Consider the following 69,969-nt stretch of genomic DNA (forward strand, 5'->3'; position numbering starts at 1 on the left):
AGGCAGGCTGTCATCACGTCTAGCAGTCAGACCATGTTTGATTCAGTCTAGCGCTCTTAAATTAGCAGCCTTTCTGCATTAACTTGGCTGTGACTTGCATTGGGGGGGAATCTGCATAGAATTATATATTACAGCACTGTGCTGGACCCTAATCCTGCATGAAGCCCTAGCTTCTCTTACACAAACACAGATTGCTTCGTAACAGGAATTTACTGAGATGGAGCTCTATATATGCCAGGTTCAATGATCTTATTTTGAAAGAAGTTCAACTTCCATAAGCCCCTGTGCCTAGGGTAAGGGTATGTACACATCCCTCCCTAGGCAAAATTTATCAAATCCTACCTACTTTCCACTGGGGTGAGATTTCCTAGTCTTCAATGAACAAATGTTGGCACTGGTGCAAGCAAGGTTCATACTGTAGTGGGGGAGGTAGACATGCCAGCCTGAAAAACATTTAGTGTTTGTTTTAAATCCCAGGAGAAACATATGAATGTGATGTATGTGAGATTTAGAAAAAAAACAGCAGCGTATTAGCAACCACACAGAAACAGCTACACGTCAGGGATCAGTTGCTCTTTAAAAGTATAAAAGATGCAGCAGATCTCTCTGATGATTTCTTGTTCCTTCTGTTTCTTCAACAGCGTGTAACACATTGTAAGTCTGTTCTGCGCTTTCCCTGTTTGTTAGGAGTGGCCCAAGCAAATAAAAAACCTAACTGAGATTGCTAATCATGCCAAAGCTTCAACATGGTCTAATACAGCTTGTAAGCTTAGTATCTTATTACTTACTGTCACAAATGTAAGCATGTGCTTGTTTGTAGCCGACAAATCTAAAAAGCAGATCCAGCATGTACTGAGGTTAGCAGGAACATTTCCTCAAACATTAACGTCCTTTGGATCAGATCTGCAGGACTGGATAGATTCTGGTCTCAGTGGAACCTGTGACAAAATTTATTACATTAGCAACAGCAGGATGCCTGACCCCAGCTCAGTTCCTGACTCTTAAAGCAACCCAAAGGGATCCCAGCAGCACTGAAAGCAGTCACTTTCATCTAATCTAAGCCACTCATGGAAAGACTTTTCTGTCCCTTTCATCATTATGGGAAGTTGCTCCCCTCCAAAAAACCCTCAGACAGGTGTCTTTTCCAGTGTACTTGGCAGGTCACCAAGTTCAGGCTATTTTGAACCAAATGGAATGAAAGATTTTGCAAGAGAGCAGCCTGCCAAGCCCCGCTCTTTCACAGAGAGGGAATTTGGACAGATAGCACATCCTGCCGATCACAGCTGTGGCAGCACAGCTTGGGGAGCAAGAAGGATCCTCACGGATGACTCATAACCAACAAGTTAAGCTTCATCCCAAGACAACGGGCTGTCCTTCGGATCCCATGATCCACTCCTGTTATTCAGTCTCAATGAAATGCCCTCGCTTGCTAAGTTGTCTTTCTCTGAGTAAGCCATGCTGTCAGCATGTGTGCAAATACTTAGCCAAACAGTGCTTAAAATCGTTCTTTTTTTTTTTCAATCCAGGATTCAGAACTGGAGTTGTTTAGAATCATCATTACAATGTTACTGATATTATAATTTTTGAGTTCCAGAGATATATTTCTCAGTATAGATAAAGATATATACACATGTATAAAACATTAGGCAAGGACTTCTGAAGCAGGCGTTGGCACAATACAAACTTTAACCACTATGAAAGAAACAAAACACCATATTCCTATCACAAGAAAGCTGAATAAATAAATAGCACTATCATGCTGATTTGTGTACTCTCTCGTGCCTTCTCTCACCTTCCCCCCGGCCCTCTTTTTTTCCAAACAACAAAATTTTAATCCAAATCCATCTGGAAGAAGAACTGCCAGATACTCAGCTTGATTCGTTTCCTAATGCGGTTCTGGGGACAGAGCAGCTCCTCTAGCTCTTGTTCTCCCTCCCTGTGTTTGGATGGCAGGTTAATTCTGCAGACTTCTGCTCTGGGTTTCCAGACGGGAGGAGACTGGCCGTGGCTTTGCTGCACCACAGGTTTTTTTTTTTGGCTTTTTCCTTTCTCAACTGCCACTAGAATTTTTGGAGCCCAAAGATCTTCCTGTGTTAAAGGGCCAGTAAGTGACACGTGTCCCTTGCTTTTTTTCCCTGTTAACTGAAGGCAGACCGTACTGTGTCCTGCACCACCCGCAGCTGTGGTTCAGGAAAAAAAAAAAAAACAGTGTTCTCCCCAAAAATGCTTAAACAGGCATTTAAGTAGGTTGTTTGGACTTAGTGAATCAAAGTTATATATGCTTTTTTGAGTCAGGGCGCTTGTACGCCGAGAGCTGGCTGAGATATACTCCCATCCAGTCAAACATCGTGGTACTAAGCGGCTCACACGCCAGCTTTACACATTGTATGCATTAGCGTCCAGCCTCACGCATCAGCATCCGCGCTGGTTCTTATCCGCAGTACCGGCGCACGCGTTCAACGCGCCCAGCGCGATCCTTCCCGTGCGGGAAAGCCGTGCGGGGGCCGGAGGGGGCCCCGATCCCGCGGAGGGCCGCGCGCCCTGTGACACGAGTGAGCGTCGGGGGCGTACGGCCCCTCGGCCTGGGCGAGCAGAGGGTGGGCCGCCAGGGCTGCTCACGCCATCCCTTCCTTCTCCGCGGAGCCCAGCGGCTCCCTCGGTTTTCGGCCGCCCCGCCGGGGCCCCCTGCGCGCCGCGCAGGCCTCGGCCGCCAGCGCCCTTCGAAGCCGGCTCCCCACAGGACCGCCACCGTGCTGCAGCTGCAGCTTGCAGGCCTCTTCCTTGGCGGAGGGAGGGCAGGGCACGTCCTTCCCTCTCTGCAGCCTCTGCAGTTCAACCCTAGAGAAGAAAAAGGCGAGCGCAGGGGCGGGAAAGGGGGAAAGGGCGAAGCAAAGGAGGCGCCGGCCCCTTTAAGGCGCTGCCCCCCCCCGTTGATGCTTTTTGACTCTTCGGCCTTGCCGTAGCGCTCCCGGGAGAGAGCGGCATTGTGCAGCCTTTGGCCCGGACCGCGCATGCGCCATCCCACATTCCCCCGCCTGGCGGCTCCGGAGCTGCCGCTGCCGCCGCGTCCCCCCCGCCCCTCCCGCGGCCGCGCTGCCCCCCGCCGCGGAGGAGGCGGCGGCGCCGCCGTCCCCCCGCCCCTTCCCCCTCCCCCGGTAAGTCACGGAGAGGCGGCGGCAGCGGCGGGAGGCCCGAGCGGGGCTTCTTCCCCCCACCCCGCAACCACACACCCTCCCGCGCGCGCGGCGGCGCCGCCGCCTCCCCTCAGGCAGCGCGCGGCGCCCCCTCCCCCCCCCCCCCCGGCTTTCCCGCCCCTCGCGGGGGCGGCGGGAGCGGCGCGCGCGGCCGCGGCGAGGCACCGCCGCGCCCCCCCCCCCCCCCCCTTCCCTCCCCTCCGCGGCTCGCGGCGCCGCCGCCAAAGTTTGAGCGGCCCCGGCGCGGGCGGGGACGGGCGTTTGCCGGCGGCCGCGGCGCGGGCGGCCCGTGGGTGTGTCGGCGCCGCGTGCCCGGCGGCGGCTCGCGGGGCGGGGCGGGGCGGGAGGGGGGGGTTGACGTGGCCTCCGCGGCGGCGGGCGCCGGGGTGCACGGGGAGATGCCGTTGGCCCCCCCCCCCCCCCCCCCCCCTCCGCGCAGCCTTGGCAGGGTGTGCGCGCTCGCTGGAGTCGGCAGATCAGCTCCCGATGAAATGGAGCTCGTCTGGGTTGGAAAAGTTTTAATTTCCTGCTGTCTCTAGCAGCGGTTTATCCGCGCTGCGCAGAGTGCTCGCAAAAACAGGGCGGGCGAGTGGCAGCGCTTTGCTCCGCGCTCTCTCGGGGACGAGAGCCTCAACGTGCCGCTAGTTGCTGCAAGAGCAAACGTCGTTGCTCCCAAATCTGCTGTGACTGGCATAAAAGAATGGCAGCGGTAGCAGGACAGTGCAAACATACTTTGAGACAAATCCTTACAGCGTGAGCTGGAGGTGATTCTGTTACTAAGCTGAAATCTAGCTGAGCTGCAGTGGAGATGGTTCCCGCTGCAGTATCAGCCCTGATTGCAGAATACTGGCACAGCACTTCATCGGGTTTTGTTGCAAAAAGCAAGTCTGTTGAGACTTATACAAGGCTAGCTGTTAGTCAGGTGAAAGACTCGGGAAAAGAGGAGCATGATTTGATGCCCTGACTGTTTAAGGGGAAGCATGGGACTAGAATGTTTGAATTACAAGATGAAAGGAACCTAGTAGGATTTTAAGCTTTAAATATGCCTGTTCCTTTCTTGTCTGTATTACAAAATTGTATTTTGTGTCTTGATGCATCTGAAGAAAAGGCCTTGGACTGGTCCTTCTGCCTTCTGTGCAAACCATTGCATTGACTATGCTGTTAAAGTACTTCTTATGGGCATGCTGGGGGGAATATTGTAGGAAAGAGTCTGCCACACCTAAAAGCTATTCTTCTTTATTTCTAATGATTTCTAGTTATAATGAGGCAGTGTAAAAAAGCTTTTCAAGAAGTAGTAAAAGGCCATGGATTGGGTTCTTGATCTTGCACATTAATAGATCTGACGGCGTGAAATAAATGTTGCTGTGTGGATGATGTTTTCTTAAATCTGTTTGCAGGATTCAGTTCTCTGGATAAAAGATCTAGAGTGCTTTTTATTCCCCCTTTTCTTCTCTCTCTCTCTCTCTCTCTCTCTCTCTCTCTCTCTCTCTCTCTCTCTCTCTCTCTCTCTCTCTCTCTAACACTGGTTTCTGGGGACACACAGTTATGCTAATCTTATTCTTCTAGTTGCTCACAATCTTCCTTTGACACCTAATGATATTTTGTTTTTGTTCCAGGTTTTCATTTCCAGTGCGATTTCTCCTCTCTGTGGCAAGGGCTGTCTTTTGAAGCAGCACATTCATTCTCCCCTTCAAGCACCATAAGTCTCATTTGCCAGCTTCAGAACCATGGCAACAGAAGAAAAGAAGCCAGATGCAGAATCCACCAAAACACAATCTACTCCTTCCTCCTCAACCAATCAGAGCAAGGTGTGTGTGGGCCTCTGAACAATATCTTTGGAAATACACATGGAAACTATCTGCATATTCAAAAGGCAAACTAGAATTAGGGATTTTTAAGAAATTGAATTATATGAATTAAGAACTTCTCAGGATTTCTACTTCTGCTGTTGTCTAGAACTGAAAATGTGCTAAAGGTTTCATGGGAAAAGCAAATGAAGTACGGCATCTTTTGTGCTAGGATATTTTTGTTTTTTGAAGTTCATGCAAAAGAAATACTTTTTGTTACTTTTAGCATTAGAAATTTATGGTGTTTGTAACCTTGAAAGGCCTAGAGGTGACTGGAGGTTTGGTTAATTTACGATTTTAGTTGCAAGGTGGAGAAGCAGTTGTTCAGATTCTTTCAAGACTGTGGATGTTGAAAGGAGTTGTCACTTTAGCCATGAAAACTTTGCAAATGGTGAAAAGGGGGACAGTTTAGGATTTTGGAGATGTAGAAGAGTTGGTCTGTGATTTGATTCACAGTAAGTTAAAAAGCTACAAACATTTAATAGTACTATGCAGATCAGTACTAAGTGTTACTTTAATCTGTCAAGGATTCTTTGATTGGACTGTTGGATTACTCTCACCTATTTATTAGTGGTTTGGATGAATTCATACCAAAGATGAAGGTTTTTTTGTAGTGCATGTAGGCATCAAGGTTTTCTTCTGAATTTAGAGAAGGGGGGAAATGTAAACAGTAGAATCTATTATGGTGAATATTCATGCAGTCCAATGCTGTATAGTGACCTGGTCTAATACACAATTTGTCATTGAGATACTAAATTTGGTATTTATACAACTCATTCATATATACTTTTCTTACAGCCTGCTCCAGTAAAACCCAACTATGCTTTAAAGTTCACGTTAGCAGGACATACAAAAGCAGTCTCATCAGTAAAATTCAGTCCTAACGGAGAGTGGCTAGCCAGCTCTTGTAAGTATTACTCTCTTAATACTTGTCCAAAATGTGCACATGTGGTCCCTAAAGACCTGTCTGTCTTTAATATTAACCTTAATCAGATGGAGGATAGATGTAGGATTATATGGCTTTTCTTGAAAGGACTGTCAAAGCTGTCAATCTACTTCTCAAATTTTTAAATTCTGTTACTCTGAACCTCAAGTCTTCTGTGGATTGCTAAGTCAGAGTCCTAACCTGTTCAACTTCCTTTACTGAGCCAATGGGCAAAAGATTCACTTCCAGGGCAAAAGAAACTCCTTGTGCTTTTCTGTCTCTCTAGAAATCTAACTTAAGCTTTTAAATTAAACTTTGTTTGCAGGACCTGCAGGCAAAAACATAGCTCTGGGAAAAGATGAATGCAGAGTACTAAATGAAATTGTTGAAGACAGTTCTGCAGTATGAATTGTTGAAGATAGCTTTGTGCCACTAGAGTGGGTTGTAGAATGTGGTATGGAGCACTGGCCCTTGTTTCTGTCTGCTATACCTGTAGTGTTCTGTGAGTTAGAGCCTTTGATAAGATTTCTGAAATGTGTAGAAGGTTATTGCAGTAGCGTTTTTCTGCTTATTCTCTTAGGTGGTAGACCAAGTTCTCTTCCTTCTGTTTTGGTATTTGGTACTTTGGTAATTTTTTCTGTTGTAAACATTGCTTGACAGCTTTCCTTTCAAAATCTATTTGTGACCATCAGTGATCCAGAAAGAATCCATATGAAAGGAAAGGGCAGTTAAAAGAAGTTGTTGAATGTGATGGTGAGGGCCATTAGAACATCTCTCAGACTTGGCAATGACTTAGATCTTTGGCTTTACCACTTTGCCTTAATAAGGCTGCTGTACCATATATAAATAGCATTTTTGTTCAAGTATACTTGTGAAAGCCTCTTCTCCTTTCCTCCTCCTCCTGTTCTTCCTTTACCCCCTAAAAAAAGTTTCCAACATCTACATCTGGCAAATATCAGCCATTTTTCTCTGTCGTTTGCAAGTTAACACAATAATAGATAAAGTGTTTGGGGTTTTGTAGGCATTAGTTCAACTCAGGTTGTAGTGTAATTTTTGTTTTTCTTGGAAAAAAGGTGTTTCAGCATTCTTCATGAAATGGTATTACTTTTACCAATGGCGGTCTAAAATAAAAGTAGGAACCCGAGCTGTCTTCAGAGAAATTAAAACAACTGGAGACTCTTTACATTCCAGGCAGTTTGTGTAATCTCAGCTGCCTCAGTTTGCTATGCACAAAACTGTTCTTTACCATTTACATATTGCCTTATGCACACAGATCTGTTTGGGGAGGAAGAGCTACCCAGTATTCGCAGGGAAGTAGTTAATGTATTTCTTTCTTTCTAAGGAAGACAACTGTATCTGTCAGTGCTGTTAGTTTGTTAACTGGCACTTTCTTTTCCAGCTGCTGACAAACTCATTAAAATTTGGGGAGCATATGATGGCAAGTTTGAAAAAACAATATCTGGTCATAAACTGGTAAGTATGAAGAGATTACTATATGTTTGAATACAAATTTATTACTTTTTTCTTCATCCAGAGATCTCTGTTCATGATTAGTTTGACTTCTGCAGAAAGCTTGTTCTTTACTCTTAATTTTGAGCTTTTTTTGTTTATACAGTCTTGTGTGATAACCTGGGACTGGAATTACAGAGCTAATTGCAGACCAGGCTGGAAATAAGAAAGAAGTGCAGACTGATAAGGAAGTACCTGCATGCATACTGCCTAGCCATTTTCTTCAGTCATTGCCTTTCAGGAACACCAACATCATACATTAGGCAATGTATTCTTGAGTGAGAATCCCGGTAAATAGTAATACTCTGTCCTGTTTTGTTTCTCTTTTGTATCTTGAGCAGAATGAGTTGCCTTTTAAGGTGATTGAATTTTTCTTGTGGCTTTGCCTATGTAAACACAACACTTACTCATTCTTCAAAGTTCTAAAGACAACGCAAACTCCCAAACCTTTTAGTTTCATTTTCCAGAGTTTCTTAGATGCTGAAGTTACATAAGCAAAGATGAAGCTTCACAAACCCCCCCAAGTGGAATCTGGTTCATCACCAGCCCTTACAGACTCGGACCATAAAGAGCAAGCCGTTTGTCATGAAGAGAAACTACTTATTCAGATTAGTTTATATAGTGTACTGTTTATGAATTCCAAGAAAGGGTGTTGGTGGCCACAATAAAAGAGTAACTATGTGAACAAGCCACTGATGTTTTTGGAGTGTGTATGTGTGATTAAGCCGAAGAAGTGTGAAAGGGTCGGTAATCTAATCAAATAATTCCCGACTCCTAATGCTGAATTTTTTTTCTAGCTTCAGATGTGAGTATAATATGTAGTTTGTTTTCCATTTTCCTACATTGGTGAGGAAACAGAGCTGAGGAGTGGTTTCTTTTCCTTTGTTTTAGGGTATCTCTGATGTTGCTTGGTCATCAGATTCCAACCTTCTTGTCTCTGCCTCCGATGATAAAACTCTCAAAATATGGGATGTAAGCTCGGTAAGTGCGGGACCTGTTTATCTACCTTCTCCCCTGTTTTGGCATCTTAAAATCAAGTTATTCTGAGAGAGTGATTTGAAGTACTGTGGTGGGAGAAGGTAGAATTTTAAGCACTGGCTATTGTTTAGTAGCTATGCTCTTTCCTGGTAATGATGAGTACCTGGTTCAATAAGTGAGTTATGCTGTGTGCTTTTTGGAGACGAGTATTGCTATGTGTGCCATGGGAATTCAGGTTATCTTCTGAGAGCACTTAAGCCTTATGGTGGCAATACAACCCCTGGCTTCATTTCTGAAAGCAAGCTCTCAGACGAAACTTTTTGTAACTTCTTATCAATGGTTCACTTGTATTACTTCTCTCCACCTTCCTCTTTGGTGGTTCAATAACAACAGGATAACTTTGTTTAATTTTGCTTAGGTATTTTGAATTGCTTCATTCTTGCAAGTTGCCCAAAGGGTTTGAAACTTGTCCTAGGTTGTTAAAAAAAAATGTTCTCTCTCTTTTTTTTTCTTTCCTTTCCTGTTATTTTCCTGTAACTGATCCCCTGCCCATCTAAATCTGAGGTTAGAGATGGTTTCTTTATTTGCTGCATGGTGATTAACCGTAATGCAGCTTAACTGAATGCGTGTTTGGCTGTGGAAGGATGCTGTGTATTTAACTCTATTAAATCTTGTTTCAGGGTAAGTGCTTAAAGACATTGAAAGGGCACAGTAACTATGTTTTCTGCTGCAACTTCAACCCTCAGTCAAACCTCATCGTTTCTGGATCAGTAAGTAATTTTTGTTTCTTTCTGCAAAATAAGTGCTGTGCACCCTTTATATCTCAATTCTCTTGTCATCTCTCACATGCATAACATGTAATCAAATGAACTGTGTGATGTCACTGCTATCTCTGCTTGTGAACATAGTCAAGCCTTTAACTCGTCCTCAGAAGGTGCAAGTTTCCTGTGTGGGGAGGAGGAGCTAAGGGAACTATATTCTCCATCTGTTTGTGCTACCCAGCACACTGTTTCTGTCCTAGGTCTCTGGTGCAGCTGCAATGTGGATGGAGGAATCCACATAGCCCCTGCATCTAGTCTTGCATCAGACTTAAATGCCACAAATAGGTGCATCATTAAATCATCTTGTGCATTTCTTCAATCTTCAGTTTGACGAAAGCGTGAGGATATGGGATGTGAAAACAGGAAAGTGCCTCAAGACGTTGCCTGCTCATTCTGATCCCGTTTCAGCTGTAAGTCCCTTCAGATAAATGAACATACTATACTTTTTTATTTATTTTTTTAATCAGAGCTTCTCTTCCACCTCTGTAGAAGAGTGCGGTCATGCTCAGATTCTTACTAACAAGCCTTTACACAGTGTAGTGGATGGGCTGTGGTTGGTTTGCCAGTATGTTGCTCAATGAAAATGAAATGAGTAGTGTTGACTGTAAGGAAGCCAGCATGCATTTCTATCTTGAGTATTAACATGGGGAGCTGTGAATAGCAGTGTACCAGTCACGCTCAAGTCCAGCAGTCTGACGCTGGGGTGCAGGCTAGTGGTTAGCTGAGGATCAGAGTAGCCTGGAACTGCTGTACATCTGTTGCTTTTTGTTGTTTCATGCTATTACTAAAATTCAGAGTAGGGTAATTGTATAGTATGCTCCATTTTAAATCTCTTTCATTTAGTGGATAAAAGTAACTTGGAATACAACAGTATCTGTTCAAATGAAGAAAACTAGAAGGTGTGCAGCTCTTAATATTTTTGAAATGAAGGAAACACTAAAAGAATTTTAAGCCTCAGGCACATTAAGCTATGGCTATGGTTACATGTGATTGTTTTGCTTAGTCTAGAACATATTTCACACTTAAAAATGCACATTAGGAGAAATTACTCTTTTAAAATAGCAGTATTTTGACATGTAGTTGAAAGGAGAAACTCAAAGCATGTATGTGGCTATGGATGAGGTTAAATTCTGTGCCCTTAAAATTAAAGATGCTATCCCTGGTTTACTGTTATTAGAGCAGATAATACTTTGAACGGAGTATCTTCATGCATTGGTGCTAAGGTGCTCTTATTAGCTTCTGAGGAAATACGCACATTGCAGTTCCTGATGCTTGAATAAACAACAAAAAATAGTTAAATTCCATGCCTTTTTATAGTCAGGCTGGGAAACTGAGGAGAGAGTCTTGTTTTGATAATGTTACTCATCTAAACGTGTGGCTATCATTTGGATGTCATGTTGACTTTCTACTTCCATACATATGAGTTGCGATGTCAGAGTTGGGAGATAAATACTTCAATGGGGCTCAAAGATTTAGTCATTATAAACATCCATAAAATTATTTTTTTCCCCTTCTGTGACATTACAGGTGCATTTTAATCGTGATGGGTCCCTGATAGTGTCAAGTAGCTATGATGGACTCTGGTAAGTGGTTATTTCTTGTCTGCCGCAAGGTTCGAGCGTGATGAATTTTTAGAAAAGACTTTTTCCTTTAAAAATGTAGCTTTGTGACATTGAATTTATAACAAAGGCTTTAAAACCAATAGTAATGAGTCTCATGTGTGTTTTTAATAGTCGAATCTGGGATACAGCATCAGGCCAGTGCTTGAAAACATTGATTGGTAAGTAGGAAGACTTCTTGTCTGTGCTATGTTCTGTGGTGTTTAGCTTTAACTTGCGCATTCTGCATCTGGCTTCCTTAAGCTCAATTTTTCTGTCTTCCTGCTGTTCTGCTGGTAGACTGTTGTCCTGTTATCTATTACGAAAAGAGGAACTATTATCTTGCATGTCTAGAATCTTGTTTAAGCTTGGAATGCTGTGTAGCATACTTACAGGATAAATGAGTCTTGCAAATTTTTCTACTGTTCAGCTATGTAATGCTTACTGTGCAGCAGTTAAAGTGTAATAAAAAAAATTGCTTATGCTGCTAGATAAGGTAGAAACAAGTAACATTTGACTGCGCAAGACCACCTGTTTTTATTGCAAGTTTGTGTTAGCATGAGACGTTTTGTGAACATAGCTAGTAAAAGGAAAGCACCTACTGGGCGTATGTTCCCTAGTCCTTAATATTCTTGTGAAGCATTATATAGACAAGTTATATGGCATTGTAAATCAGTGGTATGTGTTCTAATGTAATGATTTTTAAAATGTACAGATACACTCTTGGTAAATGCTGATGGAAGGAAGAAGAGCTCAGTTACAAAGGGCTAACTAAATGTTTTTGAGCAAAATGCTTAATATCCTTTTCTTCAAATGCTGAAAACTATCATCTTTTTTATTCTTGGAAGTACCAAGGGTCAACAAAATTGAAACTTTGTTTCATTGAAACAGTCAACATCAGATCAGTGTTTAATACCACTTTTATTTTCACTGTAGATGATGATAACCCTCCTGTGTCTTTTGTGAAATTCTCCCCAAATGGCAAATACATACTAGCTGCAACTTTGGACAAGTAGGTATTTAAAAAAAGAAAAACCCACAAGCTTTGACATGTTCATGAATATCAAATAAAACTGTTTAGCTGTCTTAATATTGACACCACACAAGTTCGTATGTACTGTCAAACATGTAAGGTGCACTAAGTGTTGTGCTGTGCTAATGGCATAGGCAGGGCTTATATTTTCTAAAGCTTTGGTGCTGCTTAGTAACTACAACATCCATTCATTCCTTCTTGTGTACCTTTCAGAACCTCAGCAGTTCTTTGCATTAATCATGTGATTTTCTTGTAACACCAAAGGACTGAAAATCTAGTCTATAAAAGGCTGCAATATATAAACAGCTTTATGTTTAAGGCATAAAAGCAGAGCAGGTGGGTTGATTCTGTTGAGAATGATTCACCTGGAGGATATCCGTGCAGCTGCTGAGCAGGGGTTAGTTGGTCTGTCATCTCCATTCACAAACATCGGTGATGCTGTTACTTCCAGAGACCTTCTTTTCTTAGTTCATGGCACTGATGGTCCTGGCTGTGTGAACATCTTTATGTAAAAGATAACTGGTCAATGAAAAGCAAAGAAAACCCAGGTTAGGCGTCTTTGGGAAGAGAGAGGGGACTATTTTGCAAAGTCTCTCAGCCTAGGTATCAGCCCAGATGGTCTGTGTCTGGACACTTGCAAGGCTTGCTTAGTTTGTGAAAGAGTGTGGTGCTTGCTTGAAACAAGCGACTCCATGTCCAAATTGTGGTCAGTGGCTTGTTTATTCTCTTGCTGTACCCTGGTTTTCACTTGAACTGGCTAAAAATGTCTCAGTCCATTGTTTAGTCTCCTGAAGCATCCCAATGCAGGACTGAATTTAAGAAAAATAGAGCAGTGTTTGTGTTTTGGTCTGTATCTACTTCCAGTAGGATTTGACTTTAAAAGAGCTGGAGGAAGAGGAGACAGTTTGCAGGGCTGTCTCTTGATTCTGGTTGAGTTTCTCGTCCTATGAAAGAAGGCTTGTGATGAAATCTGTAGTCTTTTGAATGCATTGGAATTGGGGGATGTCTGCCAAACCACTTCATCCTCTCACGCTGTACTTTGTTTGACATTCTGTCCATCCTTTCTCTAGGTGTCTGGTCATTCTTCATAAAGAAACTTGCAGGTGGGGGGAATAATTAAATGCACTCCTTTTCTGTAGAGGAGAATAAGAATGGTTTGCCAGTAGAACTTGACACTTCTGATGTTAATAAAGCTGTATGCCAGAACTAGGCTACAGTGACTCATGTAGACTTTAGGAACTCTGATATGGAGATTGCCAGGTGGAAAAAATCCAAGAACTAAAAGATTTTTCTTCTGTTTTCTAGCACTCTTAAACTTTGGGACTACAGCAAAGGAAAGGTAAAAACAATCCTCTTTCACGATAAGCCTTAACTAAGGTTATTGCAGAATCTGGATTTCATATATGCTTTTTAAACTTGTTTTGTGTTTTATAAATACCATACAAAGAAGTATTACTGTGTCTTTATTGAAGAGGACTAAACATACCTTTGAAAAAAATTGTTTATGCACTTGCATAGCTCTGAGACACTGAATAAAGCTGTATTTATGAATAATATATTATGAACAGTAAATTGCTGTTGCTCTCTTTCTCTGTGGGAAAGTGGCAAATTGAGGCTTTTCTTCCTTTCCTCAAATAACTGTTAGTGTTCTAGGGCAGAGATACCCTCTGCATCCCCTAGATAAGTTGGCAGGGTGGGAAACATACACATACGGTTTATCTGCTCTGCCAAGGGAGTTTGTCCTTGACAGTGAGAGAACTAATTCCCAGCTATATTTATACCTTGTGGCTCTTCATTTTCAGTGCCTGAAGACATACACAGGACACAAAAATGAGAAGTACTGCATATTTGCAAACTTCTCCGTTACTGGTGGAAAGGTTAGTGTTTATTTCAGTTGCTTTTAGTAATAAGTGATTTTTACTACTTTTACCACAGGAAATATAAGGATGGTGCAAGTTTCTCCCTATAATTTGGTTCATCGACATCTCAATCCTTTCATCTAAAATTGATTTTGGGTTGGAAGAAAAGGAATAGTATTCAATTTAATAGAAGCCATGGTTACTGTGTGAACTAGCATGGTAGGATTTTGTAGAAGAAACTGGGGATGGAAGCCTCTTCTAAAGGGTCCTGGTTCTCCCACTGTGGTAGAGAAAAAAGGTTGTGCTGGGGAAACTTCATTTATCTTCTGCTGAGGTGTCTTTAAGTTTACCTGCTGTCCTGTTGCCAGGCTCCATGCGCTGCAGCAGTGCAAAGGGGCGTTCTGAGTGGAGAGCAGCTGCTTACGTATTGTTTAGCTGTAGTTATACAGCATTCAACCATCAGATGATAGGCTCAGTTGGTGTGTTTTGATTGAAATGGCAAAACAAATCTGCAGAAGGTGATTAATTTAGAACCACCTCAGCATGTTTTGCTCCTAAGTGTCCTTTAATGTTTCTTCTCCAGCATACACAGGGTGGAACAAAGCTTTGTGTTGCCTGTATGGGCTGAGTAGAGGCTGAGAGAGAATGAACCACATCAAACATCAGTCATATAATGTTGGAAGTTCCTGTTAATATGAAAACAATGAAACATTTGCTGAAAATAGCACTTAGATACAACAGACAAGAAAGATTAAAACAACTTTTTCTTTCTCTCCTCTTCCAGTGGATTGTGTCCGGGTCAGAAGACAACCTGGTTTATATTTGGAACCTTCAGACAAAAGAGATTGTACAGAAATTACAAGGGCACACAGGTGTGAAAGAGGCTTTTGCTTTTATTGAGTATCCCTCATGTCAGCTTCTAATGAGGGCTTAGCATTGCTTATTGATGTTTAATGTCAACTGTCAGACTCCTTGAATTCCTCACTAGGAGAAGCTTAACTGAACCCTTGGATTTCTCCCCTTTTTGTGAAGTTTTTTTTTTTTTTTTTTTTTTTTTTTTTTAAGGCATTGCAAATGTTTATTTTCACTGAGAACTTTGACATCGCCTTACAAAAGAGATTTCCTTGAGTTCAGAATTGATGAAGATATTTAAGCAGTTCATGATACTAGTGACTTTGAATTGTCTATTAGTACCTTCCAGAGCTTCAACTCTTGGAAGGATAAATTCCATCTTAACGTGTCACTTCTGTAGAGATAAGATTATATCTCATAAGGACTAATATGGTCTGTTGTTTGTAAATGTGCCTAAGTATGCCTAGTATTGAAGGCAGAGTTGAGCATTTATTGAAATGTAACTGGATGTGTAGTTCAGTCTGAGTCCCATGAAGAGAGCGCTCCCACTGTAGTGACTGGAAGGAATTATGCTGTGAAATTAAGCATGCTTATTCCTTTCAAAGTCCAGTGATTTAGACTATAAGTTGGGACAGTTGCAGTAATTTTTTTTTCTTTAGGCAAAGGCAAGACTCTGAAGATTAAATGCTGTGTAAGCATTGAATAGGCTGTTGGAAATACCTTACCAGGAAAGAAAAAATTGAACTGACTTTTTATTAGCTGTATCTGAGGTAATATTTCAAGAGTTTTGCCTGTCAAGTAAGCAAGGACTAATATCTAGAGAGTTCTCCCTTGTAATCTATCAAACATTTTCCAACTATTACTCTCAACTTGGGCAACCTACTTACAGCTTTTTTGTAGTAAATGTTTACTCTCCTTGGGAAGCAAAAATCATCAAATATTTATGAATATGTTTGTAATTCTGCTTTAGGGATGTGGTACCTTGGCTATGCTGTTTTAAGATGTAGCAGCAATACACTCCCATTTTAAGAACTTAGAAATGCCTGCTATGAACCAGATATTGTTGCTGTAAATAATATTTGTGTATCTTTTCTTTTTGCTTAGATGTTGTAATCTCAACAGCTTGTCACCCAACAGAAAACATCATTGCATCAGCGGCACTAGAAAACGACAAAACAATTAAACTGTGGAAGAGTGACTGTTAAATGTTCCAGTATCACTTTAGAGACTGTCAGGAAAAAATGTTTTTAAAAAAATATTAAAAACCACATGAGAATAAAAATCAAGTTTGGTAGGAAACCTGAAGAATGTTTGATAAAAGTGGTTTCTGTTAATCTTGGCCCAAAGAAAACGTCTTAGCTCTTTGCTAGAACCGGGCAGCGTGGTGGAAAAAAAAAAGATGCAGTGTCTCCTTCTCTTGCCTAATCTTTTGGCAGACAAATGGATCATTCTGACATCGTGTTAGAAGTGTCAGCCTTGTATTGGACACCCCAAAGATACTGTACTTTATGGTGGCATTACTTCTGGGCACTGTTACTGCTTAAGGAAGAGCTGCCAGTCTGCTTTGTAACAGTAAGTTAAGTCATGAGCCTAGAGATATGTGGATTTTTTTAAAAAGGTCTAATTTTTTTTTCAGAATGTAGGTTCTAGTCTGTTGGAAGTTTCTGTATTGTTTTAAATAGGAGTGCTGCATCTTTAAGGGTGCTTCATTTTAAACACTCAGCTCAAATTTTGTGACCAAATAAAACCATGCAGTTCCACATTTTCCCCTTCCTGCCCTTGACTTGACTCCTGTGGTGAAATCTCCTCTTACCTTCTGTATAGTTGCTTACCTCTTGTTACGTGTGTTTAATAGATGCTGTTTTAGAGCAAAGTTACAGTTCTTCTGTTAACCATTAAAATGATTCCTGCTTGTAGTTGTTCTCAGCATATTTTAATTTTTTTTCTCCTCTGGATAAAAAGCAAGCTGACAGAACACTGTAAAGTTATTTCAATGTAAAAAGAAAAAACCCAGACTTTTGTATCTTGAAAATCCATTGTATGAAACTGTATTGATAATGGCATGACTCTGTATCTATTTCAACATTGGTATTTCTTTCCCCTTTTGTCATACTCATGTGGTATTTACACAACCAAACAAGTACCATATGCCATAATAAAAAGGTGGGATTTTATGTGTATGCTTGTGGTAAGAGTGTACTAATGTGAAGTGTCTGTGTCCCAGGAAGCCTGTTTTAAAACACCTTTAAAAGGAGGGAGAAAGGAGAAGAAACAGAATGGCACTTAGATCTGTTCTGAAGAAGGAAAAGAAGAGCAAAGCTCCAGTCAAAACTTTTTTAAAGAAAGTAAGAGGATTGAACTGAAGGTGTCCTCAGCTGAGGCAACATTAGTACAAACCCTCACAGAGACCTTTAGCTAAGGGGAAAGGAATTCTGCTGCTGTCTCTGCGTACAGAATGGGCAGGGCTGCCTAAATGATAGTTTAGGATTTAGCTTTTACCAGTTCAGGAGTGTATTTGGGCACAAACTTCACATAAAGAGTTCTGCTATAAGGGGATATTTTGCTCTTGCAAATACAACATTGTATTTGCAATTTGTTTTGGTGTCATCCTTTGGCCTTTGCTAGTACCTGAAAACTCATTGTAGTATAAACCTCTCTAATAGCTGCTCAGGGACTTCCTTGCTTTTCACTTTAGAGAAGAGAAGAGGACAGCTGCACATTAATAGTATGCCATGAGCTATAGGTTTTTGTTTCTTTAATAAAAAAGTAGAGTTCACATTGACCTGATGCTAAACTGACTATTAATAATATCACTGCCCTTTGAGGTTTTTTCATTGCCCCCAGGAAAGGCCACTGTCTCCAGCTCTAGTGAGCCTCACTGCTCAAATTACCAGACTTATTTTAAAATAACTTCATGAAGGTTTTCAGGGTCTCTCACGCAGTCCGGTGAAACTTCTAAGTCACAGGCTGTAGTTGTGCTTCCTTACAAATGTAGAGAAGTTGATTGTGCAAAAGCAAAGCACTTCCATGTAGATTCAATAATGCTTTGTAGTACAGGGCCGGAGCTGCTTCCCGTGTAACTGCTTTGCTGGCCCCGGCTGTGCTGTGGCTCTCCCGGCCCTGCACCGCTGAGCAGAAGAGCTGTGGTGAAGGCGGGTGGTCCTCCCAGCTGGGAATAGCCCCTGAGCAGTGGTCCTGGTGCCTTCAGCTTTCCGCTGCTGACACCGCACTCCGCTCTCCCCAAACTGAACAGTCTTGAAGTAGAAGAGCTGCTTCCCCTTCCTGGGGAAGGTTTAAGTCCTTATTACTCTACCTGGGACTAATCGTGCTGGAACCTAAATTAATGAGCTGTACTTAGTTATAACTCTACTTTACCTTGCTGCCTGGAAGTGCCTGGCATGGCAATGGTGGTCAGAATTATCTAATCACTTAAAGTGTGTGGTGCAGTTGATGCTTGTACTGGGAGCAAGGCTGTTAAGAGTGGCTGGGCTTGTGCGCCCCTGTGAGATAGGAGAGCTGTACCCTTTGCCCGTGTTAAGCGCAGGTTGTTAGCGGTTGGAGATGTTGAAACCTGCAAAGGGAATGTGCTATATGAACCTCCAGACTCTTTAGTGAAAGTAGCTTCCCCTTGCACGGTGCTGTGCTCCTCACAGAAACCACTAACCCAGGAAAGCAGTAAAAAGTATTTTCTTCCTCCTCTATGCATTACAGTTGTTGAGGCAGAGTTCAGCCAACTCTACAGCAATTCCAATTCCCGGAGGGGGGAAAAAAAAGAAAGCTGGAGGCAGAGCAGTGCGGTGTGAGTGACAAGGGCCTGGCTCTCATTCTTATCTCGCAGCAGTGTCGAAGAGGTGAGTCTCACGCGGCCGGTCTGCTTGTGGGGAGGGCCCATCTGTTAAACTGTTGGTGGCCGCCAATTTGGAGTCCCTGGTTAGACATTGGGAAACTGGTAGTTCAGCTTCATGGGAACCCTGAAACAGCGCACACCGCTTTTTTCTAAAAGAAACACTAGAAATGCGAGTAGGGTTTAAATATTGGGGATGCTGTGTTTTGCTAGCTGTGTGGAGGCATGATCCCTTTGAATTCATCTTAAAAGTTCCCCCCAACATGTTTTCTTGTACTGTGCTGTCCCTTGCACCCAGGCAGGCATGACAAGGTTAGCATGGGAGCAGCAAAGTCATATTCATTCCTTTCATCAAAAAAAAAAAAAAAAAAAAAAAAAAAAAAGACTGCATCAAACTGTCGTGCTGTGACAGACAACCTGCTGGCTTGCTTGGACCCAGGAGTGGGCTATGCAGAGCTGCTTGTTATGGCCATAATTTTGAGGTGTTCCATCCCTGCCCCCTCTTCCCAGCCTGGCCCACTACAGTTAAATGTGAAACTAAAACAAGCATTTTCTCATAGTTTTGGAAGTGCCTGGAATGGCAGGCACCAGCTGCCGGTGCCACAGAGGAAGCCTGCATAATGCTAAAACATGCTGCTTGTCCCTAATGGAAGACAGGCAGGCCTCTCTCCACCTGCGGGGTGTGTTTTGGGAGCTTGGTGTGCTGGGGTGAAAAAGGAGAGTCTGTGGGGGGGAAAAGGAGCTCCCGTGGGTAAGAATAAGTAGGTAAGAGCGTCACTGTTCTGTCCCCTACCCCGAAAAAAAGAGATCAGAAAAAACATGGTTAGATGCCACGAAGTAGGTGGCAGTGCCTTAACCGTATGCGTGTTGTATAGGCCACTAGGACCTCTTCCATCCTTATCAAGGGGAGTGCTAACCTTCTCTCCTTTCATACAACACGCAAAGGACCTTGCAGCCACAGCACTTTAAAGCTCTGAAGAATTCCAGTTTTTAGGATAGGGAGAGTAAATAAGCGCCGTTCTTCTCCAAGTCAGCTTTCTACTACTGTTTAATTCCGCTCCTGCTCGATTTTTCCTAATGCTTTTGTGGCTATTTACGGCCAGAAAACTCCAAAAAATCGAGCCAGAAAGGCGCTTTGCGACGCATCGTTAATATATTCATCTGCCACAGCCAATCAGAGCGCGCCGCCGCAGCCGCTTCGCCCCCGCCCTTCCGCGCACACCTCCTCCGACGAATCGGCGCGCCCCCAATCAGCGGGCACGCTTACCTGGCACGTCAACGTGGCACGGAGGGGGCGCTGCTGCCCCGCTTCCGCCTCGCTAACAATGGCGGCCACGAGGGGCCGTGGGCGGGGGGGAGTGTTAGTTCTCAATATCACAGGTTCGAGTCCCACCTCGGGACAGACTGCGGCGCCGCCCGCAGGGCTTTGCCAGTTTGCTGCTCCCTGGGCCTGGCTGGTGGGAAAAGGGGTCTGGGGGTTTTGGAAAGGTGAGGGAGGGGGGTTGGGGGTAGAAAGTTTGGAGATGCAAGCATTGCTGCTGGTAGGAAGGGGGACTCACGGCAGGGGTTATTGCCATTTAGGTGGCCCCTCGGCTGACCCTGCCCTATTCAGCTTGACTGCAAAGGGGAAATTAGTGCCATGTGGTAAGTTATGTCTCCTGTTAGGGATGAACTCTAAAGCAGGATTTACAGGCAAAACCGTCTAATCTGTGCAGGATTTATCCATCTTTCTGGGTATCCCAAAGGTTTAAGTGAGAACATGAGTGTACTGGGGGATTTGTTAATCAAATTTTTCTCAGTCAGGGGAAGAATATTGTTTCCCAACTGATTCCTATTGCCCCCTGTCTGGGCTGATAAGTAAATTGCATCAGAGCTAATGATGAGTTAAAAGAAATGTACACTGATTCCAGATGTGGAAGTGGTGGCAGGCTCAGAGAGGAAGGTTGGATTTTTTTTTCTTCCTTTTCTCTTCGAAAGGTCTTTGCCTTTTGCATTCCAAGGGAATAAAAACAAAGCAAAGTCTGGGCAAATCTGCAGCAGAAGCAGCTCAAAACAGTGCCAAGAGCTGGGCTGGGCCAGGCCTCCGTTCAGAGCCGGGGCTGTGTTCCCGTGGGGGGCTTATTGCAGCCTGGCTTCTTGCTGCCTGCTCCCAGTGTTTTGCTGGGCTTGGAGCAGACATGAAAGCAAGAATCTGAGCCCCCCTCCTCCGTCAGGAGCCCTCGGAGCAGCCTGGCTCTGCCCAGTACGCAGCTCTTTCCCACAGCACACCTTGCACATCTGCCTGCCACATTTGGGAAGCCACGTGCTGTCACCTGGATTGCCCGGCTCTTTTGGGATGACCGGCTTGGCTTCCCTGCAAGGGAGGGACCAGCCGGTGCCCGCACGCCATTCTCGGAGGATCCGGCTTTGCCGGGAGCCCGGCCGAGGCTGCCGAGCCAGGTGCGTTGCCCAGAGGTTTGTACACACCTGGATGCAGAGCAGCTGCTTGGAGCTGCTGCATCGCTTCAGCAGAGCTGAGACGAAAAGCAGACAAGAACCCAGCTTCGATTCTTTGTCTGCAAGAGGCCTCCCCCTTCCAGACCCTGATTAGTTTATTAAGGGATTAAAAGTTAGTTCTCCCTGCTTATTGAATCCTATGATTTATGCATGCATTTAAATCAATCCTATTTCCTGCATTTCATCCCTTCTCCCTGAGGCTTTCAGGCTTTGCTGTGTTAGACATTTGCTATAATCACATTGTTTTGAGGCAAGCTAGACACTGTGGGTGGTTTAAGTGATTTGCATAAATGAGCTGCATTATTTCGGCAGTTCTCCCAGGTGCTAATTGCCCCTCCTGCGCTGTAGGTACCCATACTTGGGCAAGTCTGTGCTGCCTCCTGGTGAAATATTAATGAGTGCGCTTACTAATGAAGCTGCTGTGTGCAGCTTAGGTCCTAGCCCCTGCTGAAACTGTGCATCCGAATTGGCCTCCTGTGGGCCGAACCCCTCTGCTTGTGCTCTGCCGGGTGCAAGCCGGGGAGCTGAGCGCTGCTCAGAGCACCCTCATCCCGCGCGCAGCTCGGCTGAGGGAGATGCTGACGTGCACGGGATGAAGACGCTGCCCGTGATTTGCTCCTGGGCCTTTCAGTGGCTGCAGGATTTATCTCCACAGAGGCAGGTGCAGGAGTCACCGACCCACTGGGCTAGTGACGATGGGGTGAGCTGAGACCTGGTCCCTTCAGCTCCCTTGTGCCCGCTGTGAAATGGGGCAGCACAGCTCCTCGCTGTGCTCTGCAATGGGCTGGAGCAGCAGGGCGGACATGCTCAGACCCAATCCATCTTCCCTGGCCCGGAGCTTTATCCGCCAGGGATGGAGATGGAGGTGCCCGAGCCCCAGCTCGGCTCCCGCGGGCTCCTGCCCGGCCGGGCTGGCGGCGCCGGGGCGATTGCCGGGTGCTGCTAGGAAGCGATCGCTGGATGGGCAACATAAGCAGCTTATTTTGTCATTTTAATTTTTTAATCCCCCCCATTCGGGTGCGCTCTCTTATTAGTAAGCATTAGCTCTCTAAGTCCCATTAGCGCCGCTTGGAGCCGAGACGCTGCTCACAGGGGAGCTGGTGAGGCCGGGACGGCAGCGGGGGGACGTGGGGGTCCCGCGGGGGCCTGGCCCCGCGGCCGGCGGCTTCCCCAAGCGCCGCGCAGCCGATCCCGGCGGTGTTTTCCTCCGCAGGACCTCGGCCCTTTCCCCAACCCCGAGCTGGCCTGGGGCCGATGCAAGGGCTGGGGTCGGCCCCCTTCGGCCTTGCAACCGCTTTCCGGTGCACAAATGCGGAAAATACGGTCAAATGTCCGTCCGTCCCCATTGCGGTTTTCCTTTAACCGCACGGCCACCCTCGAGGCTGTATTTTGCTTTGGATTTAAAATTAGTCAACTGCTTCTCTTCAATAAAATCATTCCTGCTCGCTTTAAATAGCACAATATGTCACACACAGCCACTGGGTCCCTTCCCTTCGTGGACATGAAGCTGCTCGGAGAGTAAAAAGGGAAAAAAAAAGTAAAAATATACATCTCCCCAACCCCTTCTGCCTAATCCAACTGAATTAGAGGATTTTGAAGTGGATTTAAAACTAAATCTTGATTAGGGAGAATTTCTCTCCAAGAGCTGCTGCACGGCAGTATTAATGGGAAGCGACCACGGACGGAGGAAATAGGACAGAAATAACCGAGGGCAGCACACAGGCGCTCACGTCTGTGCACGGACTGAAGGCAAATATCTCGGGAGGCAGAGGAGGAAAACAGCCTTCGACGTAACCGCGCGGAGCACAGCAGCGGGGAGCGCTCGGCGCGGTTTCCCCTGCGCCGGCGGCATCTCGCCGCCTTTGTGCTGGCGGGGGGAAGCTCGGGGGGTGGGTGACAGGCGAGGGGGTGGCGAGGCCGGGCAGGACTCGCCGCGAGCAGAGCCGGGCTCCTCTGGCGCTGCCGCTGAAGCCCGGCGGGCTCCCGGAGCCGGTGCCCATGGTGGCGGGACGCGCGCCGGCAGGCGCCCGGGCCGTCCTCTCGCTGCTGGCCGCGGCGGTCGTCCTGGCGGAGGGTAAGTGCCAAACCCAAACCCCGCTTGCCGCGGCACGGTTTATTCTCCCCGGGGCAGGGGGGACGGGGGACCCCGGGGAGCGAGCCGCGTGCCTGTGGCTTTGAGAACGGGGCTGAAGTTGTGGTGGTCGACGCGCGCCGGCGGGCATGGCCGGGGCTCCGGGTGCCCGTGGGGCTGCCCCACGCGCGCCCCGGCTCGCTCTGCCCACCCCCGCGAGGGGCCCGGCGCTCCTGAAAGCGCCGGCGGGCGAATGAGGGAGGGGGCTGCGGCAGGGCCGGGGGCTTCAGAGCGGCGCGGCAAGAGTAAGCCTGCGACATGCTGCTGTAATTAATAAACCTCAAGTATTGCACTTGCCTTAAACTCTGTCTGTCGCAGAGATGAAAAGCCTTTGAAGGCTTTTTATTTATTTATTTATTTTCTTTTTAAGAAACTTGAGGAATGGCTTAATTCCCGTTTGGGTTGAGGGCAGGCAGCTCCCAGAGGCAGCCGCCGAGCGCGGGAAGGAGCCCGCGGGAGGGCGCGGAGCCGGGGGCTGCGCCGAGGCCGCTGCAGCCGGGGGTGCGAGCACGCGCGCTCGCTCGCCTCCGCTCCAGAGCCACTTTTGCCCCCCCTTGATAGACCCCAGGACAAATGCACTTTGAGGCAAAAACCAAAGCAAATCCTGCAAATGAAACCATCTCCTTTGGCTGCACTGCGAAGGGCGCCGCTGAGGTCGCTGCACGCCTACGTCCCACGAGGACGTAACGCGAGACGACGGGGCAGAGGTGCGAGCACCTCCAGTGCCCGAAGGTCTCCGCGGTGCCCGGAGCCGCGGCGGGACCGTGCGGTGCCCTCCGGGGCCGGGCGGGCGGCGCGGGAGCCCGCGGGGCCGCGACGGGGTGGCCCTGCGCGCGCAGAGCAGGGAAATGCCTCCTCCGCAGAGCCGGTTAGACCTGATCGTTCGATATTCGGGTTTCAGGGAGGAAAGTCGTGTACAAGGAAGAAAAACGCAGGAAACTCTCGGCAGGCAAAGCGGGCCGTGCGCGGCTGGCTCGCGGGCCGCTGCCTCTGTGAGCGGGGGCGTTTGGCGAAACGGGCAGAGCCCCCGCACGCCGTGCAGCCCCGCTTCAACGCGCCCCTGTCCGTGCGGCGGGATCCTGGCAGCGGCCTCATGCCAATCTTTGATTTCGCACTGACCTCTAGCGGGAGATGCTCTAGTGTTTTTAGGCCCACCGGGTATGGTGGACGGATTTGCTCCGGCCGGATGCTCGATGCCACTGAGCAAGGCACTGCAGCAGCGCGGCAAACGCTCTAGCAAACGCTAGCCAGGAGCAGAAGCATTTTCCCCAGGAAAAATCCAATTGGTTTTTCCATGGTTCTCTGTAGTGTCCGGACTCCAGTGCTACGGCTGCAACATCATCGTCGGCACCAGATACGTGGACATGGGCTGCTCTAAGCCAGAAGTGATCACCTGCTCCCACTCCCACCAGGGCTTCAAGCACCGGTTCTGCCTTAAAACAGAAAGCGGTGAGTGCGCGGGCAGGGGTGCGGGGCTGCCCGCGGCGCGGCGCGGCGTCGAGCGGCCGGGCCCTGACGGCGCTGCGCTTGCCTTGCAGTGGTCCTGGGCATCCTGCTGACCAGCGGCTGCGCCACCTCCCGCCACTGCCAGCAGCAGGAGCTGCCGGGGGTGCGGATCCACTGCTGCGACACGGACCTGTGCAACGGGGCGCCCGGGGCGCCCCGGCCCGGCCGCGGCCTCGCCGGCTGCTGCCTGCTGCTCGCTCCCCTCCTCGCCGCCCTGGTGCCCTCCTGAGCGCCCCGGCAGCCCCGCCGCATCCCGCTCCCCGAGGACCCCCGGGGGCCCCCCCCGCTCCTCCGGCCGAGCGAGCCTCTTCCCACGAGAGGGCATCGTCGGTCCTCGCTGCTCCGCTCCCTCCTGCCCGGCCGGGCAGCAGCGCCCCGGGAGCCGCCTTCCTCCTCCTGCTCCTCCTGCTCCTCCTCCTCCTCCTCCTTCTCCTCCTCCTCCTCCTCCTCCTCCTCCTCCTCCTCCTGCTCCTGCTGCTCCTGCTCCTCCTGCTCGTCGCAGGCGGGGCTCGGGGAGCGCGATGCCCGCCCCGTCCCGCCGAGACGGCAGCTTCCCGGGCGCTGCCCGGACGGGAGCCACGGCGAAAACGTGACCGTGAACGAGGCCGCTCCGCAGCGCCTTGCTCCGGGGCCTCGGGGGGGCTTGCGGGGGGGCCGGGACTTAGACGCGGACGTCGCCAGATCCAGCCGTGTGCTCTTATCGCCAGGGAAACGGCACGGACCTCACTTGCGAGAAAAGGATGAAGTATTTTTATTCCAAACTTTATTTAGGTAAAAACAAACAAAGAAACCGTTTGAATGACATCTTCGTGGCAAAACATCGGCTTTTGGTGGCATTTTTCACGTGTGTGTCAAAAAACGAGCCAAAACTCTGCTGAAAATATTATCTGAGGCACCTTCTCAGCAGAAACACCCTGGGGTTAACGCAAAACACTTTTGGATTCTGAAGACTGAAAAAAAAAAAGAGAACAGGGGAAAAAACGCTGTGGAAATGACAAGAGCCACAACATTACCTCCCCTTAAAACGTCCCTTAAGATTTTCAGGGGAACACCAAATATTTCCTTGGCAGCTGGCATTACTCGCAGCCACCCATCTGCCGGGACGAGCGTGGTGCTGAGCTGCTGCAGCAAAACCTCCGCGGTTTTGGCCAGCGCCAGCAGAAATCCGCATTCATGGGCGCCGGGGGGCGGCGGCGGGGGCTGGCGGCGGGGGCTCGCACTGGCCTTGCTCTGGGGACGCTGCGGGCAGGCGAAGAGCCGCGGCAGTGCCCCTCGGCCGTGGCCGCCTGCGCGCCTCCGGCTGGGGATGCCGCTAGCCCTGCGCTGCCCCCCTTGCCCGGCTCCGGCCATCCGTCTTGCGACGTGTAAGAGGCCTGTTGCAATTAAGTAGGCTGAAGTGCTCCTGAACTCTTTAACCTCTGCCCTGGGATTGCTCCGCGTGCCCCGCGGCTGCGGATCAGCTCCATTGCACTCTCCAAACAGCGCCTGCTACTTAGCTGACATTTCTTTCTCCTGCTGGATCCTATTAGCACCCTGAGGTTGAAAATGCTACTTTGGAGTGTTGTAAGGAATGTGATTTATACTGGAAAGCAGCGGCAATCTATCTTTCCCTATGCACACACCGCGCGTGAGGCTGGAGAGTTAAATCCACATCGCCTGAGCAAACAGCACCGCGGATGATTGCCAAGGAGGCTTCGGACACCTCGGAGGGAGAGGAGCTGGGGCAAGACGGCGGAGCCGCTGGCGGGGAAGGCTGCTCTGGGGCCGGCAGCTAACGCCTGGCTCATGCGGGAAACTTGCTCCCAGTTGCACCTGTGCAAACTGGTGGTTTACAGGCCATGATGAAGGCAAGGTTGGGAGGTGCCAGGGCTTTTCTGCAAGGCCTCTGGTCAATGATCCGTAGTCTCCTTCTTTGCCCTTTTCCATTCCCCTTGGCCTTAAGTCTAGGCAAGACCAGAATGATCAGAATTTGCATGGTTTTGCCCGCGTGTGGGTACATATCGCAGATGATGCCAGCTGCACGGGAGACAGATGAAAGTAAGACTTGAGTGATGCCCAAGGAGGCCCGATTAGCCTTTATCAGATACGACACACTAACCACGGAGGCTCCTTGCTGGAATCCTGGCTTAAAATCCCCAGAGTGTCAGATTTCCTCCTCCTGAGCAAGGAGACACTTCATAGCGTTTGCCTGAAACTTCCAGATAAGCCCTGGGGACTGAAACCGTCTCCGTGCCATGTGGGCATTAAAAGTCCCACCCACCGATTTAAAAAAAGCCCCAAGCCCCATGAAACGCAAAAGCTGGCAGTTACTCTCCAACGCCTTCCTCCTCGGATGCCGCACGGCATCCCGCTTGGCCGGCGCTCCCTCCTTCGTCCTCGCGGGCTCACTCGCTCGAAAGCCCGGCTGAAAGCCGAAAGATCATCTTAGATACCCGACAGCGTGCAGGTACCCTCCCTGGGTAGGGGAAACAGCCTGAAAGTGCCCCAAAAAAGCAGGCAGGGGCTGATTTCTCGGAGCCTGCTGGTGAAGCAAGGAGCGCGGATCCAGCTCGTGCCTGGAGGTGCAGGCTTTGCTTCCTGGGTGGGTTTCTCTCCACCTTCCTTTTCCCTCCGTGGCAGGGTGTGGACAGCAGTAGCGGTTTTTCCCAGCGCGGCTGTACCCTGGGTCACCGCAGCAGTGAGAGCGCCCGGCCTCAGCCCTCGGCCTGGCCCGGCACGGCGGGACCTCACTTCTGTAAACGCTACTTAGGCGCTGGAAGTCAAAGGAGACGGAAAGTGTTCGGCGGTGTTAATCCAGATCAGCTTTTCTGGTGCCTTCATCCGTGATGCCGGAGGGCATAGCGCTGGGACTGGCTTTGTACGGGGCCGCACGCTCGCGTGCAAGGAGGAAAACCCTGCTCCCGCTTGCTCGGGCCACCGGCACCTGGCACCTCCGGTGCGACCGGCCTCGGGGCCGTGGACCCGGGGGCAGAGCCGCCCGGGATGCAGCTTGGAGGAGTCCCAGCCCGGCGCCTCCAGCAGGCCGGTCTCGGAGCTTCTCCCCCTTTTCCATTTCCGTGACTATGAAATAAGGAGGACAAGAGCTGAGAAGCACGTTGCTGGAGGCCAAGGTCTTCCCCAACTCCTTATAAAGAACTTTTGGCAGAAAGGTGCCGAGAAATTTAAGAAATCTGCAGGCAACCAGCAACGAGCTGGCTGCCCTACAGAAACATGCACGGGTGGGAAATATGGTTGAGCAGCAGCCTTCCCCGCGACTTAAAGAGCAATTTCTAGCAGCTGTGCAAGGCCCAGAATGGGGAGCAGAGAGGCTGCGCCGGGGCCGGAGAGCTGAGTTACCGCCGCTTATCGCGGCCGCGAGCGCGCCTCGCGTCGGGGAAGGGGCAGTGTTTACCCAGGCACGACGCGAGGTTAAAATTTAATAAGTCCTTGTGCAACTCTTTCTAGAGCAGCAGTGAGGACAAATAAACATCTCTTAAAATGCAGTCAGTACGCCGGCTCGCTGTTTGATTCGTTCTCCGGAAATGCGTGTTGTTTATAGCCATTCATTTCAGGAGCTAGGAACAGCAGGGGTTTGATCCACTCCACATTTCAGGCAAAATAATACGATCCTCCTTTTTCTCTTGTTTGTTCCTCAGAGAGAACACAAGGTCAAAATCTTCAGCTAGTGCAAAGTTTGCTCTTAACAGCTGAACATTTTTTTATTTGAGAGAGTTTCTCCTCTGCTCTCTCTCTCTCTTTTACCATGTCTCTGCCTCCAGCCCGCGAGCCCTGGAGGAGCTCAGGTTTCCAGAGGACTTGAGTTTCCTCCCTGAGCAATCAAGGCTCCTGGAGGGAATCAAAGTGGGGTGGCCAAAAACAGAGGCTCCCAAGGTGCAAGGTCTCTTACCTGCCCCCTTTGCATGGTGAGACAAGCAGGGGAGCGGGAACACCCCAACTCCTTCCTCTCCAGGAGGTGCTGCACTGGGACCCGCCATGGAAATCCTCCTTCTCTGGGAGCTGTTTCAGCCCTGCCTGTTTTACAGAGCTGAGAGGGAACAGTGCAGGCCATACTGACCAATACTCACGAACTGGGTCGCGCTGCCCATTGCCTTCCCAGGGCAAAACCCTTCTCTTGCAAAGACCAAAACGGGGAGTGTCGCTTAGGGGGATGTGCCGGGTCTGTGCTGGTCCAGGAGATGCAAACATGCTATCCTTCCTCAAACAAGTCCAAAGCCTCAAAGACATGCTCTGCTCCTCCAGAAGAGAGCCGAGGCTGCCCTCTGCCAAGGGCTGTGCGTCAGTGGGCTTTGATGGAGGGAAAGCAGAGGGGATCTGTGTTCATTTTAATAACCTCGTGACATCTGTGGAGCCAGTGATGTGTCTGCCTGACCTACATAAGCATACTGGAGCTCTCTGAACTCAACTGATCCACAGGCAAACACACAGAAAGTGAGCAAATGCAGTGGTGGCAGGGGGACCTGCCCTGAGATACCTGGCCACCTCCTTGCCTGGCCGCCCCAGCCCTGCTGAGGCCTCCAGGAGCTGCCATTCATTTGTACGTGCCCTTGGGACACCTCCAAGTAATACATGCAAGCTTTTGGTTGCTAATGACTAAAAAGGTGTGCTCTTAGGCTCAGAAGCTAGATTCCTATTTCCTTAAGGAGCCTGCTAATGGGTCATCAGTGGGTTTGAGTATCCTTCCTGCCCAATTATCTAATTTATCCAGCCTGGCAACACACCCTCAAGACTTTTCCTTCAGCTCTGTTGTTTTAGCACCTTGCACCCTTAGGCTACTCCTGCCAAGACTGGCACTGCGTTTTGGCAGTCTGGCACAGTCAAGATATCTGGTGGCCCTGGGTAGTAGGATGAGGCAACCAGCAGATGGTCAGAGGTCTAGCAGGTCCATGTAGGTCCATCCCTCCTCTAGTTGTTCCTTGGGTGAAGGGGATGGAGCCAGCCATGCCGTGCCACGTCCTCATCCAGCCTCAGGCCACCCAAGGAAGTTCGGCGGTACCCGGTTGGTACACGGTGGCCGCCTCCGGCAGCGGGGAGCCGGCACCAAGAGTGCTCCTTCGCTCCTTGGAGAGCGCGAGGAAGTGGTAAGCTGCGGGGACTGGCGGACTATTTGTAGACTTGCAAATGTAACCTTGGGAGAGCAAGCAAAGGCAATGAAATGCTTGCTCGATGATGGCCAGTAGGTCTCTCCCCGGGCTTTGCAGCAGGCAGCGGCGGCTCTGCTGGCAGAGCAGCCGGCCCCGGCCGCGGTGCTGCCGATGCTGCGGGGGTCTGGGGTCTGCAGCGCTCCCTGCCCAGCCCGGGCTGCTCCCATGGGCTCTCTCATGCAAGCTGCGTAATGAATATTTCTTACTGTTTCCCCTCAGCCAGCTTTAGAGTTATTAAAACATTTTCCACGAGCAACAATTTCAATTACATGTTTTTAAAAAGTCATTAAAGAAAATTCCCCATGAAATTATTTTTATTTCCCACTTCTCCTCCCTGCCTCCTCACCCCTCCATCTACTTCCAAACTAATGAGATTAATTGAAAGCTGCAAACATTTTCCAAGGGCCCAAGGCAAATGCTGTGCCAGACAAATATAACTCTTCTCCAGCTGTGCTGGATCTCCATCTACCTTCCCTCCCGTTCCCCGTTCAGAGCATTTCTCCCGGTGAGGCGTTGTGTTTCAGTCTCAGAAGGTGCTCACGTTTTGAAACCGTTGATAATTTTCCCTTCCTTTGAGGAAGAGAAGAGAAAGCGCCTCAGGAATGAGAGCTGTCAGATCCAATAATCTGAAATCTTACTTTTGGCCGGCTGGAGGGAGGGAGGTCTCTACCACGTGGTGCGTTACCCAGGCAAGTTGAAGCAGGGAAGTGGGGAGGGAGAGTAGAAAAGTTACTCTGCTCTCTATTGGTCCCACAGGTAGGAAAAAAAAATAAAATCCCCCAAACGAAATAACCTGCAAACCAAACCTGCCAATAGCCCTGTTCACCTCCCAGGCCTTCGTCCGCTGCGAGCGTTTGATTCCTCCCGTCGCGGGGTTCGGTTAATCGATGGAACAAATCTCCAGTGTCACACCTCGGCGGGCTCCTCCGGGCTGATCAAAGCAAACATCTCCAGGGCTGCGTGCCTCCGAAAACATCACGCTTCTCCAGACCGCATTTCTGCTGTGCGCTCGGGGTGGACGAAGGCGAGGGAACAATACGGGGGATTTGCTACCCGGCAGAGCTCAGCATCGCCTCTCCGCCAGTGCTGCTCTAAGCAGAGCGGAAGAAAACCCCAGATAACCCCCAAACCTGCTGAATTAACTGGGGTTGTGGTTCGCACCCGGGTATAAGCAGACCACGGTGAGGAGGAAGGCGATGCTGCGCTTCGGAATAGGAAAAAAACCCCACATTCGGTTGCTCATTTTCCCGGGAAACCCGGCCCAGCTGGGGACGGCAGAGGTGCTCACGGGTGCGGCGCGGGTCCCCTCCGTAGCGGGGCTGCCTGCATCCTCCGGAGTTTCGGAGGAAAACTAAAGGCCTCTCCGCGGGTAAGAGGCCAAAGACCTGGAGAGGCGCGGCGGCCCGCGAGGGCGCAGAGAGGTGTGCGGGGCGCCGAGGGCTTGCAGCAGCCCCCGACACGCTCCGCGGCGCGGCGCGGCACGTCCAGTCCCCGACGCCCTCTGACAAGCTAAAGCCCTCCGCTTTATTAAAGATACATTCCCAGGCTAATAAAAGACGCGTTGTCTAGTGGCGGCGAGGCCGCAGGATGTTATGTTTGGAATGTTTTTTGGCTCTTGTGTAATTAAAGGACCCACCAGCTGCGGATTGGCAAGAAGCTATCCCCCCCCCCCCCCGCAGCCTGGACAGACAGACCTGATGTTTTCTGCGATCTCCATGATGCCTCCAACCCCCCTTTGATGTGTGCAACTGAGGAACTGCCGAAACTCCTGACCCCGCAGGGATATTTGTCTGAGCGTTGCTCATTAGATGACCTAGCAGGATGGAGAGGAAATTAATTAGGGAAGGGAAGAGACCGATCCCTGCATACATATTCATTAGTGCATTAGGGCTCCCTGGCCGGTGTGGTGAGCCCAGGGCAAAAATCATAGTAGGACAGTCACTGCCCTGAAGATTTCAGTACCGGAACCAAAGGATGGACTGTTCTCCCTGTTTCGTGTGGGAGGATGGAGATGCCGAGCAATTAAAGGCCTGCCTTGAAATAATAAAGTGGATTATCACACGCGAGGTGTGCACGGGAGCCAGACCTGGACCCATTGCCTCCTGCGTCCCCACCGGTGCTCTCGCCCATCCTGATGCTCTCAGCTCAAGGAAGGCACTGGGCCATCGATGATGCTGAGCTGGAGCAGCGAAGGGTGGGACAAACCTCCAAACAGGCAATTTTTAAGTGCAAAGCCAAGTACCAAGCCAAAAAAATCTGGATCCAGCAGATTTGAACAAGCCTGGTGAGGTCAAAACTCTGAGACCCTTAGGTAACAGCTACCATCAGCGGCAGCTTGCGTGGCTCCGCACGACTATCAGCGAAGCAGCGAAATCCCGCTGCTCGTGATAGCCATGTCCGGTACTTCGAGCAGCAGGGCTGGGTGCTGCCGCCGGCAGAAACACTGTGGCAGCACCGGGGCGTTGTGTTGCACGGATGAAAAGAGGTCTGAGAAACTGGGCTTGGGGACTCAGCCCTCTCCACGCGACAGGATGGTGAAGTCCTCCGCCTCCAGCTCGCAGTGCATGAATAAATCTCCCCAAATCACTGGAGAACACGTTGGTGCTGATACCCTCAGTCACCTCACCACATTCCCCAGGGAAAGCAAAAAGCTCTCCCATGGCCCAGCCCACAGCTCCCCGTGTCTCCAGCTCCTCTCTAGTGACAGGGGCTTTCCAGAGCAAGAACAGGTTGGGGCAAAATAACGTCAAGGTACGTGTTTCTGGACCTCTGGAGGACATCTGGAGTTCTTCCTTCTGCCCAGCCTTGGTAGATCATTGCGCTGGCAGCTCCTGAGTTGTTTTGTGGGGTGAGATGGAAAACCCCAGCCCATTAAAGCCGAGCGGGCACAGCATAGCTCCCAGCACAGCTCCCAGGCAGCTCCCCTGCCTGCAGCCCTGCAGCCTGCTGACTCGCTTGCTGGGGCAAATCCCGGTCTCAGGCCCCCGAGTGAACATTTCTGCAGGTATTTACCCTGCGAGCAGCCCAGAACTGCCTTAAGATAAGGCGAGCGTTGGGAAGGCATGGAAATGCCTGCCAGGCCTACAAACCTGCAGGGCAAATTAAGCAATCGTGTTCCCAGGACATACATAAAAATAAGTTAAAAAAAAAAATTAATCCATAGCAACAAAAGGAGATTGCATGGCAACAGCAGCAACTGCTGCAAAACAAACCCGGAACCAGGCGAGAGGGGGCAGGGAAAGCGAAGCCCCGCCGCGTCCTGCGGGGGGTTTAAGGCCAGGCGGGACGTCGCACCCCGGGTCGGTGGGAGTTAACACCCCGGCGCGGTGCTCGCGCGAGGGGCCGGCCGCCTTGTCCCGCTGCTCCGTTGGGCTGCTGCCCGTGCCCTGCGAAGCCTGGGCGGGAGGGACGGGCTCGGGACACGCTCCGGCTGCCGGAAAGCCGTGCCGCCGGCGGAGCCCTCCGGGAAGTTTTGCTCAAAACGCCGACGTGCGGGGCTTGCTCCTGCCTCACCTCGGTCCTCGCGAGCCTCGGCTTGGGCTGCCTGAACGCAGCGACCGCGCTGCCGCGGGCGCGTGGGAAGAGCGTGACGGGAATCAGCCCTAAAGGGCGGGAACTGGAAGCGGCGAGGTTGGGAGCCGAGCGCGGGAGCGAGGGTGGCAGGCGGCCACCCTTCGCGCTGGCGGTCAGCGTTGCTGCTTCTGCTGCGTGCTAGGAGGGATCACGTCCGCTCCTGGCACGGCAGGCAGGGCCCAAAGCGCTGGAACGATGCTAGGCGGGTTTGGGGCTTGGAAGGAGAAAGAGCTGCATGGCGAATCCAGCTGGGATCGCGTAAAACCAAGTTACAGGCAATTTGGCTTTATCGGAAGCCACGTTAAATGGATAGTTGTTAAAAGGAATAGATTTTCCATGCTCTGAGAGCCAAAGCAAATACAGTGAGACATAATTAACTGCCTGCCTGCTAAAATAATAATTTTCTTACGAATTGAGAAAGGTAAAGCCCAATGAAAGATGGGCCTGATAAAGCAGCAATGATTCTTCACTGCACCTGACAGAGCGCGCAGATAAAGAGTACAAATAAAGGCTGTTCTGTTCCCAAAGCAGATGCATTTTTTTTTTTTTTTTGCATGCGAGGCTCTCCTCTCTGCCCCTCGTAAAGGCCCACGTGCAAGACGAGCTGCAACGGCGGCCGATGCCCTCCGCGGGCGGGATGGGGGCACCGGCGCGGCGCCGGGTTCTCGGCAAGCGCCGGCGGATTCGCCCGGCGCCGCCGGAGCAGCCGCCCGCCGCGAGAGGCGCAGCCGGGCAGAGGCGCCGCCGGCCGGCCCCCGCCTCGCAGCGGGGCGGGCGCGTGGGGCTAACGTCTCGCGGGAGGATAACGTCTCCTGTTTTTCAGCGATTTTAATCAACACGATCACTTCTTAAAAGTCTATTTTCCCAGCCTCCTCCAAATGCAGATACTCTTTTTCTCCCTCAAAAAACACCCAGAAACCAAAACACCGATTTCAGGATCTAAACCACTCTGTCTTTTAGACGCATTGAACATTACTTCATGGCTGAAATCACAGAAATAAATCCACTAATAAAGTAGAAACTAATAACTTGCACCCTTTTTGTCTTTCCACGGGAGTCAGGAACAGCTTAGCCCATACAATAATTACACTGTATGCACAGGAAAAAAGTTCTTGACTCCTGCCATTCCCAGCCCTTCCCCAAAGGAAAAAAAAAAGTTGGCAATAAATTTAAAACAGTTTTATTTACCTTGAACTACTCAGCCAAGAATGCACATTATTTAGGGACTGGAATAAAAAGCCATTCACTCTAGTTCAATTGGCCATTTAGTTCAATTTGTGTGTGTTACTGCAGGTAATTACTATGGTAATAATGTACTGTAATCTGCACTGATTTGGAACTTGTCCTGTTTCTGTATTAATAATAAGTGCCACATATGTACTAATTACCAGTTTGTTACCATGGTTATTTGCGTAGATGCCATGTTAATGATACCCTGGAAACATAAAGCAATCACATTTTTGAATTAAATCTTTGTGGTCTCTTTAGTGCTAAAAGCCCAATTCACATAAAATAATGATGAAGCAAATGAGATCATCGCTGCTGACTTGCCAGCAAGCTGATTAGCCGCACTGCATAAATATACGATTTTACCATACTGAAAAATTAGAGCCTCCAAAACATTTTCCACGGTTGCTAAGTAACTTCCCAAAGATTACATCACTTACAGGAATACGCGGTGCCAAATCTGTCTTGCACACGTATTTATAGCCCGCGCGGCGCGGGGAACGTGTGCTGGGCGCAGAGGGCTCCGGGGCTGCCAGAGGTGCAAACTGCTGGCTGCCGGCCGGACGAGAGGGGCAAACAGGCAGACGTCCCTCACCGCTGCCCGCCGACTTGCACACGCAGCCTGCGCTCGGCGGCACGAGCCAGCGAAGGCAATCCCGAGAAATACATGTATTTTATGATGAGTTACGGCCGGGAGGGACCTCCGCTCTCCCTCCCGTAGGATAATTCCACGCTGTCAGCCCCGCACTGCTCTGCTTCTCTTCTTGCCTTTAAATTAAACGGAGCTGTACCTCCCCGGGCAGGATTTGTCGGAAACGTGCTGGTGGCTACGGCTGCCGCCCGGGCGGAGCGTCGCGCCCGCGGAAGGGAGCCGGCTTTCCCTGCGCGGCTGCAAGGCGGGTGCAGCTCCCCTTGCCGGGGCCTGATCCCGCACCGCAGCCTCGCGCCGGCCCAGCCATCGCCGCCGCATGGCCTTTCCGGACCTCGTCCCGGGGCCGGGCACGCGGCCGTCGCGAGCTCTCGCGGCGGGACGGCGAGCGGAGCTCGACCCTGCGCAGCTCCTCTGCCCGGCTTGCGCCGCTCGGATCGTGCCCAAAGCAGCCCGTTGCTCCCACGCAGCAGTCACCGCGCTGCCCATCCTGGATCTTCGTTACGATTAAAAACAGCCCCTCGGCAACAGAAACGTTCCCTTTTCCCTGACCGCATCAGCAAACGGGTCCTTCCTGCCCTAAAAGCAGCGGCGATTCTGCAAGCAGGGGCTCGGAGAGCCGGAGCGGCGGAGCCGGCACCCCCCAGCACGGGCACCGAGGAAGTGGGGCTTCTCTCTTTTTATTTTTTTATTTTTTTTTTTATCTTTCTCCCCCCCCCCAATACTGCCGAGGCTGCTCCGCTCGTACAAAACCCCGTGCCGGGCGGCGGATGCCACGTCACTTGAAAAGCTGCTTAGCGCTCTTTATTATCTGGTCATTATTTTTCCACTGAAGCCTGAGATAAGCAGAGCATAAATCAAACCGGAGCAGGAGCCACTTGGAGCAGGTAAAAGATGGAAAAGATTTTAATCAGCAAATCTGGGCAAGAAAAGCCAAAAGAGGGAGAGGGAGGGGAGAAAGGGGGGTGAGAAACAAAGAAAGGGAGAAAAATACCACTTGTTATTTGGGATCAAGACAAATGTTTCCAAAGCCGCGTTTTCCACATGACTCCCAGTAAAAGCTCCCGGTTTGATTATTAATCACGGAGAGGCCTCCATCCATCACTCCATCCATCCCTGCCTCCGAGCTGTTTGATGTGCTGCCCTGCGCTTTCTCATCCCCCTTCTCCCCCATTGAGCGCCTCCGACGTGGGAAAGCCCGGGGAGCTATTCAAACAGGGCAAACGCAAACAAATAAAGAAATAAATGAACGAAAGGACATAAATAACGCTCTCGGGAGAGCTGCTTCTGTGCTAGTTAGGTACCTGCCTCTTGAGGCTACAGGGGAGCTGCTGGTGCTGGGAGCGTCCTCCAAAATAGATGGACTTTGCCTCTTGCCTCATACATCTGCTTAACGACCCCTCCTTGCAGGCACCCGACACGCGGTTTATCGGGTATAAATTTTGCCTGCTCGCTTCACCGCGGCAGTCGCCAGGTCCCGCAAGGCGAGCCCAGCTCGCCCAGCTGGCCCCCTTGCTTTCCTTCGCCCCAAACTTTCTTCCTCTTAAAAGCAAACAAAACCCTCTTAGAAACGTGTTTTTCCGTCTTTAGAAGGAGAGCGCTGCTGACGCAGCCGTGGCAGCGTTCAAGGCTGATGGCCCCTCTCAGAGGAGGAAAACAGCAGCATCCCAGCTGATTTCTGCAAACCGTCAAATAAACGAATACACAAACAAGTCCGCAACTATTTTACTGGCACCCGCAGCCTCCAATTCTTAAATCCATCAGGATTTTTCCAGGAAATCAGCTTTGGCAAAGGAGCCCCGGTGCCAGGCTGGGTGTCCCCGGGACCAGCCCAATCCTCTCCACCCTTGGGAGAGGAGCAAGGAAGCGCAGGCTCTGCCCGGCCCTTCGGGCGGCTAACGCAGGTGGATTTGTTTTGGTGCACCAGGTGCTACTCATTAGAAATGATTTGTTGGCCCCAGCATCACCCACCTGCCCATTAGGACACCCTTACTTCTCAGGTTAGTGGTGATGGATGCACTTAACAGTTTCTGAGTATCAGAGGGTATTAAAAAGCCCGGGAAGAGGAGGCTGGTGATGTTTGCAGCTCTGCTGTGCTGCAGCATGCCTGGAAGGGGAGCCGGGGAGCCCCGGGCCGCCCGCGGGCAGGCGTCGCTGGCGAGGGGACCGGTCTCGCGTGGCGGAGGGCAGCGCTGCCCTTGCCTCCGGCCAGAAACCTGCTCGCCGCAGGATGACTACGGCCATGGCGTCCCCTTCCCAGCCCGGGCTTCGCTCCCGGCGCGATCCTGCTAGCAGCCTGCTGCCGGTAGGTGGTCATTTACTTAAGCCCCAATTTTTCACTCAAACAGCCTGTACGGCTGTGAAGCCTTGCAAGGTCACAGGGCTGCCTTGTCTCGGCTTAACGCGATGCTGTTACAGCCAGGCTCTGATGTCCCAGATCCTGCAGGTTCAGCAGCGCGAGATCAAGCGTTGGGCACAAGTGCAATTTCCTCCTGCTATGATCTTATCGAAGCCTGACTGATCCCTGCGCATGAAACCGTGCCGGAGAGCATTAAGCATCGTGAAAGGCTCAGCCTGTGGCGGGGGCTCCCAGCACGCGTCCCCTCGGGCCGCGGCCCCCGGCTCCATGAGGGACCTGCCACCGGGCTCAGGAACGCCCGGGAGTTTATGCTTTGGCATCAATTTTTGACCTCCCTGTTCAGGTCCTCGTCCTCGAGGAAGCACGGGGAAGGGCACTGCCGAATCCCTGATCTTCTTGCCTTTCTCAGCGTGCCTCCTGCACCCTCTTATTTCTCCCGCAGGTAAGGATGGGAGACAAGGACCATCCTTCTTCCAGCCTTTATCTCCCCGTCTGCACTACCCGTGCCAGCGTGCAGCCCCTCGACCCTACCGCGCGCTCGCCCGGTCCCTCGCAAGCCGGGCCCCGCTCGCCATCGTTGGAGATGCGGAAAAGCTCACCGGGATGGAAGGGAAGCAGAGGCAGGGAGAGGTAGGTGCGAAACTGGCTGGTGGCTTTAATAAGTCACGCAAAGATAAGCCACCTATTGACCCGTTGCCACCGATATAAAGGAGTTTAAGTGTGCCTGGATGGGAGGCTTTCCTGGTAGGAATGAAACACCTAAGTGAGGGTTAGTTTTTGTGTGCACCAGCCCTCCCAAGAAGGCACCAGCTCTTGCAGTGCCCCGATGAGACGAGCTTGTAGAGCAAACTAACGGGTTATTTCATCGCAGTGGCAGGTGCTGAAGCGCTCCCGCGGCTGGGGCGCGGGGCCGGCACGCGAGCGGTGACGGGTGGGCGCGCGGGCTCGGCCCCGCACGCCCCGCTGCCCGCCGAGGGGCCTGCTTGCAGAGACTAACCAAAAGGGCAAACAAATGCAAAAGCAAGCTCCTCTGCCACTATTCCCCATTTGAGTCAGAACAGCTTAAAAGGTAATTAATTGAGCAACGGAAACCATCTCCCCATAGCTATGTGTCAGCTCCTATTAGCTGCCCCGTAACGTTAACTGAGAGTATGCAGATACTCTGGAGAGATCGATCGCTTGCTTAGCAGGCGCCGCGCTCGCCCCTTCCCCGTGGCGGGCAGGACGGGCTCGCGCAGGACCGCCGCTCCGGCGCGCCACGGCAGCCGTGGCTTTCTAGCGAAAATAGATGTTCGGTATCGATCCCTTTTCCCTAGCGGAGTCCGGGGGGCCTGCTCCCGAGCTACGCTAATGCAACACAGCTAATTAAATTTGTGTCTCACTTTTTCAATATTGCATTAGCCTAATTACTAATTAAGGGGACCACACGCGAGGGATAGGCATTATTCCCTGCAAAAGATCCACTGATGGCCCAAATGGCATCTTGGGGAAGGAGGAAATCTTTTGCTAAAGGCCAGGACCGAAGCTTGGGAAGGGATCCCCTAGGAGTGCCTTGACGAGATGTCCTTTAACTCCTCAGCTGCTGTCCTGGTGTCGCGGACCATCTGGGAAAGCACCGGTGCAAAGCAGCCCGGGACGTGTGAAGCAGCTAAAAGGCGGAGATGACCGCTGCTATCCAAGGAGAAATTCAGGAGGAAATTCAAACACGCACGCTGCCAGGCTGTGCAGCCGGACGGACTGCAGGCTCCATCCCACGGCGGGACCCTCAACGCTGGCGCTCCTCCGGGAAGAACAAGCTGCTCGAACCTGAGAGATGTTCGGTCCCTGTCATACCCAGGCCCAGACTGTTTCAATATGCCCCAGGTGGCAATTAAATGCACAAATTTGTGCATTTACTGAAATGTCTTTGATGGACCACCAGGAAGAGCGTGCAAACCTGCCGCCCTGTGCTCCAGGGCAACCCGGTGCTCAGCAGCAAGCGCTGGTGATGAAGCACCCGAGATGCACCGAGGGGAGACCACTAAGTAAGAGGAAGGCTTTAACCAGGCTGCCAACAGGCCTGGCTGGGGACTCTGACCAAGTTAAATTGGCTCCCATACTAATTTCTTGGATTAATCACACACTTTATTTAATGCCCTCTGAAAGGAGCACAGCTCAGCCACGCAGGAGCCTTCGCTCGGGCGATCGCTGCCCCTCCTGTCCCCGGGCTGCGTGAGAGCACCCTTCTCCGAAGCTCACTAGCGTTTCCATTTCATTTTTCCACGCAAATTGCTGCTTCATAAGTCACTGGTTCATTTTCCACATGGCCCTTCCAGAAACATATTTTTCCCTTTAAATATGTGGCCTGGAAGTATGAACTGAGATTTATGCTGAAAAGAATTTGGGTAGAATAGCAAAAAACTACTTACTGGAGAGAAAAAAAAATAATACTCGGGGTGTTATGCAGAAAACCTCGCAGCACTGGGATGCACAGGAAACTTTCAGCTGACAACCTCGGCACTTACCATGGCCAGCTTCACTGCCCAAGCGTCCCCATCACATCTGACACCTGGGGAAACTGAGGCACTGCTCGTATTGACAGAGGGACTGTGTTAGAAGTCAAACACCTTCCAGATCCTCCCTGTTTCCCCTCTTTATGACTATCTGTGTTGCTTTATGTAGCAAACTTACAGTCAAAATTTGGCTAAGGAACGGTGTTATTAATTGAAATTTAAAAGGGCGCCAGACAATATTGACGTCTGCAATTTATCACCCTCTTGGCTTCTCTTCTGCTCACAGCTTAAATTGATCATAGGTTTATTTTGGATTAATTTTTCTCTTTCTTCCTTTAAGTGTTTGAAATCTCAATAATCAAGGGTAATATCGATGCCAAAGTTTTAAGCAATAAACATATAAACAGAATGAAGAGAAGCAGAATGCTCGTGTCTCTCAAGAGCGAAAATTGTTCCATTTTATTTTGCTGTAGCAGATGTTAAGTTTCCAATAATAAAATAAAAAAAATCTAAGGGGGACATTTAGCAAAGTATAGCTTTACACTCCAGAGTTATCACTCCAATTTCAATTGGAACCATAAAGTTTTATGAGCTATTAAATTGTCCTAAACCTCCTTTAACGCACCAGCTCTAACGGTGGAGATTAACCGTTTAGGAAAAGGAGGTTACCTTCGCGGAGATCAGGCCCTTTCCCTTCTTTTTACTCGCTTAGCAACGCTTTTCCCCGTGCCTGGCGATGAGCCGCGTGCCCGGCGGGCAACGCGGCCGCGGAGCCGACGGGAAGCCCCGGCCCCGCCACAGCCGCCTTCCCCGGTTGCAATCGGAGTTCGACCATCCCCGCGCCCCTTCCACGGGGACGCTCGCGATTTCGTCGTCTCCTGTTCGTTTGGGTGACGCGTCGGCCTTTGACTGTGTTTTATCGCAGGGCCTGGTGGAAGGGACCCTCGATCTCGGCTCGAAGCCCCTGGCCGCTAAGGGGAAGCAGCTCTGCGCCTGACCTCGGGAAAGGTTAAGAGCCTTTGCAGCCAGCGCCTGCAGAGCTCTGGCCGGAGGAGGAGCTTAAAACCACTCCAGACGCGTCCACAGAGTGTCTCGACGCCCTCCAGAAGCCCAGGGTTATTTTACTCCTTTTTAAACGGATGCAAACCAAGGAGCAGAGAGGGCTGGATTCTTGGACAGATTTTCCGCGTGCGAAGTGGGGCTAACCCCGGAGGCACCACCACCTGAAGGTGCCAGCACCCTCACACCCCTGTTCATCTGCTGCTCGAAGGTCTAGCGTGGCCACACCTGGAAACATCTGCCTGAAGAGAGCTGAGCAGCACAGGGCTGTCTCACGCTGATGACTTGCACGGATCCAGCATCTCCCCTATAATCCCCCCTCGCGCCCCGAGCCCTGTACGAGCCAGCTCACAACGCTGGCAAGGGCTGCAGCGTGGGGGGACCCCAGTTATGGGGCGAGAAGGTTGCATTCCTGGCTGCGTTAACCTTGAATTTCCTTGCTGAGCCTGCGAGGCCTTCGGCAGCAGCGGGAGAACCTTCCCCCCGCGGGGCGCGGTGGACGGAGCCCCAACGCGCAGGGAAAAGCCCTGGGACGGAGCCTGGCTCCTGCGGCCGCCGTTAACGTCCACCAAGGCAGTGGGCAGAGGGCGGCTCCTTCCTGGGAGGAGTTTTGGAGGAAAAGGGTAACCCCTGCTCTATTTCTGAAAGCGATGTCGCTGGGGCTTTCTCCACGCTTTGGCTGCGAGGGCTTTGCTGCAGCGTGGGATGGTTTGGCAGCCCTCGAGGCTGGGAGATGTCTCCTCCTGAAAGCCTGATTCCCGTTTCCCCTCCGATAAGATCAGCAAAGACTAGTTTTCCCCCTAATATTTTTTTGAGAGCATTTCCTATTTTAAGTGTTTGTCGGTGGTTTCGGGCAGGCGCGGGCTGAGAGCAGCCACCTCCTGAAGGCAGCGCGGGGTCTCTTCCCCACGCTCACCCTTCCAGGGAGGACCCCTGCAAGGTGCCCCCAAGGCACCCCTACTCCCGAGGGGAAGCCCAGGCTCCTCCAGCACAGCCCAGTCTGTGTCCCAGTTTGGGCTGGTCTGGAGGCACTCGGGCTTCCTCCTGAAGCAGTTCCTGTGGCTAAAACCCCACATCAACTGGCGCACAGCGGGTGCAACGAGCTCGTGCGCTGGCCTCTCCGGGGGAGGCGAGGAGGTGGTTTGTCTGAATTCGCTTCCCACCCTCAGGCTTTGAGGACAGAGTTCACGAGGTTTGTGTAGACCACAGCCTTTTTCTTGTCCTTTTTGGTTAAGGAGATGCTTTCTGGTGTCTGAGATGCCTCGACAGCAGCAGGATCTGCATTGAGAACAGCCATCTAGTGCAGCATGCCTCAGGCTTCAGAAATGCTCTGACTAAGCCTGTCTTCACTAGCACAGACATCTCCTCTGCCCCATATCACGCAGCAATGCAGTTTAACTAACGCAGGCTTAGAGACTGGCAGGGCAGCCTGTCCGTGATTAACTGGGGGCTTAAGCTCCTGGAGCCATATCTCCTGCTGCAACTTGGACGAGGCTCTAAGGAAGGAAACCTCGGATGGAGCACGCTACGTGTGGTGCACGTTTTGGTTAGGCAAGTTTTAAGACTGAGTCAGAGAGATTTCCTAACACCTCTTCCCTCCCCGCACTCCCCAGATAACAAACATCAGCTCTGAAAGACAAAAAATCCCTGTTCCTAGCTCATCCCAAGCAGAGATGCCGCTCTCGAGTGAGATGAGTGTGCCATTGCCCCTGCCCCTACCCTCACCTACCCCTGAGATCAGCCGTCAGCCTGAAAACATCGCGTAGTCCAACCGGAGCCTGCTAGCGCCGTTTTCTTCTTGCAAAACGCTCTCCCCGGTGTTCAGAAAGCCCCCACGCAGCAACGCCACTGCTCTCCGGGGGCCCCTGCGAAAGCCCGCAGCGCCTCGCCGGCAGCCTGGCCGTGCCGGCTGGCTCCGCCGGCCCCGCGCAGGTGTGTCGTCCTCGCCACGAGGGTCACTTGGGCAGCGCGAGAGAAAAGGGCCAGCACCCCAGGGAGCGCTTTGTTGCTCCGCGTTAATTGTTAAAGGGCTGAAAATAAATGCACGGCCCTATTCAGGCCGGAGAACCGTCGGCATTTCCAGGCCATTCATCTGCCCCTTTCAGTTCCTTTGCTTTCCTTTTAATGTATGTAGATGGAGAATGCAAATACCATCGTGAGAAAACTGACCTTTTGGCTGAATGTCACCAAGTTCTGCAGCAGTGGGAGTGTTTGCACTCCGTCGTTAGCTTTAGCCTGTACAATTATTTATATACATAGCTGTAAGGCTCGGCGGGATGACTCAAAAATGTTTTTGACCTTGGTCGTTCTGGTGGCTTGATGGGCTGCAGTCCTTAAATGTTGTGGTGCTAACATCAGTGCTCGCCTTTCAGATTAGCTCCCCTTACTGTGCACCTGGGTCTAGCACTGCCCTAGAAACGCCATCACCCTGCGGCGAGCTGAGTCCGAAACTCCACTTCTAGAGATGAGTCATTTGAACTCCATTTCTAACAGGATGTTTAATTTTGGAAACCGAAAATACAAGATATCCAGCTTCAGAGCCTTAAGGGACATTAGTCGAGCTTCTAATTAATGAAGTCAGCTTCCGAAGCACCCCGAAGCCTCCCACTTTGGGCACGCCAAGCTGGGGGCGACTGCACGGCCTGCCTCTGCCGTCGAGTTTTTGCACAGAAATTAAACACCAACTCTGGCTGTGGCGGTGCTGCCGAAAGCGCTGGCTGCACTGCCGCTGCCTTCGGGGGTCTCGGAAGAGCCCAGGCTGAGACGCGCTTCGAACCCTCTCCCCTGCATGGATCACGCGCTGTTCAGCGAAGTTTGAAGTTTTGAAGGGGGAAAAAAAAAATGTTCCCTGCACGACGTTTCGTGCAAACAGCCCGCCTTGCGGCAGGCTCAAACGGAGAAACCTCCCGGGGCTCGGGGCGAGCCGCAGGCACCAGGGACCGACGCCGGAGCCGGGAGCCGACCCCGGAGCCCCCCCCGCCGTCCGGCCTCCAGCCTGCCGCCGGCGTTTCGACATCCGGCGCCTCCAAACCCTTCCCGCCTCCTTTCCTGCCCTTACGGCCGTGCCGGCGCCGCGGAGCGGCCGCTTGCAGGGAGCGGGGCGGGGGTCGCGGGGGCGCTGCCGAGGTCCCGCAGCGCTCGCAGAACGGGCTCGGGGAGGCGCCGAGGCGTTTCTCCCCGCTCCCTTTCTCCTCCTCCTCCCCCCCCTCCCCCTTTGCCGGCCTCGGATGCTTTGGGATGAATTAATCCCGACGTGCTGTTTCGGATGTTTTTGGCTCCCGGTTATCCAGCCGTTCAGCGGCCGCCGGCGCCTCCCCGCTCGGCTGGTACCGCGGCGAGGGGCGGAGGAGATGGCAGCGGCCTCATTTGCTGGCTCCTCGGCCGGGCTCCGGCGCTGCCGCGCTCCATCGCTCCGTCCGCACTGCCCGCGCCGCGCTGCGCTCCGGCCCCGGCTCCGCTCCGGCTCCCGGCTGCTGCCCTTCCCAGCAGCGCCGGCTTTCGCCCGGGCTCCGGCGCGTTCGGAGCGGCCCGGCCCGGCCCCGGCTGGCTCTGCGGGAGCGGAGATAAGCCCCACGTCGCTGCCCTCGCGGGGGGCAGCGCCGAAACCCCTTGACCCTAGGGAGCATCGCTGGAATTCATCATTTTCCCGGCTTTCAAGCAAAACTTTAAAAGCCCACCTGAAACCCTCATTAGTCCCCGTCAGGACTTTCTTTGAGTGTATTTGTGCTCTAATTTCCTACGAGGCTGCTGTCTAAGGACAATACCCGCTCTCTGCTCGGCTTGCTGCCATCCCGGCCCTGCTGGCACCTCGGGGCGGGCGAAGCCGCTCCGCTCGCTGCAGCCGGTGTGGCAGCCCCGCAGCCCAGCACCGCGGCAGTGCTTGCCGGGCTCCCGCCTCGCGGCCCGGTGGAAATCTTGTTTGGTTTTAAGTCACCGTCGCGCACAGGCTGCAGCTCTACACAGGACAGAGATGGTTTTCTTGGCCTTCCGCTAAAACATTCATGTTTTAAACAGAAAAGGTGCACAGCCCTAATTCACACTCGCGCCACCTCTGTGGGGTGGTAGCAGGAACTGATACGGAGCCCTTGGGTGTAGAAGTTCCTGGTTTTCATCTATTTCATCTGTCTTATTTATCAGGTACCAGACTGAAACATCAGACGTGTAAGCTGAGACATTTGATGGACTGCCGTGGGCTGCGGAGCCTCTGTTTTTAACCCAGCAGGATTTCGCAATTCAGGCTCAGATCCAGAAAGGTCTTGAAGCTTCTGTCTCCCACCGATGTACTTAGAGCCCCCCCAAGGTTTACCACCAGATGGGAAGCGGACTAGCACCAGGCTGGCTGGGCACCTTCCCCCACTGACCCCCCCCCTTGTAAGGGCTTAGAGAGCCACTTTCCAGTCGAGCTCTTTGGGAGCGGACTAACACACCTACAAAAAGGGCCTTTTGGCCCTAATCTAAACCACGGTGTAGCGCGCGCGGGCAGAAATCCCCTGGCAGAGGCACCTGCTGCAGAACCCCAAGGGGCGCAGCGGGCTTTGGCGCGGGAGTGCTTGCCGTGCGCTGCGCTCCCCGCAGCCTCGCGCTCCCTGCGGCCGTTGCGTCCTGGCCGGGCTGCAAACCCACCGTTTTTGCCAAAATCGGTGATTGGAGCCGAGCCAGGCCAAGGCTGCCGCGGCCGTTAGAGTGGTTTCTAGCAGGGCTCTGGCCATGATCCTGGGAGAGGGTACGGCCACGGGAGCAAGTTAACGCGAGGTAACGGCGGGTGTGAATTTACGGCAGAGCAGCTGCTCCTTGGCAATGGCCAAAGTGCACGTTTACCCCGCGGCGAACGCAGAGGGATCGGCGATACACCACCCTGCCGGGGAGAAACAGGTCCCCCGACGCCGCGGAGCAGCTCTCACTCTGCTGACGTCCGCCCCCGGTGCCGCCCGGGCTCACGCGGCCGCGCACGGGGACGGGGACGGGGATGGGGCCGGCGCGCGCCGGGAGCTTCGCCGCCGCGTCTGCAGCAGGATGATGCCGCGCCAAGGGCAAATTCCGCCCGCTGGCGAGGCCGCAGAGGCTGGGACCAGAGGATGTTTTAATGCACTCGTGTGGCGCAGAGCACTTGATGCTTCCCCTCTGTGCGAGCGGACGAAAGAGGGAGAAAAATAGAGGGGAATGTGTGAGGGCAGAGGAGAGCGGTGCCGGGCCTCTCGAGCGGCTGCGGCGCGCGGCAGCCAGGCGCTCGGCGAGCAGCCTTTCTCCAGCTGGGTTCCTCTTTTGCAATTCCAGCGTCTTGTTTCTCAGTAATTTATATTGATAGAGTCTTTCAAAACACTTTAGGGTTGTTTACAACATTGAGCAAGAACATTTTGTCTCCTGTCCTCTTCGTTCTCCAGGCAGCTTCGCTCCTCTGCCCGTTCCCACCGCCCTCCTGGCCGCCGGCAAAGCCGCCCCCTCGCTCGACGCCCCGCCGCGCTGCCCGGGCACGGGAGCGCTGCGGCACGTCTGCAATCCTGACGGGCCAGAAGAGAACCTGCGGGTCTAATTACTAATTAGCTTTTCCAATCGGGGGAGGGGGGGGAGAAGAAGAGCCTTTTTGATAGAAGAAAGCCCCTGCGCTGGAAGCACTCGTTCGCGTGTGCGTGTCCTTGCACGCGGAGCGTGTTTACGGAGCGCTGGGAGGTGCCGCGACGTAGCTGCAACACGAAATCGGGCTGTTTGGGTTCTGCTCCGGGACCTGCCCGTGATCGCCCAAGCCGCGTTTGCCCACCTGCGTGACCGGGTGGCTGGCACGCCAACCCGGGAGAGCTCGCCTGGCAGCAAGCCCTTTCCTCTCCTGCCCTCCCCATTTCCTCAGCCCCTGTCGCTGGTCTGGCCCAGCACGCCCGGATGTCGGGATCGCCTCTAGTCCCCTGGCACTTTTGCCACTGTTGTCCTAAGAGCACAGGGAAAACAATTCTCTTACGGAAAATGGGTCCAGTCCTGCCCCCTTCCCAAACTTTAAAAGCCTTCAGGCTTGAAATAGGAGCTTTTAAAGACCTTTTCACATAGGGAAATGAGGAAAGGATGTCAATTCCCCTGCCGAAGACCGCTGTGCAAAGCCAGCTATTGCTGCAGGCTTGCAAGGCATGGTGTGAGTCGAGCTGGGCAGATGTGGGCCAGCCCGGGCGAAGGAGCACGGAGCAGCACAGACCTCCGGACAGGCTGGAGACCTGATCCTTTCTGCATGGCTGCATTGCCACGCTCTCACTGCCTGCTTCCTATTCTATTTAGATTAAAGCTTATACACGTTTGACTACCCATACCACAATAATCCTCCTATTTGCACTTACCTAAGAAGGTTGGAGTGTCCAATTATTTTAGATTCTGCTATTTTACATGTTCTTGGCTTTGATTTTCAGACTTCTTTTTTGGGGGGGCAGACATTGAAGCGGACCCATGCCAGCGCTGCATCGTGGGCTTGAGATGCTCTTGCTGCAATGAGCAGACGAGCTGCCTGCCTGGCAGGGCAGCAGTGACCGAGCCCCGTGCCCTGGCAGTGTGCGTCTCAGGCAGCACCACAGAAACGAGGAAGGTTCACCCAAGACTTCGAGCTGAAGCTTTGGCTGGTATCTACTCTGCCCGCGGGGCTAAATCAGAGCACTGCCCAGATTACCAAGCTCGTCCACTGACCCTGTTACCGTTGAGCACCCTTCTGAGGAGGGCACAGGAAGAAAGCTCTGGGCTGATAAACTCCACTTTCATCTCATCCTGAACTGTGCTTTGGCTTTCTAACTGCCTGCTTTGGCACAGCTGTCAGCCAGTTGGTGCCATCTGTAGCGTTACTCCAAAGTCAGTAAAATAACCGTGGCCTCGTCAAGCTGAAGGCCTGGCCCAGCAGGTTTCCCGTCCGTGAGAGGCACGGTCGTCCAGCGCTGCCCTCTTCCCTGTTCTTTGGGTTGTAACAGCAATTGCCCAAACGAATCACTCTCCTACTCCCACACCTATTTCTTTGCAGAATATACACTCATTCTGGGGGGCTAAGTAAGGAGCATTTCCATGCCTGTTTGTCTCTGTGTCCCATCACAAAGTGCTCTGCAAGCCAAATTGATGATGTCACTGCTGGAAAACTCATTTAGATACATTAATAGGGGAATAAAGAGAGCGTGTGTCTCAAGGAGGCTCCTCAACACATGGCATCTGGCTGATGAGAGAGGCTGTCAGGAGCAGCCCGCGCGGTGGATGCTCCCCGCGATGATAACTGCTCAAAGTGGATGAGCTCTCTGTCAACAACTTAATAATCTGCGTCTGCTGCAATCCAGTGTCAGCCAACACTCCCGGGAACGAATGGCTGATAAGGAGGAGGTTAGCTTGGGGAAAACGGGCTGTTTTGTCAGTGCAATGTTCTTGTCAACAAAAATGCTCTGGAAAAGCTCGCTGACTCCTTCTTCGTTAGCCTGAGCTGATTCACCAGCCTCACAGGTCGCTCAGCCCCAAAGCCTCTCTCCCTTGGTAGCCGGCAGCAACTGCAGAGGACAGAGTGTCTAAAAACCCTGCAGTACGCAGATGTGGTTGAGTCTTCTCCAGCCCCAGACAACTAGCCTGGTTTTAGTCCTGAAGCTTTGATATCTCTTCCCCACATCTTTATTTTTTAAGTGATTTTCTCATGTACATATGGAATTGCTTATTGACCCCTTGTAATTTCAGCTCAAGATGAAACTTGGCTACAGCCTCAGCTTCAGATTTGTCCTATAGTGAGGAGTTCCACAGCTGAGTTAGCTTTGGGAGGAAAAATGTTCCTTTTTATGGTCAAAATCAGTGGGAGAATAGGAGTGAGGAGCTGGGATGCAATGCATCCTCCGGATGGTGCCCAATTCTGCATTCGGAGAGGCGGGTGTGGATCTGGGCAGTGCAGCTTCCCCAGGGAGGTGCAGGAGAGGAGGAGGCTGCTCTCCCTCCATCAGCAGTGCCAGGTCCTGCTGCCCCTGTCCAGCCTGGTCTCACCTCTGTCTGAGCACAGTGGTCCCACCACGCCAGTGGCACGAGGAGGTGCCAGGGGCACTGGAGGGCCCAAGCCCAGTGCCTGAGTCAGGCCGTGGGGCGCCAGCAGGAGGACAGCCCAGGCTGGTTGCACAAGAGCAGCCGTCTCAGGGGTCCTTCTGGGGAAAAAGAGGAATTAGTGCTTGGGGAGCAAATTCCTCCAGCTGCTTGAGGCCAGGGCTGAATGCTCTGGAATGCCAGAAAGATAACAAGACGGTGGACACGAGAGCAGCCGCTTAAAGGGGCTGCAGATGCAAATAGAAACCCTGCGGCATGTGACCCAGAGACATGCCGGGCACCTCTCACAGGGGGCATGGTGGCAGGAGAGGAGCTGCCTGGGAGCCTGTGGAAAGCAGCCAGGAACAGGGCTGTGGGCAGGGATGTTCCTCACATGCAAATTCAGGGACTGAAGCACAAAACTTACAGCTTTAAGCTGCTTTCGCAACCCGCTTACCCTGAGTGGCTTGCAAGGATGTGTCTAGACAGCCTGCAGCACGACTGCTTGCCTGTGCAGCTTGCAAGGCTCTTCTCCTGCTTTTCCCTCTCCTCTCATGCACTAATCTCTGTCCTCCATAGTCCCTAACCTAGAGTCCAGCCTTGGTCCTGCTTTGCACAGTGTCTTCTCCTGGAGTTGGACACCTCACAGAGACCAGCCACTACCACCGTGAACCCCAGCCTCAAAGCCAGGCTTGAGCAGAGACTGCAAAGCACAGAAATGTAGTGCCTGTAGCAGAAGTTGCTTATTTCTGAGGTCAGGACTTCTTCCGTGGCTAGTTACCTGCTCAGCACTTGCATTGTTCACAGCAGAGCGCTTTCTTTGAAGGTCTGATGCCCAGAAGTCAGCTCCTCAGCTGGTGCAAGCTGGCAGAGCTGCTCCAGATTTAATGGTGCTTCCTCTGATTTACATGAGCTGAGGATCTGGCCCACTGCGGGCAGAATTAGCCATTCGTTAGAGTCGCCTGCAATCACTCAATGTATGGGGTGAAATGAAAACAGATGCCAGATTACCACCCGGAGCAAATTTTTTTACAATTGAATTACAATTGGCCTGAGACAGTGTGAATTTTTCATTCATATTAACTACGTAATGAAGCACTGGGAGGCTGCTGCAGCTCTGGCTTTCATTCCCAGGTCCAGTTGAGCCCACATCCAACCCCACACTGCGTACATGTGGCAATGTCCCCAGAACATCTCCTTCACTGCATCCCATTGGCACCGTAAACCTCTGATGGCAGCTTGCAGTATCACAGGTCATTCGGGGACCCTGTCTGCAGATCCTTGCTTTGCCATTAGCTTACACGCCGCTCCCTGGAGAGGCGGCTGGGGTCTCTCTCGCAGCCCTCTCGCAGCCCTCACCTTCTCATGGCTTTTTTTCTCACCAATGCTGTGCACATCTGCTTTTGACTGGTAATCAATACATTCAAAAAGTCAAATGTGAGAGCAATCGGTGAATAGCCCTGCTGAATTCAGGCTGGACTTAGCTAATCAAGGAAGTTAGCTGGCATTTAAACTTCAGCAGGGGATGCCATCGTGGGCAATGCTCCCATGTGAACTTGGGATCTTCAGGGTTAAAAGCGTAGAAGTTCAGCTTCCAGCAAACGTCCCCACAGCTTCTTCTGCATGGGGCTTATTCCGGTGCAGAGCTACCCCCGTGCAGCTGTGGGGCTGCTGGTTTTGGCTGTGCAGTGCTGTAGCAGGGAGAGAGCATCTCAGCACAGTCGGGATGAAAGGCTGCGTGTTGGCACCTCTTCGTAAGTGCGCCGGCGGTGGGAGTGATCAGGAGAGCTGGGCAAACTTCGCGATTGTCGCTCTGCAATTTCATCTTTAGATATTTGCTATCGCTGCATTTGCACACATTTTGTGAAAAAGGCAAACTGTTTGGTGGCAATACAGACAAGAAGCACTTTGATCTAAAAAGTAAAGGCAGAAAGCTTCAGCCGACAGCAGGCAGCAGTGCTCTGAATATTAAACTTCCCACCGTTCTATCACAGAATGACATATCACATTGTATTATGACATGTGCATAGTAAGTGACACCTATTATGTGTTACAATTTCTGACATGTCATAAAATAATGTAAAAAAAAAAAAAAAGAAAGAAACTGTGACATCCACTGGGATAAAGCAAATTTTAAAGCTCATTTTCTTATTTAGGAAAACATTCCAGAATTATTTTTGCAATGATTATTTTTTTGCTTTTGAAAAGAAACTTGGAACATTTTCCCAACTGACTTTCCCTAAAACAAAGATATTTTATCATTTGGGGAATGGGTTGTTGGAAGAATTTTCCGCGATGCACTTGGGAACATCCAAGGTGGCACGAGCGCGGCTGCCTAGAGGGCTGCGGGCTCTGTGGCATGGAGCCCTGCACCGTGAAACTACCCCAATAGATGCCCTGGGTCTCTGACAGCTTCGCTCAAGTAATGCTGCTACTGGTATCTGAGCTTGTGATCTTAAAGCTAGCGCAATATGTCTATGTATGATGCAGTCACATTTCTGACTGAAGGGAGATAGTCTGTTTTTGCTAGAAAGTTTTTGCCGTGTTTAAGACAGAAAGCATTTGGGGCCAGATTTTGAAATGTAGGCAACTAACGCCCACAAAAATCAATCTTTATCAGACTTGCTGGTTGTTGGAAACGTATTGATGTTAAAATTTTTCGTGTGTAAATTCTTGCTTTTACAAAGAACAGTAATGGATATTCATTTGAATCAGGCACTAGGTATGTATATGTATGTACTACACAGTAGCTCCTAACTCATCAGGTAAATTTACCATTAGCCATATCTTCTCATGCATTCAGTCAGGAAAGTCTGCTGGAACAGCATGGAAAATCAAAGTCACTTTTGCCTAGCTTGGAAAGAAAAACCTTGCAAGCTGCCAACATCTGCTTTAATCTTGCAGCTTCTGGTAGTGCAGCAGCGAGTGGGGAAAAGACAGAGAGAGGAAGATTTTGTGATGTGGGAGCAATCACGCTGATGGACCCCAGGAAAAAAAAATCATCCTTCAAAGAAATTCAACCTGAGTTCATCCTCAGTGTCAAGGACTGAGTCATCTTCCCAATGCAGTATCGGTGGCAGAGTGTGGGGCATACGGTCAAACCATGGATCAGTCTGCTCCAGGCTGTCAGGCTGCAGGTAGGATCAGGCAATCACAAGCAATGGCATTAGTACATTCTCAGAAGCTTTTGCCTTCTTTCTTAGGACAAATCATGGATGAAGGATGATAGTAATATGAAGTACACGGTCCCAATCACTTGATTTCATCTGGCTTCACCCTCAGGCTTGTTCCAGCGCTGTGCCACAGCTGGGTTTCTCAGCATGGTGGTTTCTGTACTGAGTCCATGCCCTCTTTACTCCCTGTCTGTCCCCCATCACGATGTCTTGCCTGGCTGCTTTCATGCTTAGAAGCAACATTGCTCATTTAAAACTGGCAGCTGGCAATATTTTCTCTTGGAGTCAAACAGCAAAGGGTTTGGTTTCCCAAGCCAGCCTGAGAAGGTTGGCTTTGCTGGGCCAAGCACAGAAATATATCTGGTGGGATATGCTCATTGCGAGAGTTCGGAGTTGATCTCACTCGTTTCCTCAGTGCTACAGAAACACAGAGGGATTTTCACGGGATTCTCCATAACCTCATTTTCAAGATGAGAATTACTTAAACAGAATAGAGCTAAAGTTCTCAAATGCTCTACTAACTCTCCAGCCCAGATCACGAGGGACTTCTGATCTCATTGTGGGATCAGGACCCATTCCACCATTGTCAGGAAAGTGCTGTTAACACAAACTTACTGGCATCACTGGGCACCCATCCTTATTTACACAGCCCCATCACTTGTGCACGCTCAATGTCATGCGTTTCCTGAATGGCTCCCTTTGATGGAAAACATGATGTTTTGTAAAAGACACTGGGCCAAGCTGAGTATTAAACAATTTAAGAGATACTCATTTAGCCAGGTGAAGCAATGTTATCTGCTCATCCAGTTTCCAGAAAAGCTTTAAGGATCCAGGCAGGTACCCAAATACTGTTTCAGCGGGAGTTGAATGTTTAACTCAGACTCCTTTTAAAAGCCTGGTTTAACCCCGCACTTAACTTTAGATGTGTCCTTTGGTCTCATGGAAGCCAACAGGACTTATGTACATTGCTTAAAGTTTAACAGATGGTTATATGAGTGTCTGAATTAAAATCTGAATGTGCAGTTGCAGTTCTTGGGCCAAAAGTAGCTTTTAATAATATCTTCCTTTGCAGCTCTACTTGTTAATTTGTAGAACTCAAAGCAGTTTGCAAAGACCTCAACATCAATGCTGGCTTGGAAATAGCAAAGATCCGTTGCCGAGGGTCACCTGCAGTGGTCTGGCAAGGTGGTGGAGAAAGCCATCCTCACGTCCCAGCCCAGTGCTCTGCCTCGTGGCAGTGCCACGTTTGATCACTTCCAGAAGGGTACAGATATCTGTGGCCCTGCACTGTCTGACTGGACTTCCCATCCAGGAAACATCAATCAAATGGCAGTTTCCATTCTGGAAGTCTCAGAGCTGTGGAGTGAAGGGCCCAGGAAAAGGAGGTCTCTGAAAGGAACGCACGGGCGTTTCAGGGTAATTCTCCTTCTGTACTGAGCTGAGCAGTGAAATGGGAGTCCTTCTGCTGATTTTAGGGGGAGGAGGAGGGCTGAGTCTGAAATATGTATTTGACCCAATCTCAGCAGAGCTCTTTCCTTTCAGACTTGCTTAAAAATAATATTATCCTCCCTTTTTATCCCTTTCTTTCTATTGGGAAAACTGCCAGAGGAGAACTGAGCTGTTTCTGTCTGCATGGATCCAGCCCATTTCCAGCGACGCCAGGCAGGGAGCAGGGAATAAGCCCAGCGCACAAGTCATGCATTTCGCAACCAAATCCCAGGCCCACCTCCCAGCCCCATGTTTGCACTTTGCCTCTGGAAAGAGAGGGCCTCACTCCGGTCTGAGGCCCTGATCCACCCCGCTATCCACCCCGCTATACTTCAGATCCATTTGCAAGAGCAAGATGAGCTCTGAAATGATGTAAATCAGCAAAATGACTCCATCAAACTAGGACCAAAAGAACCCAGAGGTGAAGTTTAGAATAAAACCTTTTTTCTTTTCTTTTTTTTCTCCTGAGAATGGAAGCAGCAAATGCAGAAGCTGTTTTACAGAGAGTCACTTACAGTTTCTCAGTATCTAAAGAAGTAACCTTAACTCTTTCCTCGTTTTGGCACCTTGCCGATTATGTAGGCAAATTTTACTTGCTCTGAGCAGTAGGTACCCAGGAAGGCACGTTCTTTTTTCTTTGCATATTAATTTGAAATCTACCTCTTTAACACAAAGCCTTCTTGCTACTTGGAAGTGAAGCAGAGCCATAGCTTCCCTGGTTTGGGCTGGCCTCGCCTCCGGTTTGCAGATGGGATTTAGCGATTGCTCTCTTGGCAGAAGTCATGCAAAAGTAGATTTTGCAGATTTCTGAGTGATGCTAGTTCTTGACGTTGCGGGGGCGCTGCTTGTATCCAAATGCCTCTAAGCCCTTCATGACCGGTGAGGGCTTCATTGCACTTCGAGTTGTGGTCCTGAACATGGGAGTAAAGAAGCTGCAAAACCTCATGGGGCCCAGTGGGGAATGTGAACAAAGTCACACAACAGTTTGGGGCTGCAAGTGGGTTATTGACAAAATCCCCATTCCCCCAAGTATACCTGAGGTCATCCCTGCACCACAAGCATTACAGGCCAGTGGGACGTCCCCAGAGAACTTGTTTCTTAGGTATGGATGTACGTGGCTGAGTGATCAAAATTTGAAGACTGGTTAATCAAAACGGACGCTGAAAGAAGTAGGTGTGTTCTGGAAATAGTTTCCTTTGGATTTTCATCAAGAGATGACACGCATCAGAGCCTGTTCTCACAGCCTGGCACCAAACCCGGCTGAGCCTTGGACTTGGCTCTGCTTGCTCTCCTGCTTCGTTGCTCAGGCGCGCAGGTGGACGCCAAAACCTCCAGCGCGACATGAACTGTGGGCAGCATGTCAGCGAAATGCCTCCAAACAGGGATCCGTTGAACAGCGTGTCGGACAAAATCTCATACCAACACAAACCACCTTGCAAAGATGCCTTGGAGCAGCAAGTCACGCTGCGATGCGAGACGCGGAGACTGCCCAGCTGCCGCGACGGCGCTCGGTCTCTGAACCTGTGCTGCTGTACTTGCAGAGGGCAAGCCATGGGCTCTGTAGCCCACGAGGCTCATGGAGCCCATCAACGGCAGCAGGCGGGAGATACTTCCACATTAACCGTCCTGCGTTTTGCGTGGCCTCCCCGTGGGAGCGGTGGTTGGTCATTAGAGTTGTAAGCACGCCGCACACTAGCGCTAGGCAGGGCTTTTAGAGTTTCATCCGAGGATCTCCAAACGCGTCATAACAGCGTGCCAGATTGGATCATCTCCTCCAGGGTCCTGAGGCACATAGCGCTCTTTTTAGTCCCTACTTTCTGGAGTCTTGATTCTATGGACATTTCAATTATATTTAATAAGAATAAAAAGCCCTTCTAGCATCCCTGCATAGTCCATTCCCTCCGAGTCTTTCAAGTCCGAGCTGTGCACCCCTTTCACTGCGTATCCAGGGCAGCTCCCTGGCCATGGCCCAAGTGGCGAAGAAAGAAATTTTCTTGGGGAGGTGGCCTGGCCGTGGCCTTGGCAGAGCTAACCTGTCTCGTGGCTGCTTCTCTGGGGTCTCCAGGCGGTGCTGGCAGGTGTGGGAAGATTATGAATCCCTTCATCCTGGGGAGGAGGCAGAGCCAGGACTTTCCCCCAGCTCTTAAAAGTGGAGATGCTAAAGGGCCTGAAATGTCACGTGCCTTGTAAAGATTCAGCATTCGCTTTGCTTCAGCCTTATCAAAACGTCTTGTTTTGACCCAGCGTGACAGCCCCAGATCATGACAGTCAAATCAATATGCTTCCAGGCCATCTGAAGGACTGTGATCTTTTCCAGCCCCAAATTAAGCAGAAGTTAGTCCTTTCTTGCAAAATGTTTCTGTGTTGCCCTAGAAGGATGAAAGGACATGCTTGAAGGACTTCCAGTCGACAAACCTGCCACCTGCCAGGTCCGCCGGGAACGCTCGACGAGCGGCTTCTCGCTCCCGTACCTGTGTCCCTGCAGCGGGGGCGGTCCCCACATCCAAATTAGAGGGGCCGGAGGGATGAAAAATGCTGTCCTTCTGCCTGCCTCCGAGTGCTGTTTCTGTTTTGCTTCCCGTGCCTGCCCCAGCCCTCTTGGTTGCAGCCCCCGTGGCTGCTTTCCCATGTAAAGGGGTGCAGAAATGCCTCCTGCAGTGGGGCAAGCCCCGGGCTTCTCTGGGGGCTTCAGCTGTGGGATGGGCACCGGCATCGCAGGCCATCCCAGCGCGAAAACACACAGCAGGGCTCGCTTGGCTTGGGTCCTTTTGAACCTCAGCCCTGGATTCAACAGGAGACAAAAGCTCAGTCTGACTCTCGCAGGGAAAGGCAGGTCACGGCTGGGATACAACTGCAAATTTCCTTTTGCATCCTGCCCAGGGTGGCTTTGGAGCCCGTACTTGCCCAGCATGAGCCTTCCCAGCATCTCCTGGCACGCTGGCCCATTACCCTCATCGCTTTCCTCAGCCTCTTGCTCCTCTGGGCCAGGTAGAAATTGGCTGATGGGTCCAAGTCTGCTTCCTGCCTGGGTAACCGAGGCCTCAAGCCCTTCTAGCGAGGTGGGGGGAGGACGCTTGCATGTGGGGGGATGCCAGACAGCACCGGCCAGGGCTTCGCAGGTGCCTGCTCGGTGCCAGGGGAGAGCAGGGATTCAGCCACCTCTTTTGTCCCAGCTGTAGGCTCTGCCGAACTGGAGGCATTGGGAAGAAAGCAAGGGCGGGAGAGGTTAAGCATGGACACTCCTGCAATGCTGGAGAAGCCACCTCTGGCTGATGGCTCTGTGCATGGGGAGAGCGGCGTGCCGCAGCCTCTCCTCGGTGACACACGGCCACTGTAGTGCAGAGCCAGCCTGATACTCACTCTGGGCTGTTCTGCTCGCGTGATAGATGCAAGTCAAAAATACATGCTGCAAGGGCGATACGGCAGATGTTGCACTCCTGACAGATTATTGCGTGCTGACAGATTAGTGTTGCTGTAACACTGGAGATTTGGAGGCTAAGCGACTGCAACTATCTGAGCAGACTAATAATCCTGCAGATATGCACTGCCTGCAGCATTGCTTTCCTGCCTCATCAATGCAAAATTCAGTAGTAAAAATACAGGCAGCTTTTCAGGGAGCTGCCCCTGGCCTGCACTCGAAAGCCCTGGCTCCCAGCCTGTCCGTCCTGCCTGCATCCGCTGGCGGCCCGCGGCGCTCCGCACCGCCTCGCCCTTTGCTCCCGGACAGCGTAACGCTGGACTTTACCCCGAGCACGCCACCGCCGCTGGATGATGCAAACTTGGGCTTGTACAAACAGCAGCAAGCTCGGACCTCAGCACGTGCCCCCTTCACCCGCGCTCTCGCAGCGGGAGGAGCCGGTCATCTCCAACCTGCCGACCGCTGCAAACGGTGTCTCCCCAGCCTGGGACGGAGCGTGGGAAGACACCATCAGGCAGGGGCTAATAATTGGATTGTGGCTAATGCAGAACATCCCCTCGAATAGTTTCCTGATGTGGAGCTGCTCCTGGCGGGTTCAGAGGGAGAGAAAGCTCCAGGGCTGGCGGCGAGTCTGGAGCTTGTTTTGAAAGGACGCTGTCGAGTCCTTCTGGTCAAAATTGAAGGTAGCTTTCACACTGTCAGTCCTTGGTGGGAAGAGATCCTGTATTATAATCCAATATAGGGCTGGGGCTGGGGAAAACTAACTTTTCCAGGCTTGAAGGGTTTAAGCAGAAAAAAGAAGATACTGTTGGTCCCACAATTAAACAGCGCACATGTGCTGCCATACCAGAGGGAGCATGTGTCTCCGATTTGCATGCAATCTGGGAAGTGCCACATCCGCCTTATGTTTGGAAGATTTCAGCTCTGCAGAGCCCGAATTTAACCCCTGCCCTCTCTTCCCTCCCGCGTCTTCCACGGGGCCCCAGCGCCGCTGCCGCCCGTCTCCGTGCAAGCCGGCGGGAAGCGCCGGCTCCGGGGGAAGCGCCCGGCGGCTGGAGGAGCGGAGGGGCTCCTGCTCCGCGCGGGTGGAGGTCGCCGCACGGCCCAGCCCACGCGCGTCGGGGAAAACCGCGAGGGAGAGGGAGCCGCGGCGGCAAGGCGGGACTCCCAAACCCACCCTTGCTCTGCCCGGCGCGCCCAGGCCAGCCGAATCCTGCAGGGACGGCCTGCAAACCGGCAGAGCTTCCCGTCTGATGGGTAAACCAGCAGAGCAGCGATGTGTAGACGGGATTGAAGAGCCGTTTCTTTTTCTTTCGGCGTGGAGTGCACCAGACGTTACCCCCGGACAGCGGAGCGTCGAAGGATACGGCACGGGAGGGTGAAATACAGGCAGACGGTTTTAGTGGTTGTTCAGCGCTTTTCCTTTGCGCTTCCAGAGCGGACTGTGGCCCGAGAAAGGATGTCGAGACAGGAAGGATATCAAGTTGGCTTCGGCTCTGTCATACAAATAGCTTAAATGACCTTTCTCTAGCAAAACACCAACCATCACTGCATGGATTTATTCTAAAGCGTTGTCAGCTCTGGAAGAGTGCAGGCGTCTCGCAAATAGGGAATTCTAAGACTGGTAGATTAAACGGATAAATAGATAGATAGATGGATATGTGTGCGGTAGAGAAACAGAGATGGACAGACGGATGCAGCCTTCACAAAACCTTACTTTAAGTGCCCTCGTTTATAATCCTATGGGTGCTGATGCCTTTGAAAGGGGACTTCATGTATCTTCCCACCGCTCCTGAGTGTGGCAGTATTTGCACAGTGTTAATCTCTCAGGCCTGATCCTGTACTCCTTCCCATCATACATCGTTCTCATCCAGATGGGGAAACTGAGGCACAGAGCAGCAGAGTGGCTTTCTAAGGGCCACGTAAGATGCAAGAAGCAACACGAAGAATGGCAGACCCAGGAGCCCCAATTCTCCATCCCCTTATCTAAAGCTGCTCCTCACTGTCTTGCCCGGGATGTGATCCCTCTCTCACTTCTTAGAAGACGTTGCCTCCTTTAAATGGTAGCGAATACCCACCTACGGGATTTGGTATGTGGGCATGAGTCATGCAGGAAGAGCAGATAGGCGCGAGGTGGGAGCTGGGCACTTTCCAGGAAAAGCTGGGCTGAAACCGCAGAAGCCATTTCCTTGCAGATGAGAGCCATCCTCTTCCACCACAAAAGACTGCTTTGCTTGTGCTGATCCCTCTGGAGGTTTCCATGCCTCCACCCCGCACGGCTGCCCCACATCCACCCCAGACTGCTCCCAACAGGGGGTCCTGGCATTAGGAAGACTGTGAGGGCCTGGGACTGTCGCTGCCTCATTGCTCTTTCTGCTTCTACTGCATCTCTTGTGGGTGCTTCTGGGCACCCTGCTCAGGGTTTCGCAGCTGAAAGAGGTAAAGAGCTGTGGGTAACTGTTTTTTAAGTGGGGCATAACATGTAACCATGAAAATCTTGATTTTTGCCCACATTCCTAGCACTCTGCACCAGCAGCCGTTACATCAGGGATGTAATTCCATCTTCACCTGTCAAAACCTGGGCCTCCGCGGCTTCGCTGGAGAAACCACCCCGTCAGCTCATCAGCAGTAACAGGCTCGGGGGCCGTCGGTCTCTGCACAGCCGCCCTAAGCTTTTCTGTCAGGTTGAGCTCAAAGCAGACTGCCATCCGCTAGGCAAAATCCCTCCCCACCTCGGGAGGTGCTGGAGACCTGGGTTCCCACAGTGTGGAGCAGCCCAGCTGTAGCGTTCCTGCCCGTTTCCGTGTAGCTGAGGCTATAGCGGTGGGTAATTACCCAATTCCTCATATCCAGGAGAGCTGAAAGGAAGGATATCAGGGAATCACAGAGTGGTTGAAGCTGGAAGGGACCTCTGGAGATCAGCTAGTCCACAAGCATCCCAGCTCCTGGGACATCGTTATGTTGCATTTCCTTCCCTAGATGGGACCATATCTACGGGCTCAGCCAGACAGCAATAGAAATAATTATGTTATTCTAAGCTTGGCTACTGGTAGGTAGCAAAGATTGTCTGAAACGTTCTGAAAATGTCAAAACCCCAGGAATATTTCTTCGCTGCGTCTCCTCAGCCCAGCCCAGCTTTCGCTGTGAGATCATCTTTGCTCACAGGCCCACAAACACCAATCATGTGCGCTCTATAAACATCTAATGGAAGAGACACTTTTAATGTAATTATAATTTAAGCATAAAATATGTCACTTCTGTAGGATTTTGTTGTCTGGTGTGTAATTACTTTATGGCACTATAAAAATATATTACATTATGATGCCTTGCCATGCTCTGCTCGAATAATTTATTGCACAGTAATAGTGTGGAACAATATTCAAGACCATTGTATGCAATCCAGCATACAAATAAAAATTGTGGAAAATAATGATCTTGGTTAGACGCTCATTTAATTATTTTACAGTCTTGGCTAGGATTTTTAACCCCAGTTTCATCCTCCCACACCTCCACCAGATTAGATTCGAAGTATTTAGAGGGAGACTTTTTAAAGTTCAAAGAAAATTCAGCTGACTCTGTATGGGTTTTTTATATGCTGCCATTTCCAAACAAGTGGGGAGAACAAGAGTTTTTGCTTTAGGCTGGCAGGACCCAAAACTTTCCCAGAATTTCTTCCCAAGCAGTACGCTGGGAGAGCAGAGCCCGGGGAGCAGAGGCGTCTGTCCGGCGTCTCTGCAGGTCGGAGCTGCCACGCTCCAGGCTGCTCCAGCACAGGCTCTTTGCACAGGGGTGCAGGTGCAGCTCCTGATTTCAGGAGGGATCCTCATGTGAGGAGCAAAGCCACCGAAAGGAACCACACAGGTCCAGATGGCTCTCCTTGCCACTTCCATCGCACAGCCTGACCCCGACCGCTCCGGATGCAAGGGGGAGGAGGCAGTCTGCAGGACAACTCCGGGCAAAGCACTGCACTCCTCATCAGCAGAGTTTAATGCAGAATTTATAGCCCATGAAGGATTTGGAAGACTCGCTGGTATCGTAGGGACTCAGTGGCGGAAAGCAATGATACTTCCCTTTTTAACCTCCACACTTCCCTCTGTGTCTGTGTGCATGCAGGGAGCCATCGTGGCTTTGGGAAGAAGGATAACTTTGTTGCATGGGCTGATGCACTCCATCAGCCAGATCCATGTGATTTTATCCTTATTGCAGTGGTGAAGGGGATGGAGGTGGGATATTGCCTGCCACAGGTATGAAAGCTAAAAATAGCCAGGTTGGAGAGGCTGTATTTGCTGCAGGGGACGGGGAGAAGGGACCTGGCTGGGACGCAGTGGTCGGGAGCCCTCTCCCCGGGGTGCGTCCATGCCTGCGGTGAGGCGAAGGAGCAGCAGCAGCTGGATTCGAAGATGCTGAGGAAGGGCGGCATCCCCCTCCCCGCAGCGTGGCTGCCCCCTGCCCCGGGGAGCTTGCACCCTGCCAGGTTCCTGCCACCAACATCATGTCGAATTTCTGCCTGCTGGTCAGAAGCGCACGGAGGAAGGAAGAGAGGAGAGGTGCTATTTCCTGCACCAGCTGCGTTGAGTCACCTAAATCACTTTGCTGCTAAACATCTCCTGCAAGGGAGAATAAAAGCAGTGGCCCAGAGGGCTGCAGGCTGGAAGGTGCCAGGGCAGTGTGGGGTGCCCACCATGCCACGGGTGCTCCTGCAGCTGGCCCCTGCGGTGGCCGCCCCGGATGCCGGCTGCGCGCGTGTCGCCCCGGCTGGCGCAGCCGAGCTGAGCTGCGGCAGGGCAGGCGGGAACGAGAAGCAGCCTCTGATGACAAACCTGCTGCCCTGGGGCTCCGTCTGACCCGGCGAGCCCAGCCTGCAAATCCGGTTAGCTTGATGGCGCCCGGGCACCCCTGGCAATGCACCTGGGATGCTGCTTAACGCGGTTTCAGCAGAGGGGGATGTTACACCTTTGCTCTCAGGCCCCCGCTGCGCCGTTTAACCCCCGGCAGCGGGTGTCTAACCTCGATGCAGGGCTGAGACCCCAGGGCTGTGGGTGGGTGGGCAGGCGGGTGCACCCCGCGCGCGTGCCGGGGTGCCCGCGGGAAGGGCCCCTCCGTCGCCCGGCGGGGAGGCGAGGCGTCCCCTCGCGAGGTCTCGCCTCCGCCTCCTTCTCTTCCCCCTCGGTTCCCGTCAGGGCTGCGGCCTGGAGCCGGGACAAGGATCTAAAAATAGTGGTGGGGCCTGTATATGCATCTTCAGCAAAGAGACTCATAAATGCAGCCAGGACTGAAAATCAATTCTGTAAAGCTGAAATCAATAACAATAACTAATATTAATAGTGATTATCCTTTCTTTATTGCACTTTGCAGTTGGAAATGAATTGTTTTTAAGGATTAGCAGCAGCTGAACTCTGTAATGCAATGTAAGACTGAAGATTTACTATGAAAACACAGCTTATGAGCAAAGACCCATTACCGCTGATGGAATACACTTTCGAAATAGCCACAGCCACGGCTACTGCTGCTGCCGAGCAAACGGAGACGCAGGATGGGAAGTCGGCAGAGGGTTTAGATTTCTGGCAGGAGACAGGGATTTTGGTCTCTAACCCCGTCTGGTTTTCTAGCAGTCTGACTTTTCAGTTCCCAGACATCCCAAACGCGTTTTCATTTTTTTGTATCTTTTATCTGAAACAGCTTCAGACATGCAAAACTTGGGGGAGGAGGGGGTTAGGGGGAAAGAAAGGGAAGTATGTTAAGCCAGTCATATATATATATATGTCTGAGTCAGCCACACATATATGAGACAGCAGTGTCTACAGCTATCTACTGTATGTGTCAGAGTTTCCAAAAAGCAGAGCATATTAGGTGTGCACTGAGCACTTCAGGAAAGTCTGGTCTTAAACATCCCCATGGGAGTCCCTGAGCACTCAAGAACTTCTGCAAAGTGAGTGCTTTGAAAATTTGGTTTCAGGTCTGTGTGAAATTCTCAACTTAGAGGAGACACGGCACACCTGGAGTCACGAGGCTCGATTCTCATGTCTCTGCTCGTCTGCTCATGGGCCAGTCCTAGCCCTGCTTCTTACTCCTGTTTCCTACCTCCAGAAAATGGCAGATGCTGCCAATGTTGTGATTTTTTTTGTGTGTGTGTGTGCATTTGGTTGGTATTCAGCTTTATTTGCTGTCTCTGGGGAGATTCTCCTCAAAGAGGACTTAGCTTTCAACCAGACAGCAAGCAGGACATGTAGGACTGGTGAGACAGGTCTCTGAGGAAGTGGCAGTTGCCTTTGGCCAGAGCAGAGGGGAGCACGAACCAGGGATACTAGCTCCTTTGCCAAAGCCTATGTGTTGTCCCTAGAGGGATGCTATTTGTGAGAAAGCAGTGACCATCTATTCCTAGGGTGTTCCTTTCATATGGATTCTTGGTGTCTTTCCATTGCACCTGAAGGCCATGAGCTCTTTTCATATGTAAAGTCAAGCAAAGCAGCTATCTGATAGAGGCAGGAGTGGACATTACATTTAGACTGCCTTTGAATCAGTGACCTCAGTTTTACCAAGGAGAAGATAAGGTCTGCTGTGAGAAGGTGATGCCAAAGATATGCTGCCTGTGGCACAAGTGAGTTGGGCAGGAGGATGGCTAGTGGGGAGGCTGGGTCTTAGCTTGAGTCATTAAGCAAAGGAGATGAAGGACAGCACCCTGTCCATGCTGGATTTCCCAAGTGTCTGAGAGACACCAGGCAAGGTGACCCCTTAACAGCATACCTTTTCTCTTAGATAAGGTCTTGAAGGCTGAGGACTCCATGTATCCCACTGACACATGTCTGTATGCTTTGTAGATGATATCTAGGCTTATTAAAAATAGACCCTGAAAGCTCCCTAGAACTACCATGCAGTAGACATGATGTTTTCTCAAGAGCAAAATTCAGTGGGACAGAGTTGAGAATGACATAATTCAGAAAAATGCGGCAGGTGAAATCCTGCCTCTGTCGGAGTCGATGACAAATCTCCCTTTGAGCTCAGCTAAGCCAGGATTTTGTCACTCTAGTTGGCGTTTCTTTGCCCAGAGTGCAGGAGGTTGAGACTATTCAGGTTTAGAGCTTCTGAACCTTTGATTCCTGGGTCATTTATTCATTTCTCTTTTCAACACTAAGAACTTTTTTATTATTAGCTAACTTGTAAAGATAGGCAGAATGAAAGACTTTTGCAAACAACAACAGATCAGTGGCAGCCTGCACGCAGGGACTGATAGTATTGCATTATCGATCTCTGTTAAAGGCGATTGGCATTTTTCACCTGGGAAGGTTCTTTTATTTTGAATGAAAAAATGGCCTTTTCTCTAGAAAGAAAATTGGGGTCTTGCCTCCATTTTTCTCTGCCTTTTTAATTCATGGATGTCTTCCCATTGTAAGAAGGTTTTTATGCTTGTCCTAACGTTCTGTGTTTGCTGAAAATCTGGGTGTGAGTCAGAAAAGGAACTTTTCAGCAGACACAATGTTCTGGTAAGCATAGAACTTAATTTACAAAACGAAGGTAGCTTGGATGTCACAGCATTTTTCATGAAGTTGTTTTCCTTTCCTCACCTGTATTAAACTCTTTCCTTTCAGCTGAGATGCTTCAGCTTCCTCAGAAGCACTGGGAACTTTCCCAGGTGGGTTGAGCAGTACTCGAGCTTCCTTATATTGATGCCAGTCTAGAAAGATTTATTAGCGTTTCACTGAGACTGGCATGTGGTGTGCAGATGTCTCTAGACTGGCTCAGCTTTGAACTTGCTCTAACAATTCAATTTTTTCAGTTGTGCATCATTGCTAATTTCCTCCGGCTTGTCTTCTGAGGGAGGGAGTCTGGAAAGCAGCTTCTCTTTCCCAGTTCTGAGAAAACAGGTCTCCATGGCCTTAGAAAAGGAAGACAGTAGCTGTACGTATGGGGGATTTTGCAAAAAAGCTAAAAAGACCACGATAGCCTGGGCCTTGATATGGCAGCAGCAATAATGCCAGAAAGCAGGGAGACCATCCCGTTGGGATGAAATACCTGTTCCCATTTTGGATAGGAGCATATGCCAGGAGGATGCATTGATAAGAGCAAATTCGGGTGTCTCCCTCCTTCCAGCATGGCATCTGCTGGGTAGCAATTTGCCAAGATGCACCTAGCCAAATCACAGTTTCCTGATGCATCAGAGCCCATTGATGGAGCTCCGGGCAACGCTGGGCCCAGAATGCAAAAGATCCGAGTATCACCACTGACTGGGAACTGGGGGCTCTTGCAGATTACTCCTCTGGGCCTTTTTTAACCTGGGACTTTCCAATGCCTCGGTTTTCCTCGCTCCACGCCTGCTCTGAGGTTGTCTGCTCTCCTGCAGACACTGAGACTCTCACGAGCTTTTGGATGTACAGCAGGCAGCAAGCCCCATTGCTGCACATGCATGCACAACTGAGCTTGTAAAAAGGAGACCGTTATTTATTTATTTATTTAATGGAGCTGGATCTTCTGCCTGTGATTCCAGCTACCTGCCTCGTAACTCTGTGTTTGCCCTGCTGTCAATCTGCCTGACGTTAACAAACAGCACAAGAGAGAAATGGAAGAAGGGAGCGAGATGTGGGGGAGGGAGAGAGACGAGAGAGAAATGAGATAACATGTGGATTGATCAGTCCAAAGGTTAAGAAGCTGAACTTATTTAACTCCCGTTAGTTTATTTATTGTCCCTGAGTTGTATTTGTGACTGCGACTGAGCAGATTAGCACGGGATTTCTGGGTAGATTTAGAAAGCTTCAGTGTTTTTCTAGCTCCGTATGCATGTGTGCATGTGTCTGGGTGCGTGCGCATGTGTGCATTATTTCCACTTCTCACTAAGCGTTCCCTTTCCCTGCTCCCACTGTGGATGAATGTAAGCACTCATCTATACAATTAGGGACAGAGAAGGGGAAAAATCGCCTTGCTCATCAGATCAGAAGCTAAATTTATGCAGAGTACAACACATGCTCTTTATTATACCGTGAAAGCAGCGGGTAATAATTCCTCAGTCCTCAGAAACAGGGACACTTACTGCAGTAAAAAATATATATATATATATATAAAAAAAAAACCTCCCACTGGTGGTAAACATATGCGTCATGCAAGATTGATAGAAGCTGGAGCTGGTAAGTACTGGATGTGGGTGAGTAATGTTTGTTATGGCCCTGCCGACTGCCGGGTACTCCCGGTAGCAGAAGCGCGGGCGCGAAGGAGCAGCCTCGTGGGCAGGACCGCGGTGGGGCCCGGAGCCCGGGAGAGGCGGCAGGCTGGGGGCGAGCTCGCCGGGACGCTTCGCCTCCCGCGGACCCCCGCGTCGGAGCCAGGCACGGCCCTCCCGGAGGGCTGCGGGCAGCGGGAGCCGCTCTCGGTGGCTTTGCTGCGGCCGCTTCTGCTGCTCCGGGCAGGTAGAGGCTGGAGCCGGCGGGGGCCAGGCTGCGGCTCGCTCGGGGACGCTGGAGCGGGCTGGAGCGGCGCGGATGTCACCGAGCGGGAGCGAGGTGCATTAGTCAGCTGCCTTGGCGAATATCTGCTCTTACATCAGTTTCTTTTCTTTCTCCGTCTCTGTAGAACGGCCACAAAAAACAATGAGTAATTTCTCTGCAGAATATTCATTAAAAAAAAAAAAAAAAAAAAAAAAAAAAAAAAAAGCTGGGCCCCATGTTTCAGAGCTCGCCAAGGCTTCCAGCATGTTATTTTTTTCCCCCGGAGCTTGCGAGCGCGCCTGGCCTGCGGCCCCAGCGGGGCGGCGAAGGCGGCAGGCGAGGGGCTCGGCGGCGCCGGGAGCCAGCGGGTTAAAGCCACGTGGGCAGCGTCACGCAGGGACAGGCGCAGGGGTTGCGAAGCGATACCTGCAAAGCTGCTGTTTACTATGGATACTAATCACCTTGTACTGAATGAACAACAGCGGTTTTCTGGTTACCTCCGTTGTCTCTTTATAAAGAGGGATTAAGTATCCCTTCAGCCGCGCGCCCAAGCCCTCCCTGCTCCCCCTTCTTGCTTCCCTGAGCCAGTGATTTATCCTCTCTTTGGAGGCATGGGTTATTTTCCACAGCAAACGTGTATCCTTTCCAACAGGGAAAATACAGACAGTGAAGGGAGAAGCAGGTTCACCAGCCACATGCCATCTTTTTTTTAAATCCCAGACTCCCTGTATTTATTTATTTTGTGAACCTTGTGCTTGTCACTGGCTGCCAGGGAAATCAGGTGGTGCCTACCTCTGCTTTGGGAAGCGCTGGAGACAGGGAGGGATGGGGCATCTGCCTTCCCCTGACTCCTGCCTCCCTCCCGGCTGTAGTCCCTGTGTCTGGGGTGCTCGGGAAGAGCAGAGCCCAGGCGGCGATGGCTACGGTGCCCGCTGGTGCCCACTGCCCAGCCGAGCCGGAGCCCACGCTCGCCTGCATCCTGGCACTGCTGGATGGAGAAGGAGCCCAGAGCTGATCTGGTTTTGGAGCTCCTCGTGGGAGAGTGGAGAGGTCTGGATCTCTGGATCATGGGTTTCGGGCTGAGCTGGTCTAGGGACAGTGCCAGGTGGTGAAGGATGACCAGAGCTCGTTCTGCACCTCCTCAGGGAATTCAAAGCTTCACCAGAGGTTTCCTGCTCATCCCTTCGCATTCATTACACTGCTTGCTGAGCGTGCTGTAAAACCCCAGACTGCCTTGGAGTAAGGCGCTGCCTTGCAGGGACTGGCCACCGCTGGCCAGGGGGTTTGCACTGGCAATAAAGTGCTGTTCAGCTCAAATGGGGACACCTGAACTCAGTGCCTAAACAGAGGCATTTCCAGCCCCTGCAGGGACAAGAGACTTACAGGAGTGGGGTCCAGTCACCCAGAGGCCTAGAGACATGTGGGATTAGCCTCAGTCACTGGGAGCTTTGGGTCAGGCAGATCTCTGATGATTGGAAGTCAGCAAGGAGATGGCAGATGTCAACGGGATGCCTTGGAAGACATGTAGTCCGGGACATGAAATCAGCAGGGATGGTGATATAAAGATGTGGAGAGCTAGAGTAGATGAATGGTGGCAGATGACAGTGCCTGACACTGCTTTGCATCTACTCGCAGGCTGCTAGGACAAGGTGGCTGACTTGAAAGCAACGACAGAAGAAGAGCTGCTGTCTGGACATCACTGTTGCCAGCACTAAAACAAAACAAACAACAACTAAAAAACCCAGAAGGGCGAAAGAGAGATTACGCATATGTACGAATAACAAAAACACCCAGAGTTATAAAAGTCAGGAATAAAACTCAAGAGTTATGGAATGGGCAGGCTGCTCCAGGGATGTTGCCAAAAGGACTTTCAAGGGGAAGGTTACTCCAAAACGGCTTGCTGTATCAGATGCTGGCCATGCCGGAGACAGGATACTGCTCGGATGGGACCAACTGGCTCATTAGCCTGGCAACCCCGACGGATTTTCACCATCACACAGGAGAGCAGAAGCTGGTCCGGCAGCAGGCTCGAAACGGAGTGTTTACAGTAAGAATGGAAATATTCCCTGCACCAGCTGCAAGCAGCATAAAGGGAGTAGTGTAAAGGGACACTGCTTAACTGAATTTCGACTTTACAGACAAACCACAGTGTTGGAGCCAGGTACGAAGCTCCTTGGAAAATCTATTTGCCTCCTCCTAACATAGTGCCACCAGCTTTACTGCAAACGCAGAGAGAGATCTACTTCTTGTTTATATAAAAAGTAACCAGCATTTATTTTCTTTGTAGAGGAGACAGATAATTGACAGGTGGCCGTCTAAAAGAGATGAAGCCCTCCAGCCAAGCAGGCAGCTCGAGCGAGGATGGGAACGACAGAGAAATGGCTCCGGAGGTGATAGACTTGTTACTTCGAACGCTGTGAGACATATGAGAGAACAGGGTTGAATCGCAGTTCAGAACAATCATACCTAACCGCTGAACTAAATAAAACCAATGATTTCATACCGTTGTCTACAGCAGCCTTAAACTGAGCTTGAATTAACGAGCATGTTGTTTCCTCCCGGCGGGTTTTGCAAGCCTCAGGGCTTCCCAGTACCTTTCCTAGGACTTGTTTGCAACACGCAGGACGAGGCCTGGGGTCCGAAGCAGGATCGGGCTGTCGGTACGGTGCGGTCCGACGAGCCGAACTAGTTGCGATAGCCGCCTCCCGAGCCGGTCTCCCTGCCTGTCCGCCCTCCCAGCCTGCAGCAAGGGATCTTTCAAGGGTTTAGTTTACTTCTGCAACTCTACAAGGAGAGAATAGGTTTGACGCATGACAAGCAACCAAGGGAAAGCCAAAACGCAGGCCTCGGGATCCATTGCCCTTGGCCAGATTTTCAGCTTTCGACAAGCTTCCCCACGCGCCGGGAGCCCGGGCGGCCAGGGGAGCACGGAGCGGGATGGCTTCGTGGCGCAGGCTGCTTCCCGCCCTGTCCCGCAAGCTGCAAGTATCAATCTTTCCTTGCTCCTTTTTGTTGTTTGTTTTGAGCGAGGCTGGGACTTTGAAGCTCAGAGACCTCTTCCAGGCCGTGGCCTCGTGCCCCTCCATGGACCTGCACCTATTTCTAGGATATGCAGTATTATCTGTCTGAGCCTATTATAAACAAAAGTGGAAGTTTAAATATTAACCCCCCTGCACATCACACCACCATCGTATTTTGCTACCTGATATCTGGTTTCTCACATGACAGATTTCCTTGTTTTTTTATTCAACTTCAAACTTTTTTTCTTTATGTTTACTGGAGATCTCCTCCCCTGCAGGGCAGAGTAACGTTTACGATGTAGAATTACAGGGGCTATTACTCCGCCATGCCGCACACCGCCGTGATTCAGTGTTAGGCTGGGA

The 69,969-nt window shown here is 51.1% G+C and overlaps 1 protein-coding gene and 1 non-coding gene across 3 annotated transcripts; one reads left to right on the forward strand and one right to left on the reverse strand.

Annotated features, from left to right (window-relative positions):
• Nucleotides 1–3,075: 3,075 nt before the first annotated feature.
• WDR5 (WD repeat domain 5) lies at nucleotides 3,076–16,796 on the forward strand. Of its 2 annotated transcripts, none has more exons than XM_062590755.1 (14): nucleotides 3,076–3,155; nucleotides 4,811–5,002; nucleotides 5,840–5,948; nucleotides 7,366–7,439; nucleotides 8,367–8,456; nucleotides 9,134–9,223; nucleotides 9,601–9,684; nucleotides 10,802–10,857; nucleotides 11,008–11,054; nucleotides 11,809–11,884; nucleotides 13,211–13,244; nucleotides 13,708–13,782; nucleotides 14,549–14,636; nucleotides 15,721–16,796. In XM_062590755.1, the coding sequence occupies exons 2-14, from the start codon at nucleotides 4,922–4,924 to the stop codon at nucleotides 15,819–15,821; spliced, it is 1,005 nt and encodes a 334-aa protein (XP_062446739.1). In that variant the 5' UTR covers nucleotides 3,076–3,155; nucleotides 4,811–4,921; the 3' UTR covers nucleotides 15,822–16,796. The 2 variants fall into 2 exon arrangements, with proteins under 2 accessions (XP_062446739.1, XP_062446741.1); XM_062590757.1 differs by lacking the exon at nucleotides 3,076–3,155 and adding an exon at nucleotides 3,886–3,958.
• Nucleotides 16,797–19,271: 2,475 nt separating this feature from the next.
• Nucleotides 19,272–19,399, reverse strand: LOC134148845 (U6atac minor spliceosomal RNA). Its single transcript, XR_009960286.1, has one exon. It is a non-coding gene; the product is annotated as a U6atac minor spliceosomal RNA (small nuclear RNA).
• Nucleotides 19,400–69,969: the final 50,570 nt, after the last annotated feature.

The sequence above is a fragment of the Rhea pennata genome, chromosome 18, assembly GCF_028389875.1.
Source record: "Rhea pennata isolate bPtePen1 chromosome 18, bPtePen1.pri, whole genome shotgun sequence".
Classification (NCBI taxonomy): domain Eukaryota; kingdom Metazoa; phylum Chordata; class Aves; order Rheiformes; family Rheidae; genus Rhea; species Rhea pennata.

Excerpts from the sequence above, each read along its gene's own strand:
- WDR5 (XM_062590755.1), top strand. The coding sequence starts at position 4,922 with ATGGCAACAGAAGAAAAGAAGCCAGATGCAGAATCCACCAAAACACAA. Across the intron at positions 7,440-8,366 it reads CAATATCTGGTCATAAACTG|GGTATCTCTGATGTTGCTTG; the intron begins GTAAGTATGAAG and ends CCTTTGTTTTAG. Across the intron at positions 13,245-13,707 it reads GGGACTACAGCAAAGGAAAG|TGCCTGAAGACATACACAGG; the intron begins GTAAAAACAATC and ends CTTCATTTTCAG.